Source organism: Seriola dumerili, unplaced genomic scaffold (assembly GCF_002260705.1).
Source record: "Seriola dumerili isolate Sdu_G_001 unplaced genomic scaffold, Sdu_1.0 BDQW01000533.1, whole genome shotgun sequence".
In the NCBI taxonomy this organism is placed as follows: domain Eukaryota; kingdom Metazoa; phylum Chordata; class Actinopteri; order Carangiformes; family Carangidae; genus Seriola; species Seriola dumerili.
This window is the reverse complement of record NW_019174788.1, coordinates 1,192,299-1,256,370: the sequence shown is the minus strand read 5'-3', so window position 1 is coordinate 1,256,370 and position 64,072 is coordinate 1,192,299. Positions and strand designations below refer to the sequence as shown.

Here is a 64,072-nt window from a genome sequence, read left to right as displayed (position 1 = left end):
GGTATCATCCTGTCCTCTCATTCCACTCCCCTGCTTCCCTATTTTTTGTGTCATAAATTAATACTGTGATACATATACAAAGAACGATTTTCTTGATATTTGATTTAAAAGAAATTAGGTTTTTTCTAATATTGGATTTCTACATGCTAATGCTTAACTGTATATTCATCCTGGATTTAAGGTCAGTGGTAAACAGGAGGATTTTCTTATAGTATAAAGCTGTCCTGTCTACCCATGTGCCACTGAGAGAGCTGCATGCAGGTTTCCTGTCTCTGATTACAACTGCTAATAAATGAGATCAGCTGTATTACTGTTCGGCCTGGATCGAACACCTGTATCCATGTGGCTCTTGGTTGCACATGGTTGGCACAAACACAGATTTCTTTAATGTACACTGACATATAATGGCTGTTGTCTTGTCTTGACAAACTAATGCTAACGTGCTACTTTAACTGTGAGTCACGGTGCCCAACAGCTACAACGACGGCAGCGGCTGTCACCTCAAACTCATGTCTTATTACAGATAATTGAATGTAATGTGAGTGCAACCCCCTGAGTCTCCCTTATTCTAATAAGCTTTGTAACACAATAGCATTAGGATTGTCCATCTAATTGGATGCAAACTCTTAGCTTTGATCAGACATAATGGTGCACAGTCAGTGTCAACTGGCTCATGTGGGAGAATTTATCTATTTACAATGGAGAGAGCTAACAGTCAAGGTTAACGTGTTTTTTTTTTTTTTATCATTTGCACTGACAAGGTAGCTCTTGTCCTAAAGCTTGCATTCACATTCACAGTCACATTCACTAGTCTTCCACATATTTTTAGTACAACTATGGGATGTATTAAGGAAAACATGTTTCTATTGTCCTTTTTCTTCTGTTCTTCCTTCTCTAACTAATCTCTCCATCTCTTCTCTGTGTGGAGGTGGAGCTAAGCCCCTGATAGGCAAATAATGAGGACTGCTGTGAGGGGGATTTTGTCAAGGTCTTGGGGGGATTGAGAATGCCACACTGGGGGCCCAGAACCTCCAGGATTACTGAGCTCACCCTCTTCCTCACCAGCTCCCATAGGATGTCCTGGATTGAACTCGGAGGAAAAGCAAAATGTGACCATTTCTTGCAGGTTTTGATTAAAAATACAGCAGTGGGGATGCGGCATGACTCAGACTTTTGCTTCTGCTATGGAGAGCGAAGTGTGTCTCTGGTCTTGAGTGCGCCATTGAGTGCTTGTTGATTACCAATTCGTCATTTGTTTTATAACATATCATTAACTACAGACCTCATGAACAAGCTGTATGCTGCTTCTATTAGTGAGGTCTGTATGAAGTGTGCACTCAAATGCTTTCATGCACGCAGGTGCTTACACATTCGCACTGCATGCATGCACAGATCAGGTCAGGGCATTTCTCCTCATGATTTCTGTTCTAAATTGGTACACCTGTCTCCACAACATACAGTTTACAGTAGAGTGGAAGTGTGCAACATGATCACATGACACATTATGGGCACATATTCTGCATTGCTGTCACTCCCTTGAGTGCTGTGTTGGAATTTTGACCTGTATATAAATAGTATAATTTAGTCTTTTAGATCACCTCACAGAGAGAGAGTTCAGTGTTTGTTTACATACAGTAATTGTCATTCACAGATTTGACATATGAAATATTTTTGCCTTTGCATTTAACTGTTAATTGATGCATCAGGGTTTGTCTTCCTCAGGAGATTTTGATAGGAACTTTGTTATCTTTATGATCCTCGGGAGGAGGAAATGATAATCTTACAAGCAATTAACTGGAAGCCAAATCGAATCTGTTCCACTCTGCCACATTTTTGGAAAAGAATAGCTTATAAGCTGCAGCTAGTATTAGAGCAGGCCAGACTCCATGCTGACACATAATGGAAGGATGACTATGATGTTTACAGCTGGACAGAAATATTCCCCCTCTATTTCTGGAGGGTATAGAGTTAATCCCGGCTGTAATCCAGGGAGTTGAATTAAAAAACTAATCTTATGTGTGAGTGCATGTTATATGTACACATGTGTAAGAGCATGTGTGTCACAAATCTTCTGGGGCTTGACCTCAAGACCTTCTTTCACCCTCTGGTTATCTCTTGTGTTTGTGTTCTTCTGAAGGCCACCCATTCATACTGTTTGACACTGAATCATTGATTTCTATCACAGTGGAGTGACCTTTGACCTTCAATATTAATGAGACCTAAGGTGGCAAAGGAAATAAATCAATTTGTTTTCAAAGGCAGTAAGTACCCTTTTTTAAAAGTAGTAAGTAACCCTTTGGAACATCATGACACTTTCTCTGTTGTTAGAGAAATATTTCCAGAGCCTTTGAATGTATTGCTGTAGTATTTGATACACGTATTCATATTCCCCACAGGAACAACTTTTGTGTCGTCTGACCTCATCTACTATCAGTAGGTGATTATTTTACTTAGGCAAATACTTTATTTATAAGTTCCTGTAAAGCTGTAAAGTCATTCACATCAGCCTAAACTGCACTTTCTGTAGGGCTAATTTGCAAATGTTAGCATGCTAAGATCGTAAGCATTACACATCAGCATGTTAGCATTGTCATGAGCATTTTTGCATGCTGAGACACCATTTAGCTACCTCATTACATCCTCCACACAGCTAATTGACTTACACTTAACCTATATTTTCTTCTCTACCTCTTTCAGTGCCGTTTTTTTTTTTTCTTTTTTTCTCCTTTAAAGGACTTTGTAACTTTTTTTCCTTTTTTTTTTTTTTTTTTTTTTAAACCATAGTTACGATATTAAGTTAACTTGCTTGTTTGTGACTCAGGGGTGCATGTGGGTGTGATGACTGAGCTATGTTGCTGCTGGTGCTCTCTTGATTGGTCAGTTTAACCTCACTGAAACTCAGGCTGTTGTAGTGAAGTTTTCCCCCCTTACAAATGGAACCAGGGGTCAAGGAAAAGCACTCTCACCCTCTCATTCACATTTTTTTCCCTTCCTCTGCTATTTCCCCATCTCTCTCTCTCTCTCTCTCCCTCCTTTTTGTGGGTTGTCATGGAAATGAATGCAGAGGGAGGGGGCTTCTATTATTGAAGCAGTTGTGGGATTGGTGTTGGGCTGGGAGTTGGGTATAGTGAAATGGAGCGATTCATGCACTCATAAACAGAGAGTGCGGTGGAGCAGAAGGGAGGTGGAGGGGCTGCGGGTGAGAGAGAGAGAGAGAGAGAGAGAGAGAGAGAGAGAGAGACGGGGAAAAGGAGAATAGAAAGGGGCCTCGGGGGCAAGCGGAGAGAGAGAAGCCAACTCCACGTGTTTTGGCCCTGCTTCTAACTGATAGCACGTTTTAGGCCATTACGTCATGGTCTGCCAGGCTCTGTGCTGTTTGAGACATACTGCTGCGGAATCACATTCCTCATGGAAGATGGTGAAATGAGCCCATGGTGACGCCACCTGTTGTCGGAAAGGCCAGGGAAAACTGTACGTGGAAGAGCAGTGCAAGAGGCGTTAATGAGCAGTGGTGGCCTGTGTTAAGTGCCACCTTTATTGTATGCCATATGGAGAACAGTTTAAAATAGTTGAACTTATAAATAGGCTTGACAAATCCATGAACAAAGACTGATTCTGTTATTTATTGGTTGACCTTGGACACAGCAAGTGCTCGCTGTTGTTTAGTTATGGCTTTGTCGGCGCGCTTTGATAGTCGTTTGTTTTTATCTCACTTTTTGATGAGAAAAGTAGATTTTTTTTTTTTTAAAGGGCGACAATGCTGATTTTACCCTAACAGTCAGTTTACTAGTCACTTAAAGTACTATTCATTCTGTGAACATGATTGTGTAATGTTTCTGTGGCTCTGGAGGAAACTTTCTACTGTTTGGAAAATATAGAGTCAACTGTTTTTGGAGTTTGACCACACAATAGACTAAAAGTCAGGATATCTCAGCCTATTCTGTTATGGTTTTGACCATTATTTTTCAAAGTGTCTCACGCTTTGATGGGTATTCTGGTTTGTAACTTATTTCTGGGTCAGGTATATTGAACCATTTTTTCAATACACTGACATTTTGCCTAGCTCAATCGCAAAACAATGTAGCTGCAGGTCCAAACATACTGTATCTAAAATATGCAAATTACAAGACTCTTGGATGTGAAGCTTACAATACTGCAAGACCTCCCAGCTCCAGTCAAAACTCCAGCCCACAATAAGAGGCAGACCAAATTCAGATGATTCAGACCAAACAGTACGCTTTTTCCCAGCACCCTAGAGAGAAACACAAAGAAACAGGCAACTCTCCCACACTCTATCTCTCCCTACCTCTCTGCCTGAGCTCACACACACATTTTTCCAGTGTGACATGTGATATAGTGCCTGATTAAATCACACTACAGGAAACAAAAGACAACATAGTCGTAAATTATTTGAATCTACAAGCCCCCTACAGGTGATGGTGACCGTTGACCCCGCTGAGTCGAGACAGTGATGTGGAAACAAAAATAGCGTCCCTTTCTGAAACCAGACAACAGCCTGAACCAGCAACTGTTCGCCAACCTCAACGCCAGGGATGACACTGCTGAAATTTAAAAAAAAAAGTCTTTGCTAAATGTCTTAACTACTAGCAAACAAGCATATTTCAGCACTAAATCCATCACAGTTAATTGGCCATATATATCCACCCTTCCCTTATGCGACCCCACCCCCCACCCCCGCTGCTTAAAATGCTAGCATTTGCCCAGATAGTGTATTCAGTAGTCTATAACATAGACTGGGCCTATGTTCTCTAGGGACATTCTGAACATTCCTGCTATTGTTATTTCATTACCAGGCTGAGGGTTACCCTTGCCATTCACAGTAGCTGACCTCTAGACTCAGTGGCGGTGGAGGTGGTGGTGACCATGTTCCTTGGAATAGACAGTTTGTGAGATAGGAGCTTTTTCTTTAGTAAAAGCGATGTTATTTTGGTAGGTAGGCAAGCTTCTTTGGATAATGATCAAATACTCGCTAAACTATTAGCATTCCATCAGACTCCAATGTACTTTGTGTTTGGTGCTAACTAGCAAACTACGGCATGCTAACACGCAAAACTGAGATGGTTAATGTGGTAGACATTACCTGTTAAACATGTTACCAATCTCATTGTGAGCAGTTTAGCATACTGATGATTCAAAGCACTGCTGAGGCTGAGGATGGTTTCACAGAGTCACAAGCATGGTTGTAGTCTATTGATGGTTGATACAGAGTGGCTCAGAGTTAGGCTGTTATGGTATTAGACATTATTAAAGCCTTTGAGCCTTGTTCCATAAAAGTCAAGGACCATATTCGACTGCATCTCTGTGATGGTGGAAATTTACATACTTTCAAAACTATTTCTCAGAGAAGTCCAACACAGCAACCTTTGAACTTTTACTGAGTGGTTTTCAAAAGGAGTAAGCTTACTTTTGTTAAATTTAAATCAAGCAACATAAGTTCCACTTGAGCAGGATGTTGCAGCACTCCGTCCATCCCTGAACACTATGGGATCAAATGGGTCTTTTGTTTGTTACGTTAGACTGTACCTTGTCCCTTTCAGGAGCAGGAGTGCTGTTGTTGGTTCCTGCTCAAACAACACAATAACTCAAAAGAGGTGCAATGAAAGAGCCACAACAGGCTTTAGAATGCTATCTTTCCACAGATAAGCCCTCATCATGAGCTCCCAGTATCAGTTGTTCCATACTGTAGTCTGTTAGTAGATGTCAACTCCCTCTTCCTTTTCCTTTGAGCTTTTTTTTTCCTTTGCTTTATTGTCTCTCCAATAGTTACTAGTTTTCAGGATGTGTGTTTACTGATGAAATCATGTCCTCTTTGCAGTAATGATTTTTGCGTATTGTCTTAGTCCTAGTGTTCTCTGTTAACTGCCCTCTTTCAATGCATGAACTGCTTACAGCGATCAGTGGCACTTTAATGAGATCTGTGTTGTGTGTGTGTGTGTGTGTGTGTGTGTGAGGATCTCTGTGTGTTAAGTGAGGGGTGCAGCTGCAGCTCCAAAATCAAGTCCTTTCTTGAGCACTCAGGGATGGATAGAGGAGGAGGGGTTCCTCCACTTCCTGTGTGCAATGAGGTCACACAAGTGGTTCACTCTTATGGAGATGACACGGGTTCACGGGCTGCTCACAAAACTTGTCATGAAATCAAAACGAAAAAAAAAAGGAGAGAGGGATGTGAGATGGGAATAGCAGATAGAGGTATCATTAGACTGCACTTTTGTGTTTATCTTTTTCAGTGTGCAGACCTCTTACAAGACATGCAACATTTCAACACATCTGAGAGAGGCCAACTGTGCTATTTTCTCCTATTTGCATCCACCTTACTCTGAATGGCTCATTAGCACAGCATGGTACAGTGATGTGTGATAAATGGACACATGCCTTCTAACTTTGAGGTATGCTTTTATCACCTGCCCTTTAATTTTCCTATCAGACTGTTGGCCCAAGCACCAGGTACTCTGTCTAGTGCAGGGTTGAATAGTAATGGTTTATCTGTAACACTGTCACGTGATCTTTTGAAAAAAAAAGAGGCAAAGTTACCTTTATTTTGGTAAGATATAAAGTATTAGAAAACTCAGAAAATTTAAAATGTAATTTTTAATGTTGTATTAGTCATATCCACTCTAAAAACATCCATTCAAATGTAATATTACAGTTTATAAATCAAACCATGGCTTGAACCACATTGACATTTTTCTTTGAAAATTAATGTTGCTTTTAAGTCTGCAAAAGTAAATGTGTTCATTTGTGTCTCATCCATTTTCCGAGGTCAGTGTGTCAAAATAAGAGCTCTTCTCAACAAACCTAAACCAAAACACTACAGGACTGCAAGACACATTTCTCAATGTGTCTTGCAAAAATAGATAACAAGTTCACTAACATTATACTTATTCAAAAATACAGAAAATTGTTTTTTGTGTGTAGGTGTGCACAGGTGTTCATGTGCAAGTGTTTGCACGTGTTGTCTGAGGAGCTATAGAGATGACAATAAAAGGATGAAAGGACAGAAGGGTTTCAATACTTGGCTAAAGAGGCAGCACAAAAGATCTAACGACATACATCTACTAAGCACATGAAAATTCAGTTAATTTCTGAATAGTTTTCCTTACTTTCCCAACATATGTAAAGAGCAAACTCATAACAGGAAGCTATAAAAGCTATTTTCTCATTTCAAAATGGAATGATTTCAGGATTTGCTTTGCTTTGCTTTCTTTCCACAGGATACAAAGGATAGTATAAAGAGGAGACAATGAAGTTCAGTGTAGTATGATTGCGGTTTTCTTCAGTATACACAATACTGAGAACAACATGATTTTATATTTGGTGGGAAGGGAATGATGCATCTTTCACCCTGTAGGCAAATGAGACCTTCCATTGTCTAGCTTCTGTTTTCTCAAAATAAACAAAACCTATTGTCTATTCTTGGCTGAGGTATGAAGCCCTTAATCTTTCAGTAAATGTATTTTGTGTTCTCCTTCAATCTTTCCGTGACCTGAAAGGCGTGGAAACATAACTCTTAATAGCTCCTTTTCCCCAGTAAATAAAATAACATACTTATCTGTGATTCAATTACAGACAGTTCTTGAATCAACAGACTTTAATGACTTTAGGGGAACTAAGATCTTTGATAAAACACTTATTTGAGTCATGGTGTGAATCAATCAAGGACAGTTGAGAAGAATGTGATCACAAATACAAGTAGACTTGGAAACATACCCATTAAACAGTCACTCTTTTGATTTGAATTCTGTGAAGTACCACGCACAGGACAGCACACCCAACCCCCACCTCCCTCAACATCCCCCACTTTCCAGTTGCAGTGACAGGTGGCTCTTGGGGGTTTGGGTGAACCCTACTCAACAGCTGCACAAAAGAGCCCTACTGGGGTCCTTTTGACGGGGTGTCCCCTCTCAAGCGTGCCGATCAGCCCCTGGCCCAGCCCCCACCTTGGCAGATGCTCCGAGAGATCCACAGGTGGTAGATGAGAAGACACCCTGGAGTTTTTAAAACTGTTACGTAACAAAGATCTAAGTCACATGTTTGGACCTGGTTTATGTCTCTGATTAAATTAAAAACTGAGTATATGACTAGTAGCTCTACTTTGGGTGGAGTAACTTGTTTAACACACCAAACATCCATCATCCAAAACAAAAACCAGGCTGACAGGAAAATCTAGTGTTCTTTTTATTGTGAAATTACATGCATGTACAACCTATTAATTCTAACAAATAAACCGTACAGATTATGGTTGAGTCTACGTTGTAGCAAGAAGGCTGACCTCACATCATTTAAAAGCGGTGAATGTGTACATTTGATTAAAACAAATTTCTCTTTCTTCTCTTTTCAGATTACTATTATAGAAGAAAGACAGCCACAGATTTCTTTTTAAATGTCTCAGGAGAATGAAAATGAAAGATTATAGAATGACCTTTGTTGGTTTCTATATTTATGTGAGAAAACAAGTAGTTTGCACACTTATCTCCCAAAAGTTTTTGATAAAAAATCTAAAAACTTGAACCTTGAAACACTGTGTTTATACTGCTTCTGTCCTGACCCTGTACTCAGCTGGAGCTCACTTTGGAAACTATCCTCAGTCTGTGCTCTCTACATTTAGGTAGCTTAGCAGGGGTTCATTGCTTAGGGTTAGGGTTAGCTATACTGATGCTTAAAATACCTACTAAAAACATATGAATTGTGCAGAGAAAATTAAATGTGTCATCAGAATTATTTCTCAACAAAAATATGTGAAATATTGTTATGCTGGTGTGTTTGTTGACTGCAATGGAAGGTTATAACGATTTCAGGTTATTTGAATAGAATAGGTTGTTATAATAGTGATAGTACGGCTCTTAACTTGTTGCTAAAGGTAAGTGCTTCAACCAAACATAAACACAGAAGATAATATGACACACATACCTGTAAAAGGTGTGTTTTCCAAGTCAAAGGTTTATATTAAATGTGAACTGTGAACTGTCTATGGGAGCACTGTAGTTTTGTGGGAGGGTGAATCGATAAAGTTGTAGGTTACGAATGTTTTTATATATACAGAAAAGGGTATTTTTTCTCTATGAGTGCCACCAAAACATTATCATTAAATTCTACTGAAACGCAACATTACCTATACTTGTCTTCGACAACCTTAAAACGAACTATTATTTAACGAAGTTTTAGTGAAAAGCCACACACCCCTCTCTTGGTAATGGTACAGTCCGATCAGGAGGCCAATGAGGGACTATCCGCACGAGCATCAGCTGTGGTGTGTCGGAGAGGGAGAAACTTCCCTCACTCCTCCTCCCCTGCTTTCTTTTTCCCAAATTCTCCCTGAACACCTTTTTACTCAGTTTCTCTGAGGAGCAGCCGCAGACACAGCCACCGTTGCCTCCGTCAACAGGCTGGTAATTTGCCGGGCTCTGCTTTATTTTATTTTATTTATTTATTTTTTGGTCGTATTTCTGGTCCATTTGGGCGCTCTCAGGAGGGATCTTGCCCGGTTCGTTCAGGACATCGGGTGCAACTGGAGTGACTCGACCAAGTTTCCCCCCAACCCCCCCCATTCTGCCTGAGGAATGAGAGGACCGCCGGAGAGGAAGAGCAGAAACTCGCATGTTTGAATGAACAAAAGACAGGAAAGCGTGGGTATTACCGCCGAAATGGAGGAAAATACAGTGCCAGCAGCAACATGTAAGTCTTTATGGACGGTAGTCCAGTCTACCTTAGAGCAGAGTCTGTCTTTAAAATAATTTGCACAAGTGCTTTGTCATTCATATCCTTTGTTACGTAGTAACAAAATTATTTAAGATGTTATCTAGCTAGTGTCAACTTCATAGCCCAGCCCATGTAGGGCTTGAGAAACAGTGTTGCAGTTAAGGAGAAGCGACGGAAAGTGTGGTCGGCATTAATTTGTCTGATGAATTATGAATCATCCATAAGGAGGTGCGGATAGAGACAGCCCACAAATCATACAGCTAACGCAACTTTCTTGTCCTCCACAAGCTTAACACAAGTCAGATTTTAATCTGTGATGATGAAAAGGTGATTTATCAATTCGGAAATCCTTTGATGATAAAAACAAATCACTGGTGTTGATCATCAGCTGACTGCTAATGACTGTCTTTTAAAATGTATGTTGTGATTTCTTTGGCAAAGAGCTCAGCCACTGGCGTTATAATAACACACTTTGCGCTAGATGAGGTAATGTGACTATAGTCCCATCCCATCCCCCTCCTTATGTTATGTTAAGATCACTACTATCATGATGCAGTCACAGGCGGTCTGGCATCCCTTCCTATCTCCTCTTTGCTGCTGCTCTACCAGAAGATGTAGTGAATAGTTGTTTATGCGCAGGTGCAGTCAGGCTTCTTTTCAGTTGGTGCAGAGATGCATCAACCAACTCCTGAAATCAAGAAAATTTTAATGAGATCAGCTCAGGGCCAAAGTGCAGGATAAAGACTCCACCTTACACTCCGGTCAGATCCGGCTTAGTAACAGGTTTATTTGTGCAATTACTAACTATGTGATCCCGTGACCATACAGTTTGAGGCCAATGTCATGTCTGCTCACTCAGCCAGTCTCAGTTCGAGACAAGATGAAATTCCCATGTTGGAAACCTGCCGGTGCGACGTTGGTCTTGCAAGTCACAAAGCTTTGGGCAAATGTTTGAAACTCCACGCCAAAGCATTGTGCACTGACATGTTGACTGTTTCTGGAAATAGAAGGGGGACTCACAATGTGACCCCTTCCTTCTGACAACAGAAAACTTCCTTCCTGCTAACAGGGGGCTTCATGGAGGGAGGTCAGCTTGTCTTGGCTCTGCATCAAGCAGGAGAAGACTCATGCATCCACCCAGATTGTGGGAATCAGACTGGGGTCTCTTTAGACAGCAGTCTTTACATAGCAAAAGCACTAACATCAGGCCTCTTGTTTCATGTGATGTAAAGTATGTCAATCAGGCCATTATGCTTCTCATGCTTATCGAGAGTGATCAAAAGTTGTTTTTCCAGCTTGCTTTAATAAGTTACGCTCATCAGAGCTCTGACATTTCTTGTGCATAACTCAAGGACAGAGCGCAACATTCGTCTCATGATGTTACTCTCATGTGTTTTTACACATCCATACAGCTGCATCACATAAGGATGGCATTCGGAACATAGCTTGAACACACAATGTTGCTCTTGAGCAAGATCTTTACCAGAACATGAAGGGTGAAGGGGAAAGGGGAGTAGCACACCCATTACTAAAAACCTTAGATAAAAAGCCTGCCTTATCAACCCACAAGATTGTGCTTTGCAAACATAAAACACCCTTTAGCAAGATATTTAAACCTAAAAGCAGCAACTTCTTTTACTGAAATACAGCCTCTAAAGAAAGCTCACTGGATCCGTCTTGGTTGTGAACCAGATGCCCTTGCAGTGGAGCTGCTGAAGGCCCAGCCCAGCATTGTGAATATCTGCTGTCAGGACTTTTGGAGAAGATCTTCTAATCCCTCTTTTCTTTACGCAGGCTTTCTTCTCTCTGTGCTCTGTGTTCTGACCCTCTTTGATAGTCAAATCTCCATACCTGAACAGCTAAACTGTGACCAGCTGAGATGAATAGAAACTTTTATCTTCCTGTCCTTTGTGATTAGCCTTTTCTAGTATATTCACAGGCATACACAGGCAAATACTTAACTGCAGGTGCAGTACGTATAACATACTGTGCAACTGTCAATGACCAATTATGTAAACTTTGTTTTAAGCCAAAAAGATGAGCTGCGTCACGACAGCCATAATTAGGATAAAGAGCCTCAGCAGTCTGACAGGGAGGCAGATCATAGTGTATAGTCCTCGTCTATTGTGTGATATGGAAGAATCAGCCGGCTTTGGCTGTCAAGCCTGTAGTGAACAGGATCAGTCACCTACACATCTTCAGCCGCGGGAGTTGTTATGCAATCAGGGGAATATGTGCAACCGTGTCCCATTTTTGGAGAGAGGCGCTTTAGTATCTTTGTCAATTAGCAGTGGGCTGGATCCCATGGGCCCTCCAAGATTCACTGCCTGATAATAACAGAGGGGAGACATTGTTTTTGTGCAGGATTAAATGTGAACGGTGTGGAGGTGAAATGGGTGTCATAATGAGATGTTCTGCAGGAGATACTGCATATGACTCTGACAGGTTAGACACATGTGAAACCACTAATGTTTGAAATGTGTCATCAAGCAATGTAACATCCTCTGTTACATAGAGCATGAGTACTCTACCTCCATGGCTGTATTTGTGGGAGTGCAATAATGTTGCATGCTAGCTGCAACACTACGTGAATATAAATTTTACAGTATTGGTCAAGCAATAGGCTTGGTTATGCCAGTATTCTCTTGCAATGTACTGTTTTTTTGTCTGTATCTGAGAGAGAAAATCATGGTACAACATTATATTTATCCTGCTGTTCTTGCTGTTATTTAATCTAATTAATACATTACTCGGTAGTGCGCACAAAGCGGACCAACCTATGTCAAGGCTCCTACATAATCCATTTAATTCAGCATATATGGCACAGTTTAGTTTGTCAATCAAATGGCATTTTAATCCTTGTTACCTTTTTGAAGAAATGACAAACTGCATTTGTGGCTAAAAGGATTTAAGTAGCAAACAGAGAAGTATTAAACTGTACCACACTCTTTCACAAGATAGAACTTTTCTTTTAGATGTAATTGATCATTCCTCTAAAGCTACTTGCTGGTGTAGGAGACTGGGGGCTTCCCAGTTCCCACTTGTTCAGATATGTTCAAAGCCCACATTCAGCGCATATTATAGAAGGGACTGAGCCCTGTCCTTATGAGGTTTAGGGAGAGACGAGAGATGAACAGAAACATCTGAGTCACAAAGAACTGACTGAAGTCATGCCAGCACTGTGGCGCTGAGGTCTGCTTTTAAAACTACAGTGCAGTTTTTAGACAGTGACACATTTTCAGCTGTTTTGGCTCCTCTCTACGCCATTACACTGGATTTAAAATGAAACACCAACTGAGGTTAAAGAACTGAGTTACAGCTGTAAGAGTGTTTGAGGGTGTCCACATCATATTGGTTTGAACAGTGTTGGCATCTGCATCTCTGTGTTGAATTGTTTTTTTTTTTTTCATCCCATTATGAGCAGCACAACGTGACAGTGGTAGGGCTACAATTCCTGTACTGTTCAAGGCCAGAAGTTAAAGCTGAAAGTTGGCACTTAAACTGCAGAGTCACTGTTGCATTTCAAATCCAATATTATGGGGTACTGAGCCAGAAAAATGTCCAACGTAATGTCCAAATACTCAAGGGGGGCACTAAGTATGCAAGTATGCTCATATTCTCCTGGTGCCAACCACGAGAAGGAGGTGATTCTCTATTATATAAAGCCTTTAATGCATAATATTAATCCATATATTTGCAAACTTTAGTATGTGCATGTTTGTGCTTATATATAAGTATCAGAGCAGGAAGCATTCCTTTTGGCGGAGTGCAACCTTCCTGTTAGTTCCAGATAGTCCAGTTCTGAGAAATAACAAATCCAAACAAAAGAGGGGACTAAAGTTACAAAATTAAGACCAAAAGAGACAAGAAGAAGGCAAGATGAGCAGTAATGTGAAAAATGTGGGGGGAAAAAACAAAAACTGTCTTCTTCGGAACTCTCCACATAGAGGAGGCATCACGTCACTGTTGGTCCACTCTGTAACACCGAGATGATGTAAATCACACTGCCCAGACACTGACCTCTCATAAGGGAATAGAGATGGATCTCTAACGGAGCACTCTGGAAAGGCAAATCATACAGAAAGCCTTCCCATTAACAAGCACTCAAAGTGTGCAAACTCTCAGACTCTGCAGTATTCTACCAGGAAATGGCTGCTGAAAGTGGTCAATACGTGCCTGCTGCCACAGTTCGTGTTTACTCTTGTATACGCTGGTGAATCCTTCATGATGGACATGACTAAATTGAGATTCTGAAGGTCTTTAATTTCAGAGCTCCTATTTCACTTTGTAAGAAACTTGATAATAACAGTGTTTACTGTGAAAACATGGATTAAGTTAGGATTAGAGTTGAACTTGCTTAGCCTTAAACCACCTCTAACCCGTCTGGTAGCTCAGATACTACAGGGACTCTTTGTTTGTGTGGTCTCAACTCAGTCTAATACATTACAGCTAATGTCACTTAAATGCTGATAATTAATTGACTATGGTAACTCAGTCCCATTATGTGTGTTATTAGTCACATTTATAAAAATGTCTGGGGGCTAAGGTTGTAATAAATGAAAATGGGTCAAAAATCCTTGTTTTGGCCCAAGAATGTATATGGCTTTTGGAGAATGTCCTTGAAGAATGATTTATAACTTCTCTTCAACGCCTTCACCTCCTTTAGTCTTTTTCTTCTAACAAACAAGACCCTTTGATATATAATACAGTTGATCACTCAGAGAGCTACGTCTTGTGAAGGACCACCTGTGATTTGCTTTCAGCTGCAGGACTAAAAGCTGGCAGCAGAGCTCCAAATTATTTGGGGACTAGTAGGCGTGTTGTTGTATAAAGGAAAATTATATGGTGAAAGCCAATCAATTGACCCCCTGGCAGTCCAAACTGTATGAAGGTGAGACTGCAAGAATTTGCTGAGAAGATTGACAACGATCGAGGTTGCTTCAGTCTGGAGCACATTAGCCTAGCTTAGCACAAACGCCAGACACAGGAGGAAACAGCTAACCGTGCTCTGTCCAAAGGTAGCAAAATCCACTTACCAAGAAGAATGTATATTTCTGAAAAATGTTGAATTATTCTTGTAACTATAAGAATGGGGAAATTGGTTCCAAGATGAAACACATTTATAACCAATACATTTACAGCACCAAAGCATGACGGAACCAGAACAACAAAGGTGCTAAGTGTGTTCAAATTATTGGACCAAGGAAAACCAAGGTTAGTTTATTTATAGATCATACTCATGCGCAAAGACATTTCAAAGTGCATACAAAATGCAGTTTAAGACATAAAAACAAATAGAGAGAATCTAGGTCTAAGTTTGGTTATGGATGCTGCACAGCTGCTGTGGCTCTGCAGTAAGACAGCGACTGAATGCCAAAGACACATGCCGTTCTTACTACTAACCCCCTCACTTTAAAAGCACAAGAGGCCCATGAAACGTACACATGTGCTACTCGGAAGGCATTCTTCTTCCTCTAACCCCTTTCTGACTTTCAGTCTCAACTGTGACATACGTTAAGAAGGCTGATGCTGCAGTGCTGTGGCCTAAATGTATTATCAGTCAGCTGTACCACCCTTCTTCCTGGGACACTAGAAGAAGGACAAGGGGAGGGAAGTCTTGATTTGGACTGTGTCGCTTGTTCCTGCCACCTCCATCAAGTCTGAAAATATCCCAGACATGTCTGCTCTGTGCTCTCTGGTTGTCTGAAAGTTCCAGTCACCAGACCTATCTGCTGATATTAGACCGTCCTTGTTCTGGCTCTTATACTGTAAACACATCTTGATCTCCCTAAACATTCCTTGGCAGGTGTACCATATTTAACCCGGAGTCATTGTGCAGCCCATTTTTGCAATTTGTCGTTCTTGTGCCTGTTTCTAAGATATTTAAAAACATTGTGGATCCTGATCGGAACCTCATTACTAAATGAGTAGATGGGAGTGGATGTTTGCCTTTTTGTAGTTACCTGTGTTTATGAAGACTATGAGTGGACCCTGTTGCCCGTAGAGAAAGACTGGGTTTTTGTGTGGGGAGACAAAAATCCAGTTAATGATAACTGTTGGGTGTAATTGTATGTTGAACATTCACAAGATTATGGCTTGGGGCAGAGTTTTTACTTGAGGTAATGTTCACAAAAATAACCATTTTGAAACAAGGTGACAAACAACGGCCCGGGGAGTTACCTCAGACATGAATGCACACAGCCACGCAGACGGACACACAGATGCTAAATTCATTCAGGGGATTAGAGATCTCAGATCTTTGCAGGGGCTTTGAGGACCAGTCAGACAGAGCTTTGTGAGTGCTTACCTGACCGACCGCAGGCCATTAAATCCCACTGTATATACTTCTAACCTAATATGAATGTAGCTCAACATAGCTCCATTTCCTTCAAACTAAACAGTGTAGCTAGTCATTAGCTATAAATCTTGGTCACGTTGCCCTTGACGGCTCGGTGAAGCATTGTTCTTCTAGGGAAATGGATTTTGGCATTATCATATTAGTTTTAGATTAAATAGGGGGTCATCACAAACTAAATTACAAACGATCAAACTCTTCCAAAACTAGTACAAATTGGTTACATCCTATTCTGCCTAAAACTGGCCCAACCCCCCCCCCCCAATTGAGACTAGTTAGAATTAGATCATGCTGTCACTTCCCAACCCCCAAAGGGGACATCAAGCAGGTTGCCAGGAGCAACTGTCTGGCATGCCGATATAATGCTTTGAGTTATGAATGGCAGCTTGTGCCTGTGCGGCCCAGACATCCAACCACATTCTCTAATGCCAGCGAGAAAGGCTGAAGTTTGGCGGTTCTTGACACTTCTCGACCACCACTGGTCAGGCTGTCAAGGTTACTTATTCATTTATGTTGGAGTGTGTTGGTGGCAGAGGGCAGATGCAGGGTCCCCAGAGAGCTGCTGCTAGTTCAGATAAGCTGAGCGTTTTCATCAGCGCGGAGGCTTTGGCACCTACGCCAGTGCAGGAGAAGAGCAGCAACTAAATGCTAGGCATTGTCCTCTGCCTGGGCCAGGTGATGGGATGAGAGTTGTTGCAGTCACTGACAGAGACATTAGTATTCACTGACCGATTGACATGCCATGAAGGAATGCTGTCTTCAGCTTTATTGGCTGGTATGCAGAACCACTTTTGTCTTTTTAAGGCAGATGTCAGTTGTAGCCTGATGACAGGGTTCATCAGTCTGCATCAGATATCTCTAACCTATTCTTTTTTGTGTTGTTCAGTTTAGAGCTGAAACTGTTATTGGATTAGTCCATCGAAAAAAAAAAAAATCACAAAACAATTTTGCTGCTTATAAGTTCATAAATTGATCATCTTTAGGCTTTGGAGTGTTGGTCTGACAAAACAAATTGTTTGAATATGTTATCTGTGCCTCTGGGATATTGTAATGGACATTTTTCAGTATTTTTTAATCAGATAAAAGATGAATTGATTCATTGAGAAATAGTCAGCAGTAGATTTGAGACATTTAGAAGGCAAATCAATTAATTTTAAACAAAGAATAGTGTAATCCATAATTTTCATTAATTGCAGCGCTGCTGGTATACAAGTGCTATTTGTGTGCATAATTTAATTATCTTTTTCCCAATTCCCATTTCAGATGGTAGTCCTCAGTTGTAAGCACATCTAATGAAAACTTTGCTCTCTAAACACACAGGTCCTGGTCAGGCGTGGAGTCAGTGCTTGTTGTTTACACTGCGCTTCCTGTGTGTCTGGGCCCCCTTGCCCTCTTACATCACCCTATTCGGTGCAGGAGGGACACAACAGGGTGAAGGGGCGACGGGTTAGGGGGGGTAAGCGATGAGGTAGTTCATTAGTCCCCTGGCCCATCCCAAATGAGATGCAGATCCATTCTCTGTGTTTTCAGAGTTCCTCTTTTCTTTTTTTTGTTGCCGCCCTTTTCCCCTTTCCAGTCTTTTGATTTCACACTCAATACTGTTTCCTCAGCTCTTGTTTGCCTCATTTCCATTTTTCAGGAGAATGTCTTCCATTTACACCCTGTTTACCATGGTTTTTTTTTTTTTTAGAGACTGGGTATATTTAAATTGTACAATGTTGTATTATGAGCATTTAGTTAATTTTGTTGGTGGTCTGACAGTGTGGTAACTCCTTTTCTTATCTTCTTGCCAGGAGACAGAAAGGGTTGTGTTTAAGAGTTCAGCTCTTGGCTTCATAAATATTCCATGCCTTGCTCTATATTTTTACTCTGCACAGTATCTTGGCAAGACGTTGGCAGTGCTCTGGGTGTTGCATTGGGAATGAGCAGCAGTTGTAAGTTGTGTTCATGACTGATCATTATCGTATAACCAAGAGCATTTTAAAGCTTATAATTACTTCTATGTACAGTGAGGTCCCAAAAGTCTGAGTGCACCTTCCCATGTTTCAGACTTCTGGACCCTACTGTATTTTCTCCATATTAGAAATGTCAGCTGTTTTTGTATCCAGCAGTTTGGCAGTTCTGTTGCTTTTTTACAGCTGCTCTCGACCGAAAGTATCCCTCCCTGAGCTGTTAATGAGCAGACACTGTCATATGAATGTGTTGTCACAGTTTGCTGATTCTGTCATACAGTGAGTCATGTGTTTTGTTCTGCTGCAAAAGACACAAGCTTTTCTTGCCCTGATTCATACGTCCCCTAGTGAGGTTGAACAGGTAGAAAAATAGCTGCGTGATATATTGTCTGAAGGCTGTGCTCACAACAGTTGCCTGTCGGATCCCTGAGCATGTATAGCTGTGTTGATATAAGAACTCCCATTATAATGTAGGCACATGCTATTGCAAGGACATATCCTGTATTTTTAAATACTTTTATCATTTAATTCTTGTTATTTTGACATAAATATTCATACTCTTTTATCAATATAATTAAAATAATTAAACTGGAAGGGCTGTTGTGTCGTGCAGGTTTAGAGGTGACTGTTAAATGGCACTGAGGCAGGACTACATGGAGAAGCAGGCTCTGCAGTTTGTATTTATAACCTGGCCCAGCAAAATATGGTGTGAAATTGGATTTCTGCTAAATCACATTTTCTGTGACAGCGTTACCAGCTGTCCCAGTTTTAACTTAGCTTTTTATTCACATTGTCATCAGCCAAACTGTAAAGTAGTAAATTCCTTTGTAATTATACTTTGGGAGTGAATGTACAATGGTGCTTTTCTGAGACTGCATCACATTTTTCGCAACCCAACCTTTTGGAATTGCTAACACATTTTGTCCAACCAGACATGTCCCTGACTAGGAAATGGCAACTACTTACCTGCTGATTCTCAACCTGCCGTTCAGCTCCCACACTGTGCTCATGCATGCATGCATACACCCACTTCTGCAGGGGTTCCTTTTCTGTTTCTGCTGACTTTTACAGATATCTTATCCTATTGTATCACTTTTTGCATGTAAATGGGTTCAGCTGAGTGCCTCAGGCTTTGTTTGACACCTACAGCTGGAGAGGCCCCCATAGGGAGACATGAAGGGGCCAACTAAGCTGTGGTGCAGGGTGACAGTGTGATGTTCAACCAATGATCACACACAACATGCTGCAGATTCCTGAGCTTCCTCTGACCCACTTCGTGGGGTCGAATACCCATTAGATACTCAGTGGGAAGGTAAAATAAAAGCAATCACAGTAGGACAGCACCTTTAGGTGCTCTATTTACTTTCTATCACAAGCTTAGTAAGATATGATGCTAATAGTATGCTAATGTAATGGCAGCAATGCTTACAGTGTTATCATGTCCTCTCTTGAAAACTTCAAGCACCTAAAACTTTGGTTTCAAATCTCTAGTATTTTTTTATAACATTTTATATTTGTGCCTTAATAAGCATGATCAAAGTTAAAGTTTGAAAAAACATTTAGATTTACATTCACTCTTTTGGTAGATGCCTTTATTCAAAGAACTTACAAGTGAGGGACATCACTCAAGCTTCAGTGCAGTAGGAAACCTTGGCATAAGTACTACATCTATTTAATAAGTGCAAGGAGATCAAGTAAAGAAGTGCATTGAAAGTGCATATTAAATGCTAGTTAGACATGTTATGGTGTTAAAAGTGTTAGGAGAGGAGGTGCTCTCAGAAGAGATGCGTATTTAAAAGATTCTTGAAGACAGAGAGGGACACCCCTGCTCTGATAGCATTGGGTAGCTTGTTCCACAATCGGGGAACCACAGACAAGAACAGTCTGGACTGAGATTACCTCGTGTGCAGGGATGGCAATGCCAGATGACATTCCTTGGAGGAACGCAGTGGCTGAGAAGGAGCATAAGGCTGTATGATTGTGTTCAAGTAGATGGGTGCAGGCCCAGAAGTTACTCTGAAAGGAAGCAGTAGTGACTTGATTTGATTCGGGTGGCAATGGGTAGCCTTTAGACAATACATCTTTAGACATAAAGTAATGAGTTTATTACTCAAGGACTCAAACGATTTTTATCAGGGCTGTGGAGGTATGGCGCCATTTACCTGGCATGATACACATACAACCCAACAGCTATCATCAGATTCTGATAACTATTTTGTAAAGCTATGATTTGTATGTGGAAGCAGGTCCCTGCCAGCTTCACAGCAGGGAGAGGAGCACAGACAGAACTCAAATGGATAATACCCCTCATGGATAATAATTGTGTACGACCAAACTATTCAGGAATGCTAGAGATGAACTAGTGGCATACACCAAAACCTTCAGCCTGCCTGAGATGTCATCAAGCTTGTGAAATGCTGATCAAATGTTTGTCCTGTGTATTTTTTCTCCCTGGCTTTCCAATAATAAGTCACATCAAAGTGATTTTCCATGTTCAGGCTTGTTGGAGACTCCAGCATCTCAGAGGAAGCTGGTGTGCATTGATTTTTATGAATATGAATAATGCAAGTGATGTCACAAGAGGGTGGTCTAATGGCTTTTGCCTGTAGTCCCCTGGGTGCATATCCTCTAGGAAGCTGGAGTGTAAATGTGGTTAAGGGGGCAGCTACTCAGGTGATACAAGCAACCCCCTCTGTTGTAAGACCTGTATTAATATCAAAATAGAATTAGGTTGATATTGCTGTTTATGCAATGATTTCACACTTTTATGGACCACACGGGAACACTGTTATGTAAAACTGGATAATTTGCTTGGCTCAAGTCATTTTTTTTTTTTTTTTATCTGTGACAACAGCCAGAACACAGAGTTTGTGGATTCCTGAACAGATTTTGTCACTGCATTCAGTACGTCTGTGCAAATATTACTTAAGCATTCTCCTCAAAGCACCACATGAGTATGTCCTAATCTTGTTTGCCAGGGTCACTGTGTGGACAGTTTTCCAAACAGATTTGTACTCATCAGTATGTCAGTCTAGGACAGGCAAAAGTCCCCGAGTGATTCAGCTTAGCAGACTTCCTTGTTCTTTTTTTTGTTGAAGGTGCACTGTGGAGGTTTGTTGTAAACAAAGTTATGTTTACATTCAGAGTTCCTCACCAAAATGCATGTTTGTATTCTTCTCGTGTGTATTTCCTCAACATATTTTCAGAACCATAAAAGAAATATTTTAGATTGTGCGTTGATTATGTCCATGTTATCTAGCTTGCAGTCTTCCTCACTGCCTTTGGTGACATATTGTAAGGCTTCTTTTTGTGTGTTACTGCTGGCATCTGTTAATCAGCAGAATGGTGCAATACTGGCAGCAGGAATGTGTATTGCATTGCACACATGCATGTGTGGTATTGTGCACAACACAAACTAGGGCTGAACGAAATGAAATGAAAAATCATATTGCGATTATATTTTTGACAGATATTGCGATATGAGCCACAATTTTAGAGGGAATGATTCGTTTTTGAAATTCATTTTCACTGAGAAAGAAAAAATGCATGCTCCCCCACGGCTGGAGAATATGATCTGTAGGCAGTTGCAGCTCCTGCGATTTGGATATTGCACTTGGCCATATTGTGATTTTGATAATAGTTCGATAAATTGCTCAGCTGTAATACAAACACAGCGGCGACACGGTCTTCTGTGTTTGTATGTAAAACATCTGTAAAGCTCTATAGAGCTGTTAGTGGTCAAAAACTCCACAGGGTAACTTGTTAGTTAATTTGTTCAACCTATTTCTCAAATGAGTAGTTGATTATTTGATTGAAAAAAAGCAAGGACAAACCATTTTGACGATATATTCATGTCTACGCCATTTTTCATGCTGCTTTTCTTACTTTTATATCATAGTAGATGGAATTTCCCTGGGTTCTGGACAAAAAACAGTTACAATTTATAGACTGCATGCTTTATCAAGTAATTAAAACAATTTCAAAAGTTCAAAATTTGTATTACATTCCATGATTTTTTTTCCCATTCCCACTCTTCACCACCAGTTGTCTGTTAGCCCAGACAATTGAGCTCTGCATCAATCAGCCCTTGTATCAGTAGCAGCAGCTATCTCCCTCAGCTCCCATCCCATTCTCCCTCCTGAGAGCTTCAGATTTCATTGGCATTCATTGTCAGGGCCACCAACATACCAGAGTTTGTTACACTCTCATTCTCTTCAACATCGACAGTATAGATCACAGCGATTGTCTCCCACAGTCCTGTCAGCCAGCCAATTCTTTGTGGCTCCAGTTCCCAGGTGTATGGGACAGTGCTTGCAGGATATCGGGCAACACAATGCCCGTCTGTCAGGGCTGCACATGCTCCTATCACCCTTGATACCCTCGCTGTCATATCTGTCCTAAGGGACGAAAATTGTGTAACATGATAAATTCAGAGACAAGGGTTGTGTGAGTCACGTTAGTTGTCACAATGGTGTAACACCTGGGGTTGTGTGTAGCATCGTTTGTTTGCAGACTGTTTTATAATTGCATTTGTAAAAATCGTCTGTGGTTTTTCCCTCAATACAGTAACATGAGACGAGTGGAGGAGGAAAAACTAAGAGCACGTACTGTGACTGCATTTACTGAGGTTTAAATTAAGTCAGTCGAAACCCTTGGTGCTGTGTTGTTATAGACATTGCAATTTAAATTTTTTATTTCATCACTGAATACATAACAAGTACCGACTTTCAGATTTCTTTCCACAAAGCTGCATTTTGTCCTAAAATTGCATTGCAATTACCTAACAAGCGAGAGAGTAGGGGAGTATTCCTCTTCTTCTCTCAGTTGATCTCTCTACCATTCCTCTCCGTCTTTTCCCCTCTCACTGTCATTGCAGTGTTTTGGCTGCTGTCCCGTTGCCATGCAGAGACCACAACAATGGCCCCTCTCTGTCAGAGCACATCGCTGCCCGAGGAATGCTTATTTAATAGTGGCATGCTTTGACAAGGGATACACAATGTCTTGTCTCCCAGCTGAACTCTTTCATAGACTCATGCTGCTGTTCTCTCTCTCTGCCCATCAGGCTTTGTCCATCTCAAGGTCATCAGTAAACTGCCTCCATTTCCCAGTGTGATGACATAGCCGTTCCATGTGCCTAGATGAGCTCAGACAACTTTGCCATAAGGCCTGATATCTCACTGACTGCTACTAAGCGTCTGTAGTTGCAGCAGCGAGAAGCTGAAGCCAATTCATGCAGACCTTTGTTCACCTATATGCCTTTTAGGCTTAATAATAATCTGAGTTTTACTCCAGAGGGAGCAGTTTGTGTGAAAAAAGTTAAATGGCCTGTTTTTTGTGGCTTAAGAAGGACACTGTACAGTTGCATACTCTATACAAAGCTATAATCAATTCTCTTTGAAGTCGCACAGCATTGGTCTCGCTCCTCATTGGTGCGCTCCCTTGCAAACTGTTGAATAGCCCAGCATTTGTATAGTAAATCTTCAGTGCACTTACTGTCTTGATGTGACAGCCCCCTACTGTATGTGTTGTTTTTAGCCAAAGTCTGAATAATTTACAGCATGTTGCCCCAGTGTTTACCTTCAGAGACTATGCAGAAGAAACTGTGCTCCAACATGGTTCCACAGGGAGCACAGGGGTACAGTGCTGAGTGGACAAAGCCAAGTGTCCCTCCCATGAGGGTCTTTGTTTGGCCGTCAAAGCCTGGGCAAACCGATGTTTGAGTAGGAGATTCAAGTTCAACAGCCTGCCAAATGTGCGTCATGGTGCTGCGAGTGAAGCTGCTCTCCCCACTAACCAGCCCAGCTATTCTTTTATCAACAAACTTTGAAAATCTCAGATAGTGCTTGTTTAAATACCTTCTGGGAAGGTGATCACTTACATTCTTTATCCCTAAGCAATTCATTTCACCTCAATGGAATTGCCAGGATGCCAAAAAACAATTATTATGCTTTGTTCTGCCAGGAAGTCAGGCTATTTACTTAGGCCAGTCTGTCGATCTGTCGCGCAGAGCAGAGATGGTTTTAGGCGTAGAGTTAGAAGAGCAGGCTTAAGACCTATTATCTTGTGCTTCTGAGCAAATGGTGTAATCTCTGCAGCAGATAATGTTGCTCAACAACTGAAAGAAGCATTGTACAGAAACAGAGGAGCCTAGATTGTTTCTTTGGCAGTTTTCTGTTTCATTATGTTGTTACAGTATTGAAAACTCAACATTGTCTCATAGAAATCAGTCTTCTTCTTTTAGCCATGCACTCCACCCCTCATCCTAGATGTGGAAGTTTACGTCATCCACACTCAACTACCTCATAGGCCCGGCAGTGAAAGGAATGAAGACTAACTGGTTGAGCTCCATCTGTGTGCTTGTGCCACCTTTTTACCTCGTCCTTTTCTCACTTGTTTTTATTCTGTCTCTCTCGTCAACCAGTTCCCCTCTCAGATCTGAAAACAAACCCTACGAGGCCTGACCCAGAGGGGGAGAGCAGCCCCCCGAAGACGGACAACACCCAGAGAATGGAGTCTCCAGTTAAGAAGGATACAGACCTAAGGTTGACTACTCCCAGAAAATCTGACATCATCCCTCGAACACCTGGATCGCCTGCATCACCTATCCCCAGGTCGAAACAAGGTAAAGGAAAACCAAAGCTTTACACCTTTGAACCATCCATGTCATCTGTATAGAGTTCAGTTGCTTAAACTTGGGCCGAGGCTGAATTTGGCCTGATATTAAGCAGTGCTCTGATAATGGAGCAATTACATCTGCACTCTTGCGGGGTTAGGTCAGCTCTCTCGAGGCAAGGTAATGCTTCGCTATTGGAATAACAGTGACCGCATGCTTTCAGACATGAAGCTAAATCCAATAGAGCTGATGTGGGTTACCTTTTAGGTGCTGGCACAAGCATGGAAGAGAAGGTGCTACATGAAAACAGTGCAGGTTTGGGTTTGAAGATTTCAGGCAGATTTAAATTAGGACAGAAAATATCCCTGTAAAATGTGGACAAATAAGCTTTGTTCCCGAATGAATGGTGGGCAGAGGGAACATGAATAAGAATCCCTTCTCAGTAAGTGATGCAAATAAGGCATTTATTTTGACCTGGCAGTTGCATCATAGCTGTATCCACAAGGCCACCACTTGAACTCCTTGCAGCCACCGGCTAACAGCATATGCAGACTCTAAGGAACATGTTTGAGGGTTTTGGGAGTATAAGCCTCTTTATTCTTTATCCATTAATCCATTCACTGTGGTCTTTATTCCCATAGCGTGAGGTGATGGGGATAAACCTTGTCCCAAAACTATAAATGTACAGTTTAGGGTTTGGATGCCTTGTTACTTTACATTTGCCACATTAGTAATATCAAGACATTTGCCGTATTCTTCGTCTGTCTGTTTTAGAGGAATATGTAGTTGAGTCTAAGTCTCCTGATTCCAAAAATGACCCACACTTCCCTTTTGTCCTTCAGGTTCCTTTTCCGCTTGTTCTGTAAAGCTCATTACTTGTGAGGTTTTGCACCCAGAGGGGTGTGATGAGGATGAAAAGCACTCTGTGGCTCCTTAATTAGTAAAATGAAATGGTGAGGCTTTTAGTTCAGTTGGGAGCTGCAGTTTCTGTTCAGTCAGTGTATTTAGTCACATATCAAACATTTTCCTGTGAAAGCAGTGATTTACATGTGTCCATGAGGACCTCCTCATGCAGGTGCTGTGGAGCACAGTGAAAAACATATTTTGTAAAGACATCTTGTTTCTTTTGTGCAACCATTGAATGAGGCTTGCAAGTCCGACTATACATTACACCCTGTACTTAACCTATTGTGCCCCAATTATGAGTTGAACAAACCTGAGATTTTGAGAGGATAGCAGTGTGCGCATGTGTGCGTGTGCACAGTCCAGAGCCCAAACACATTATAATTAACATGGTGGTGAGTTGCAAACAGCAGCACGTCACACTGACCAAGAAACATGCACGTGGGCTTTCCATTGTCCTATAAATATCAAAGTGGGTCAGAGGTTGTTCTTAGGGGAGGCTGCATGACAGATTATTTTCGTGTTTGTGATTCACGCCTCCCCCTATTAGATGTTGCTGAAGGACGAGTTCCTTTGTGTTTGATGCTGAACATCTGGTCTGTGAAGACTGAGGGGGATGATGAGGCATGAGGGCTCAAGAAAGATCAAGACTGCAGTCTGCGTCAGTGTTTCGCAGTGGTGGACAAGTTATTTCTGGAAATACACACTAAAATGTGTGTATATACAAACATACACAAACATGATTTCATGCATTAGCTGTTTTGATCACTACACAGTTCAAGATAATTTAATTTTGTGGGCTTTAGAAATAAAATATGTCGTATGCAGGAGAAACATCCCATGATTTCTGAAAAATAAATGACAAACTGCAGGATTCCAGCAAAAAAATTCAGCATCATGCTCGGCATGATTCAGCATCATGAAATAAGCAATTACTGCAAATATTGTAGTATTTGAGCTCATTGTCAGTCATTTCCATTTGGATATTCTCTATGAAGTTTTCCCAGGAAGTGGCACCAGTTCCCATTAGAGGATGTATTTTGAATTCTTGAAATGGCTCAGTTCAGTGTTTGTTAACACTGCTGCTCTTCCGCTTGCCTTCTTTCACTGAGTGGTTCCTCCGGGGTATTTGGAAGGAATGTTATGTGTGAGCAAACATCAGAGGTGTCACATAGAGGAGAAATGTATGAAAGTGCTCCCCTGTAGTCATAACATATCACAGTCAAACATGCACACATCCAGATGGCATAGGAGATTTAGTGGGCCTGCCACATGCTACAGCTTTTATTTGGAGGAGATTAGCTTGCCTGTTGAATTTCTTCAAACATTTGTTCTTTGTTTTTCTTGTTTTTCTATAGCTAGAAAATTTAGTACACACACCAGTTTTCAGCCATGTGTTGAGCATCTGTGTTGAAATGTTGACATTGGCCATTTCCTGTCATTGTTTTGAGGCCTGCATTTCCTTGCGGTGACATTTAAAAGTTAAAAGCCTTTTCTGCACAGACTTGGGAGGAGTGAGGAAAACATGTATGCATATAGTTATGTTTATCAAAGGGCAGATTTAGGTACTATTCAGAAAAATATATCCATGTCACAGAACGTATTGTACAAATAAAAGAACATTTACAGGATTCTGAACTAAAAGTTTTAATGGTAACTTTATTGCTTTGTCGATAATTTACTGTTTCACATATATTGAATATTAAGAAGACATTTGCGATGTTCTTTTCTCTCCGTTATGGATATGTTGTGCCATGGAAATTTACTTAATTGTGTAAAAATATTCTCTGCATAACACAAGCTCACTGCAGGGAATGTTTCCAGCTTTAGTCAACTTGACTAACCAGCTTTAATTGAGGTCTTTTCTTAAAGAGTTATTCCGATACTGATACTAGTAAAACAAATACCTAAAGTCCACACCAATCGGATCCTAAGTAATTTACTAATAAACTTTATGGTTTCACACCCGGATAAAACGTCAGTTTTCCCTGAAATCTTTTCTTCTTCGCTGCTGTAAAATAGTAGACAGGAAGTTGCAATGTGCAGACACTGGCAAATAATGTTTTAGAGCAGTGAAGAAGAATCAATTTCCAGTAAATAGAGTAACATTAGTCGTTCGCAAAATGTCAGCAATTTGGCAATATGTTACACTGAAAAGTCCCACCTTTAAAAAGGCAACATGTACAGTATGCAAAGCTTTAATTTCCTGGCGTGGCACTAGTGTTAGGACAACCAGCATAGGAAATGCTATTTATTACTACATTTATTTATTTATTTTAATCATTAACAGTCAAATTCAATAATAAGAGAACGATTCTATGACATTTTTACATAAATGCTTTATGACTAATGGCTGACTGGATTAAACTTGATATAAGTTTGTAAAATGAAGCTTCTCACTTACACATCCTGCCCCTATTTTTCTCCTTTTTTGCCCTTCTGTTCTCATCTCAGACATCATGAAGTCAGAAGAGAGGCAGAAGCTTGCTAAGGAGCGGAGAGAGGAAAAGGCCAAATATCTGGGTAAGTGGAAACAAGGGGAGTTGGGGGCATGTCCTTTACACAAGGAGAGAGTGCCCCCTAGTGTTGGGGCGAAAGAGGTTCTTTTGTGTCTGTGGTTGTGTTGCTACTGGGTTGGCTATTGGCTGCAGATGGCATGCACATGTAGCACAGAAACTTGGAGAGGAGAGAAGACTAGTTTGGGCTTCTGCACAGACTTCAGCAAAAGCCAAGCCTCCATTTTACTACAGACAAGTGAGCATTCCTTTTTTTTTTGCATGCATGCTGAAATATTCATGAAATGTGTTCAAACATTTGCTTATTGTATATTGTTTGACTTTGCTTTTGCTCACCTCTGCACTGAAATGTATGTTAATACAGTTTGAAGTCCTCACACTGACAGAAACCTGTACGCTTTTTACACACTAACAAAAACCTGTGAGCTTTTTGCAGTGTGATGAATATCTCATATGACTTTACTTTATTTGAAATTTGTTCCACGCAACAGCGTTGAGTCATCAAAGCACAGAACCTTCTTCTGCATTTTATCCCCACATAATCTGACAGTTTGATCAATTGGTGCAAAATGTCCTCAGTGCTTTTCACATGGGCCTCACATCAAATGACACAGCTGTATTTTTTTTGTGTCAGTTGTTACATCTCTTTGGCCCAAGTCTTTAGTTTTTATTGAACACATGGCTGTCACATTATCACCCGGCTACACGCTGGTGATGCACTGCTTTGCATGATTGACAGTTGCCTCTGTCTTCTCTCTCACCCCTTCCTCCTGCAGAAGAGCTCAGCAAGCTACAAGGTAAGCCACTCACCGATGTGTCTGTGGTGGTGGTGGTGGTGGTGAAGCCTGTTTTTCAGCACTCTGTCACGTGGATGTCTCAGCTTAATAAAGTTCAGTAGTTTAAACTAGGGCTGGGCAACACACCAAGAACATATCAATAATGAAATTAAATATAGACCCAATGTTGTATAAGTTTGTAAGTTCTTCCCATATGGCTTTGAAAAATCATCCCTTTAAATAAAGACAACACGGAGTCACATGCTTTGACATTATTTCTTATTCATAGTACATCCTCTGATAAAGCAAAGCGGTAGTGAGCACTTATGCTAATGCTTCAGTAAGTGAGCAAATTCTGGATACAAGCTTTAGAAATATATATATAGCAGACTTGTAGGAGATCTGACTGGAGGCAAAAAGTTATATATTTAAACTTTATTGACAGTTTTATATATACAAGAGTTTTGGTCATATTGCCCAGCCCTAGTGTTTCATTCATTTAATCCTCATGGTGTTCCTTGTTTTAAAATCGTGGTTGTTTTTAGTTTTTCTTTATCTTAGAAATTTCAACTAATTGTAAGCTTTTCTCTCACTTCTCAAAAAGTTCATGTAGCCATAGACCGATCATGTAACCAATCATTTATGTGTAAATAAATGTTATTGGTTGTTAAACAATAGGACAGACCGTGGCTGACCATCTGTTCACGCAGAAAAAGATGTTGCGTGGCCTGACTTTGACCTCCGTTCATCCACGTGTTCCAGCTGCAAATGCTACAGAACTCTTGCGATTTCGTATTTAAAGATAACACGTTTGAACCACATGCCACAAAATTACTATGATTACCATCTGACTGGAGAAATTGGGTTTAGAGATGCTTACAGCCAGATTTATCTTGGCTGTGAATATACATCTAAACAACTTTATATTGCCAAAAAGAAAAAAAAAAATCTTGCAGTACAAAACTGTCTGGAATAACAAAATATTTAAATTAGTGTTCACTTGTTTAGATACAGAGTTGAACGACAACTCTTTTTGCAGCTTACACGGATAAATTTGTTTTGCTGTCGTTGTCTCACAGGGCTTTATTGACATGGTAGATAGAAATAGTTAAAAATCATATTTCATCACATTTGCTTTTTATTACCTTGGGACTTCAAGAAAAATGGATGAAACATACACTCAATGGTCTCAATTTTATTAGAGCTTAACTTAATTTGGCAAATGCAGAATAAATTCACAATCCTATCCTCACATAATGCAGGTTTCTTTTAAACTAGCTGTTATCATACTTCCAGTAATGCCGTGTTGTCTAATCCAGCTGTGTGTTAAACAGCAGTAAGATGAGTTTGACACACTTCATAGCGTGGATCAGTCTAATTGGGCGATCACCGGGGCACGCCAGATGGTACGGCTCTGATCTAATACTCTCATTCAGACTTGGATAAAAGATGAGATCCTGCCAAAGCTTGTGTTTACAATATCAGCTTAAAAGAGATCTCGATCAGGAAGACTTATCTCATCAACCATCGTCCGTGGTATTTCTATTTTAATAGTAAGTAAGGAGTCACCATTGGAAAATCCCTACATATTCTTGTTTGTGTGTTATTGGGTCCTTGTTATTTTTGAGTGAAGCTTTGAGAGAATTGCACCAGAGAATTGCCTGCAACAGCACAGAAGCTACTCTCCTGCCCTGTCTGTCTTTGGAGGGGTAGTATGAATACTTCATGCACCAGGGTTTACAGCAGCGCTCTGTTTATGATTATTTAATGATCTTACTATAGTAGGTCTCATTGGTACATGTCAGCACCGATAACCATCAGCGGGGAGTTGAGGAATGCGTTTTTAAAGCCATGTCAGCTTAAATAAATTCAGAGTTGTACATATGTTCATCATTTCAAGCCCTGAAATAGATTCATAAATGGCTGATGATGAGTGGCACTCCAAGAAAATTGAAAATTGTGTTAAATCATGAGCTGAACGCCGTCAGACTAACTCTTCTTAGCATAGTGTAACCATGAAGCCCCCCCCCCCCCCCCCCCCAGCCATTTCCAGCTCATTTTCCTTCCTGCAGCCAGCACCTGTGTAGTCTGGAAAACCATTACAAAACACTGTTGAATGAGTCCAATTCAAACATTCAATCTGAGCGTCACACTGCTACACACTTGATTTGCTTGGAGAGAGTGGGTGCAGTTTTGTCACAATATATGTGTGACTTTCCCTTGTGAGGAGGGAGGAAATACTATGGATGTGGAAAACTGTAATCTATTTTAGCAAGCCTTAAACATTGCATTTGTGGGCAGTTGAGGCAGTTCTCTCTTCCCTCATCAAAAGCACAACGGATGAATTATGAAGCTGTTTCCACTGGAAGTAAAAAAAAAAAAAAAGTGCCTTCTCTCAAGTCGAGGCCATCAAGCTGCGATGAGCTGAGATACGCACTGCAGCAGATATTTCCTTGGCTGCAAGGTGCTGGCAAGCAGTGCCTTGGTATAACTCAGCTTTTTGTTTCCCTCTCTCAGATAAAAGCCCAACTGTGTGCCTGGCAATAAATTTTAACCCTGCTAGCCTCCAGCATCTCTGCAATGATCCGTCACTATAATCTGAAATCCACAACCAGTTGCTTTTGTTGCATCAAGTGCTTTAAAGAACTGAGCCTCTCCTCGTTGCAGAGGCTGATTCTTCATGGAGGTTTTACTTTGTAGTTTAAAGAAATAGGACGAGTTGTGTACACAAAGTAAGGCAGCTGCAAAAGGCGTCTTTACGCCCTCTTTGAATGGCTCAGGGACAAGGAAACGATTTCCATATCAAAGTGTGTGGTTTATTGAAGCTGACGTGCAGGCTTGATGCGATTAGTGTGGTGTAGAAGTGTCACTTCAGAAGTGCTGTATCTGTCTAACTTCACGTCATGCGCTACTTTGTGGAAAAGTCAAGTAATTGAATTTATTTTGCAAACACAAAAGGGGATTGAGGTGAAAGGCAACATAATAATTTTTGAAAGACAGCTGTAGATGTGAAGTAAACTTCAGAGAGGCCTTACTCTGCATATTTTCTTCAAGCTTAAAAACCAAACAAACAGTAATTTTGTGTTAAATAGTGGTTCTCAACGGATATCACGCCACTCGTTCAAGACACAGAATTTTCAAAGAATGCATCTTTTGAAAGAGGATGTGTACTATAGCTATTTGGAAAAGACAGGGACGAGATAGAGAGGTCCTGTGCTTATTTGGTAAAAGCTTACTCTCCTGACCATGTCTTCTCTCCCATTTTAGCTGCCAAAAAGACCCAGTGGCTGGAGAAGGAGGAGAAGGCAAAGCAGCTGAGGGAGCAGCAGCTGGAGGAGCGCCGCAAGAAGCTCGAGCAGCAGCGGATCAAGGCGGAAAAACGGCGAGCCGCCCTGGAGGAGAGACAGAAGCAGAAACTGGAGAAAAACAAAGTATGTTTGGACGAGACAACGGCCTCTGTCGAAAATTATCTATTCAATAGATGATGCTGTATTAGTTGTAGGTGGTAGGGGGGGATGGGGGGGTAGTTACACTTACTGCTAGATACCCGGAGGAGACATGTTAATACCTTCCTTCATTGGAATGGTAGCTCAACAGGGTCAGTTGCAGATGAAGGTATTTATGGTTCTGCTCAAGGACACCTTGGCGATGCGGGGTGCTTGAATCCAGGCTTTTTACTGTGTCACACTGTCCTGCGTGTTGGCTTTGATGCATTTGACAGTGTGTGTGTTCTTGTGTCCTTTCCAGGAGCGCTATGAAGCTGCCATCCACAGGTCGACCAAGAAGACGTGGGCAGAAATCCGCCAGCAAAGATGGTCATGGGCTGGTGCGCTAAGTCAGAACTCCAGCCAGAAAGAAAGTGAGTGTACTGTCCAGCCTGGACACACATCCTCATAAAGTCGCACTAGACAAGGGAAAATAACTGCTCCATGTAGCCGATATGAAGCAGTTTATGCAAACTACCTTGCTGGAATATACTATTAGTGCAGTGTATTGTCTTTTATTGGCTATAGATTCTGTCTGTTGAGGTTTTTGCTCATCATTCAGAAACTGTTTGAGTTTCAGAAAATATTTTAGCATGGGTCCTCTGTCATGCAGCTCACTACTTCCACTGGAGATCCGACCTTATTTTCATAGAAAGATCAGTTATATCAATAGCATACCTGACATCGCTAATTTCTCTTTCAGTGACTGACCTGCTGCAGCTGGCTCATGTCTTTGCAGAAGTTTCTTTTTTTTTCCTCCTAGGCTTGTCCGTCAGCTGTGCTGTCACAGATTTGCAAATGATGAATTTTTGATAATGATTTTCATTCTTTATTAATGATATTGTTTTTTCGATTAATCATTTAGCCTGTAAAATGTCAGTAAGAATGTTCCCGGATTTCTCAAATCCCAACATGATGTTTTCACTTTGCTCCTTTTGTCCAACTCCCAAATGTCTTTAATTTACCATCCTATAATAAGACAAGTAGAGGATCCTCACATTTAAGAAGCTGAAACCAGCAAGTTTTTAAATTTTGTTATTTCTGATAGTTTCTTTTACAACTGAACCATCGAGGTAGATCTGAAGCAGTGTAGCCTGAAATTACTGCGCTATCACCTCATTCAGGTGAATAAAGAAATTAATTTTGTTGTCTGCTTCTTAATCCAAACAGTGAAATGGATAGCTTAGTTTGGTCTACAGTATTTCATGCTCAATGCTCAGTGCTGGGGTTGGCGTATAATGCTGCCAGGAGCACAGTCAGGAATGCTGCCCAGACAGATTTGGACAGCACTGAGCACTTTTGTTATATTTTAATCTGGTGTGTCTTTGCTGCATCAATCACACTCCTCCACCTTAATATACCAGTTCCTCTGATGTATAAGCTACTTCCTCCCTGTCCTTGCCGACTGTTTGCCTCTTAAACATTAGTTCATGGTCATTAGCCCCTTATCATGATCAGACTGTATTGATCGCACACAAAGTGAAAATGTATTCAGCTGCTTCACTGAACCGGCTGCATTAAGCAGGCTTCTATCGACTAGCAGCTAAAATGGAATATGCTGTCTGATTATGTTTAATTTGAGTTGATAAATGTCCTCATAGTGCAACAGTAGCTGCAGAGACCAGGTAATGCAGAAATGATGTGTTAACAGCTTGATAGATGCTTCTGTCGCTTTGTTCCATCCTCCCGACTTGAAGCTCTAAATCTGAAGAGTCCCTAGTTGCATCTTACGTCATGTAATCGCCTCTGCCATATGCCGGGGGAATTATTGACACTGAAATCAATCTCTCCCTTCCTTCCTCCTCCTTCCTCCCTCCCTCTTCAGCCTGCCCTCTGTCAGATGATGAAAGCACACAAGCGTAAACAGGCTGCAGTGGAATGGCTGAGAGTTCAAGCTGCTATTTAGGAACTGCTACAAAGTACCCACGTTGGCCTCTGTCAAAAGAGCATGCTGTCTCATGTCTCCTAGTCTTTTGTGTTTAAATGAGGACATTCATGCTCTGCCTGCTTCAGTACCTCTGTTGCTGTAATGTTCTCTGAATCATGTCTGACGACATTTGGGGAAAGAGTGTGTTCATTTGATTGCAGTGTATTAAGGGGATAGAGAATTGGGAATTGATGCAAGTATTGCAGATGGATGGTTTCACGGATTTGAGATTTTGCTCTTTTCTGAAGCGCCAGTTCACGTCATCAAGCCTTGAAACGAGTACATGTTTCCCAGCAGTTGCTTTCCATCACTTGTTTGGTTGTTATGGTTATTCTGAGTTGTGTTTCACTGGGATTGCGTGGTGTCTTGTGAAGGTTCTTCCTCGGTATATCTACTTGCTTTTTTGGAATTGGAATTGTTGTGAAGTGAGCATGAACCTTAAAAGGATAATTTCACCCATATCACAAAAGAAGCAACCTTATTTTCTCACTCGCATTGAAAGATGACATGTAAAATATTCATTAGCAACTTGTTTTCCCAGATAAGATGCCCCGGTTGCTCTGAATAATCCATTCAGCTCAAGCAGTTCCAGTTTCTACTACTACTTCTCTACCTAAGAAACAGTGTCAATGGAAACGGTTGACACTGCACTGTGTGGATTATCAAGAATAATAGGGACAGAGTTTCTGGAAAGAGATATCAGTAATGAACATTTTAAAAGGTCATTTGTCCATTTTTTAAGCACAAGCAAGAACACATTTTTTTTCATTCCTATTGTATTGATATCATGGTAGAAATCTCAGAGACACAGCTCATGTTTTTATTGTCTTGTGAATGACTTTGTAACATGTTTTTAAAAGTTTATTATTTATTATATATTTCAAAAACCGGGACAAATAAAACCAAAACTATCTGCAATGCTAAATGGGTTAGAGGTTAAAGAGGAAACAAAAATCTTGTTATTTGGGTGCACTGACCCTTTAAGAATTATAATAACATGAAATACCATTTTTGAAACACATGTTCTGTGCCTGCCTGCGCACCTAAAGGCTAGTTGAAGTGAACAGATGTCGTACTGTGTGCGTGTATGGACTGTAAAGCAGGGGATGTTGTTATACACACGGTCAGCACATGGGAATTTGCTTTAATGAACATTACTCACATTACAAATACGTAAGTGTAGTTGCCTTTGCAGTGAGTGGGTGTATGTTTGTGGGGGCATCATTTGAGCGTAACGCATGACGCCACCGAAGTTCCTCCTCTTCCTCTCAACCATGTGACCTGTGTGAACATCTGTGTGGCGCTCTTTTGGCTTCTTAGGCAGATGCTCTGTGTCAACGGTCAACCTGCCCAAACACGTGGACTCTGTTATAAACAAGCGACTCTCCAAGTCCTCCGCCACGCTCTGGAACTCCCCCAGCAGAAGTAAGGCAACATCTGGAATGCCCTCCCCCCTCTCGTTAAATGTGTCCATCACTCTGCCACTGCCAACATCTCCGAACCCGTCCATCATTGTCCTCTTTTTTTTTTTTTCTTAGTTACCTCTTCCCCTTTCTGATTTTAGTCCCTCTCCTGTACTTGATGTCAACCATCAAGCCCAGGAGACCCATTTCCATCTTCCAAAACCACTATGAGTTCTGTTTTTGTTTTTCTCCAGAATTTGGTTCGGGGCTTTGTTTGACATGCTCTGCATGCTCATATTTTAATATGGGTTATGTACAGTATTCATATTTTGTTCTGCCGTCTTTTACTATCCTTTGGTTGGTTCATTGTGTGGTAATGGTCGTTTCATTCCTGGTGTGTTTGCACAGTGAAATGGATCCTTTTGTGCTCATTTTCATCACAACATGCTGGATATGGGATGTCTTTTCTGTGTCTTAAATGTTTTATTGATTGATTGATGGGTGTGATTATTTATGACAATTTTTCTTTGAATCAACTTTGTGTCTTTGAATCAATATTTCTTTATTCTTAAGATTCAGACAGCTCTCTCTCCTTTTTATAGGTCTTAAGTTAACCAGGTCACAGTGTACTCCTGCAAAGAAACTTTTGAGCTTGAAAAAAAAAAAGTAAAGTTAGTGAGTGAGTGAGTGAGTCAGCATTTTTCAGGAGATAATATATTCTGAAAACTCCCGGGAGCAGGTACTGTTCCTCTTTGCTACCCAAAAAAATAGACGGGTAACTACTTTATCCTTCTTGTCACACTCCTCTCTCCCCCCCCACACACACTCCGCTACACAACCATGTGAAGATTCAGCGTAACATCTTTCTCGTGTTAACACCTTACAGCCAAAGAAGAAAGTTTCTCTCTCAAATAAATCCTGATGAGTCTCCACTCGTCGCACTCTCTGCCTGTGTGCTCAGGGCTGTGGTTATAAATAACTGACTCACTGTCTAGACAAGCATTTCAAATAACTCTCTCTCTCTCTCTCTCTCCTGGGTGGTACCCATACAGCCCAATGTTATAGTAGACACATTTATTGGGCTCATTTTCCACCTCCCCTCCTCTCATGATCTCTGTGGGTGGCACTGAGGTGTCTTATTGGGATTGTGTGTATTTAATCAGGTCTTTATGGCTTGAAGACATATGCTACATGTAAGCCATAACCTAAGAAACTCTCTCTTTTTATTTCCTTCTGGTAAAAAAAAATCCTTCTCTACTATATTTTGCTAATGAGGGAGAGATTCCAAAGGTGTCTAAGTTCTACTAATACTTCAGGTTTGACTACAGTTTGGGGCTGATATACTAACAACAGAGCTCTGGTTCAACTGAGGACATCCGTTAGATCCATCTTTCAATTTAATGGAAAAAATACATTAATTAATGTTTCTTTTCCTACTTGCAGCCCGTAGCCTTGCACTGAGTGCGTGGGAGAGCAGTATAGTTGACCGGCTGATGACGCCGACACTGTCTTTCCTTGCCAGAAGCCGCAGTGCCGCCAGTGTCCTCAGCAACGGCAAAGATGGTCGTAAGTTGTATAAAAAAAAAAAAAAAGTATTAATTTAATATCTGACTCACTATAAACACATTACCATATGGTTTAATTTTACGTCATCTTCCTCTCCAGACTCTCCTCTCTGCCCCCGTTCGGCCTCGGCCAGTCCCCTCACCTTGTGCGCCCACCAGCCCCACCACCGCTGCTCCGACCGTTGGAGGGTGACGTCCAGCACACCGGACATCACCCAGCGCCAACACAGACGCAGCTCCACACCTGTATGTCTGCCTTATTAGCTCTTGCCTTGTTGTTAAATGCATCTAACATATTCTCCACTCACAGTCAAGTGTAGTCACAGTCTTCAGAAAGTTACGGCAGGGTTACAGAGGGAACCTGACCTGTATCAAGAGACTCATTAAGGAAGTCCTTTTCCAGAGTAGGAGCGTAGCTAACAAGTCATGAAATCTATAACAGCTGATTCTGTTTCTACAAGTGGTTTTTAATGTTCACCTGAAACTATATGAAAATTTAATGGTGAAATTGCTGGATTGTTATTGAGAAACTATTTCCTATATAACAAAACATGATCCCTGACCAGACTTGCTGTTTTCTGTTTTTTTCATGTACTTGTTTCTCGTCTTACTTTCTGTTTTTATTATAATTTTAATTTCAAGGGAGTGATTGAATTTGTGTTTACCCTTTTTTAATCTGTTTCGTAATACAGATGGATAAAAACAAGAAAGAAAAGAAAGACAAAGAGCGGGAGAATGAGAAGGAGAAAATTGCCCTCACTAAGGAGAAGGTACTCAAGAAGAGACAGTCTCTACCCAGCATGAGACACAGACCTGATCCAAGGTAAAACATACAGTTTTTACTTTTTACTATTTACAAATATATTCAATTCAGTCTGTTTATTTAATTTGATCCTATTCCTAATTGAATGATTAAGAAAATTATGCTATTTTCCTTCTTACTTTATTTATATTTACCACAAAAAGGTATTAATTTTACAATGACATAAATAGAGCAATGGAAGCTCCTTACATTTCAGTTATCATTGATCAATTTTCTGTCAAAAAATTAGCTTACCCCTCTAGCGCTGCTGTAGATGTAATCACATTACAGCTGAAACAGTCAATCAGTTAGTCATAACTCGAAAAGTAATGCAAGCAATGCAAGAAATTTTCTTGATAGTCTATTTATAATTTCAGCAATATCGCAAGTAAATTTCCAAACGTTCTCTGGTCTCAGTTTCTCAAATGTAAAGATTTTCTGATGTTCTCTCTTTTTATTACAATGTAAATTGTAGATTTTGTTCTGTTTGTTGTACAAAATCTGTAGATGTGACTTTGAATTCTGGGAAATTTCATGGGACATTTTATGTACAGTACATAACGATCAGTTGTGAAAATAATCCACAGATTAAACAATGAAAATATTTGTTAGTTGCAGCCACAAATCATAGAGGCCTGGGTTGAACATTAACAACTGAACACAAGGAACATATACACACCATAAGCACGATATAAGGTCCACTTCAAAAACTATTACATTACTCCGTAAACCCTAACAACCATTTGAATAATCTGACCTAATAATCTGCTATTTGCTCACTGAAACAGTATTGTAAACAAGATTAACCTCATATCCCATTGACCCACAGCTTATTTCTGGTCAGCAACTGTGTTAGCCTGAGCGATCATGTTTACGTCTGCGTCACACAGACCGCGTATTTCATGCACTGTTTGAGCCTAGGCATTGCATGAAAGGTCTCTCTTATCCCCAGGCCACAGAAATAAATGACATCCATGACAGAAGAAAGAAGAAAAAAATACTCTTTTGACTCAACAAAGAGCTTGACAGAGCTGGCAGTACCAGTGGCCTAAAAAACTTCTTCCTCAGCATAATGGACGTTTCCCCTCCAAGTGTTGCATTGTCTGCTTGTTGCCGGGATGCTGACCGATAATGCACTTTAAGGATGATGCAATGTTTGAGTGCTTTGTCTGGTGTGAATCTGTTTGCTGAAGCCAGGTTTCTTCAGGACATTATTTCAAACAAACATTTCAGCCCACGTCTAAAAGAATAATGTGTCAAACTCCGTGAGAGAATCATTATTGACATCATTTCCCATCAGCCTTACATTTCCCCCCTCTATTCTCTTTTCTTCCAGTCCCAGTCCTTTGTCAAGACAACGGCCGTCATCCCCAGCCACACCCAAGGGCAGAACTGCCTCCCCCAGCCCTGCTGCCTCCCCCAAACCTCCATCAACACGTGGAAGCCCGTCGACTCCTAAGGGCCGGCCCAAAAGAGCCAGGACCCCTGCCAGGATAGAACACCGAACATCCTCCCCTGTCCCCCTCAACAGAGTGAAGGAGCCTCGCAGGCCCGCCACCCCTGAGGAGAGAAAGAGTGAGTTCAAAAGAAAGTGGTGATGGTGGTCAATGCTCAACCATCAGTCAAGACTTCCTGTTCATATTTCCAGTAAGGTGAAGAAGTTAAGATTAAATTAAATGAATTCTTTTCCTCAGTAATCACAACAGTGATTACTTATACTTAAAACTTAAAAAATGAGTGTAATGGTTCATTTTTGACTTTGGGAATTGTTTGGGATTCTTTGGGAAGAGTTTGACAAGATATTCTTAACGGTAAAGTATGTCACCTTTCTGCATTGAAATGTCTTAAAACCGACTGGAAGTATGTTATATATTGTACATGTATATTATATCTATTGAGTTCTGTACTTACATTATCCCAAATGTTTCCAGCAATTTTCAAACCTAGAAAAATCTGTGATTTCAATCAAGATAAAGGTCTGTTTTTCTTTGGTTGCCTGTCATGCGCATCATATTCCCATCATATCCCCTATGCGCATGTATCAACGTTGTGTTTGTCTGCCAGACTTTTATTCCATTTCAAGCTGCATTTTTATGATACACTTTTTAACTATATATTTTAACCAGATGAAGAATCCCACGTTACTTCACGTCACCAAACTTCATCTTTTGTTATTGTTTTGAATGAGAGACCCCTAGCAGCAGAACATTACATATTGTACATTTAACTCAAGGTTCACTTACTATTTTTTCAAATCTCAGCTTAAAGTTTCCTTAGTTGTCATGGTAATGGCTCAGTTGTCGTCATGTGAATATTGGTCGACCAACTGTTATTACTTGGCTGAAGTTTAATATTTAAGCCAGATGATAGCCACTGATCCATATCCTTCTATTGATTAAAGACTATGAGAAGCAGTTAACAGCCCAGAGAAGCTACTAAATGGACCTTGTGTTAAAATGATCTGTATTTTGTTGCCACTTTGACCAACAGTCCAATTTGCACAATCATAAGATACAGAACATCTGGATTTTCCCTCTGTGGCTGAGTCATGCTGTATTTTTATCATTATATACCCAAAAAGTTCTCCACTGTCTGACTTTTTCTGTCACTGACCAGAAGACTGGATCTATTGGAAAATCTTTTTGAGCCTCTGGAAAATCTGTATTTCTTTAAAAAGGAGCAGTAGGTAAAGATTACCATCAGGCTTAATTAGGCATGAAAACAAAGGGAGTGTACTGAGTGAGCCACACACAGCGCTGTGTGTGCGAAGACACAGACCATGGAGCTAAGAGTCTGCTCTAATCAGCCTAAATTATGTAATTACCAAGTTCTTAAGCTGAAGCTATACTTGTTTACAAATTCCAGTTGCAGGGGACAGAATGTCTCAGTGCATGTGAAGGGAAAAGACTGAATGTGTTATTTGTAATCACCGATAGGCGTCCCCTTGAGAAAGCACCACTTTAAAAAGTCAAGAAACATTAACATTGAAGGTTGGCTAATGCACGTTGTTGCTTTGTCATGTTTTAGGTTCCCCTGTGGTTCCTGCCATCGTAGTATCCTCAGCCGCCGCCTCACCCCATGCATCGAGCACACCAGTTACAACCACAACCTCTTGCTCCTCACCTGAGCAAATCCACTCAACTCCTTCTGTCCCCGCAGCATCACCAACGCCCTCTCCGTCAGCCAAGCCAATGGCGGGCACCAACGACCCAGAGGAGGCCGCTCGCATCCTGGCGGAGAGACGCCGTCAAGCCCGAGAGCAGAGGGAGAGGGAGGAGCAGGAACGGCGCGAGCAGGAAGAGAAGGAGAGGTCAGAGATTTTTAATATGCCTCAAAACACAGAGCGGGCCAGAGCAGGCTAGAGTTGACCCAGCACAGTGAATGATCTGTCGAGTTATTTGACTTTGCAAGCGATGATAGAAATTTTCAACATCACAGTCTCACAGCTGAGTGACTGCCCAAGCTGTGCTCCTATATCTCCTTTTTTTCTGGCCTCCATTGCAGAGTTGAGCAGACTGCAGATCATACTGGGGACTATGTGAACATGCAGTTCCCCTCAAAGACAGTATTTGACATTTGAACTGATACTGGATTATTGTATGCAGTTTTTTCATGAGTGATTATTTATGTAATGCCATTGTGAGATCGTTGGTGGTGTGTACACTGCTGGAGATTTTATGCTGCACAACAAACTTTTATTTTTTTCTATAAAATAAAAGGCATTGGTAAAACTAATCCATGCATTGTCACAGCACATGCATGTCTGAATGAGACTTCACTCAGCACTGGCTGTGATGTGTGTGAGCATTAGGAATTTGATAGCCCGTTGACTGACTCTAACCACAGCAAGTCCCTATTTACAGAAAGGGTATTGATGTGATCTTTTGTTGGCACTCATACTTCCAATTGTTTCCATTTCCTTAAATAGTTTGGTTTCCTGTGGCTTGCGCTTCAAAGTCAACTAAGCAGCTATGTCGTAAACTAAAGAGCAAATGTCCTGTCAATGGAATCATTTACATATTAAATAGTTTACTGCATTCAAAGTCTTTGGCACGTGAGTTTGTGGAAAATGCTTATCCTCAGCCTTATGCCCGACGTCTCTAGGATCCTGAGAGTGGAGCGAATAGCGAGGGAGGCAGAGGAGAGGCAACGCAGGGAGGAGGAGGCCCGTGCCATGGCGGAGGAGCAGCGGAGGAGAGACGAAGCCCAGCGGCTGCAGGAGGAGAAGGAGGCCGTGGAGAGAGCCAAAGCCGAGCAAGAGGAGAATTTACGCCTGCAGAAACAGGTATGCTGAAGTGGTTGAAGCCCATTATAGTATGACAGTTATTATTGCCATTGTCATTATTGTCATGACACACATGCAAACTCACTGCATCCTCACATTGTTCCCTGGCACGTTGCCCTTCACATCCCAAACCTACACACTCCCCTGTCTTCAGTAAACATCCTGTTTGTGGTGTCCATGGTTTGATGTCCCAGCTTTTCACCTCACACTGACCTCGTCTGATAACAGGCTCTTCCTAAAACATGATCCGGTATATTGTTCTTTTTTATACATCAGTAGGATGTCATTATCCTTAAAGGCAAATATTAGTCCAAACCGATGAACCAGTAGATACAATGAATGTGCCATTTTAACATTTGAGTTTGTCAAATAACCTGTTCGAGTGCAATCGACTCTTCCTGTGTTTGTGGATGTTGACATGAAGAAGCAGACAGACTGTTTATCCTGATCAGCCCTGGCACTTATCTTATCTCTATGGTCTAAATGGTCTGTTATCTAGCCCTTACGCTTTGCCACCCCCTTGTGGTCTTTCACAGAAGTGTCATTTGTGGTTACACATGATCAAATATAATTATGCAAAGTATTGTATTTCACTGTGACTGGTCCTCACGAGGCTGTAAATGTAAAAAATAGATCTTTTTGGCTCAAAGATGCAGGAAAATATCCCTTTTGTGGTTGTAAACAATAATTGCAGGCAGCAACCACACCCTTGTTACGTGAAAGGCATGCTGTTTTGGCAGAAGTTCTTTTTTTTTTTTTTTTTTTCCCCCCTTCTGCCAGCATTAAAATTGTGGTTGCATTCTCGCCTGTGTGTGTTGCAGAAAGAAGAGGCTGAGGCTAAAGCCCGGGAGGAGGCGGAGAAGCAGCGTCTGGAGAGGGAGAAACACTTCCAGAAGGAGGAGCAGGAGAGGCTGGAGAGGAAAAGGGTAGGGCGATACATCTGTCCTTCCATCCTGGTTTTAAAGTCACACATCAAAATGGAAATGTACTTTTTTTTTTTTAAGTATAAAGTTCCCTGTCAGTCAGGTATTTTTATTGCAGTTTTTTTAGGGGAAGAAAATATCCTTATCATACCCTTGTTTGATTTGAAACCAACTGAAGTCCCAGCACTGCTTTGAACTGCACACATCTCTGAGTAACACAAAATTTACTCTGTACCCAGAGTACAGTAAGCTCTCCTGCCTCAGTGAGGGGTATTATATTCTGTGGTATACTCTGTGGTTTGCCTTGTGACATGACAAACGCAGGCTTGAAAACTGTGTCCCTGAAACCAAGATGAATGATGTTTTTGGCTTATCCTGGATCGGCTGTCTGCATGCCATGATTTAATAGGGCTTAGAGTGTGTGTGAGTGTGAAGCTATATATAAACACTAATAATGGAGAGCTTTCTATGCCAGTCATCTATGTGTGGATTTGTGTGGATTTGTGTAGATCTTTGCATGTGTGCTGATATGTGTGCTGATATGTATGTGTGTGTGTGTGTGTTGCTCATACACGTTTTGTGACCATAGCCAACCACTCATGTATGCCACCCCTATCAACAGTGAGCTCACGCCTCTGTGCTAGCTTTCTTTCTCTCCCTACGCTCAACTTCTCTCCACGTGTGAAAGGCTCTTATCTAGGCGTGCCAGGCCTGGCTCAGGGAGCCGCAGCCTGGCTCTGTCCTGAAATTAGCCCGCAAGAACAGCATGTTCTTTAAAAAACTCACTGCTTAGTCAGACTGCACAATATACTGTAACCTTATTCTCCCAAACCTGATTGGCCCACTTCCTGTTATCAGCTTAACAAAGAAGTTTGTAATCAACAAGCACAAGTGGTTAAAAGTATCCCGAGGGGCAACACAGCAACTTATTAGACAACAAGAATCTTTAGTCCAGATGTTTTGCAGCCAATCTAGATGCCAAGGCCATGAGTGTGTGAGCCGGCCATGAATAATCTTGGAACTTAAAAATGCATCACTTTTATGAGTGACAGCTGCAGTTATGGTCTAGCTGTCTCAGGCCTGCTGTGTCCTTAGATGAAGGTCGCATCTTGTCTCAACCCTCTGCCTTCTGTGCATACAAATTATCCACACAGAGTGGTTTGTATTTTAGTACACCCCTGTCCTATCCCCCATCCTACCGTTCAACCATCCTACTCTGTTGTTCCAGCTGAGTACACAAGTGCTGCTTCAGCTTTATTGACACAGCCCTCCACCTGATGACATCGGCGCCTCAGTTTGACTCGGTGCATTCACCTTTAGTGTAATGGCCTTTGATGCAAGAGACAAAAAAACCTATTGCATTCTTGAAGAGAAGCAACGAGCGAAATGTGAAACCTCAGTTTCCAGCAAAGCAGTCTGACAAGGTGTGTGGGCTCGTCTAGCCCACTAAACGCACCCAGTTCTTTAAAATGAAGTTAAACAAAGCTATTTTGTTGTGGATGCTGGAACTTCAACATTTGATTGTTGTTATGGAAGCTGAAACCTTTATTTCCCGATTTTTAATAAACACATCTTCCCCAATTTCTTTCTTCTTTTCTCAGCGTCTAGAGGAGATCATGAAGAGGACACGCAAGACAGATGGAGGCGACAAGGTACGTTTGTAGTTCAGTTTTAACAAAAAGAACAAGCAGAAGCTTAACTATTCTGATAAAAATGACTGAAATTATCTCCCGTCTTCACAGAAAGAGACAAAGTCCTCCCCCCTCGCACAAGTCAATGACAAAGAGGCAGAAAGCGGCAAAGGTAAGCAGAACATCAGTCTGGAATAGTCTGCCCGTTACAAAAAATCCTCAAGCGATGGAGGAAAATCATTACCCACCACAAGCCTTTAATCTGCAACAATCGTTCAGGATAATTGGTTTAATGTATCTTTCATTAATGTGTAATCTGGGAAGGGATTTAAAACAAAGTGGACGCTTTGTGACCAGGTGGTTTCCAGAATCCACTTAAAAAGTAGATTTCTAACTCTATCCGCTTCAATTAGCAAATCCACAACAACTACATAGTAAATTTGAGACAGCGTCTGACTCTGTTCATCTGTTGCTGAGATGAACTCGTTTTAGTTATCCCACCTTTAGAGTGATACCTGATGACACATGACCGCACCATCTCTCCTCTGCTTCTTTTCCCTCCTCCATATGTTACAATAGTCACAGGTATTTGTTGTACTTTTGTTCTCATTTCCCATGTGAGTTAAATTCACATTGAGCCATTTTGTATAAAAGTTATTAGATTACATGTCTGCCTCATATCCTGTACAGCTGCAGTTTGAGTTCTTCTTCTCTGCACAATAGGACCCATGTGTACTTGCTTGTTGTCCAAGCCCGGGGACTGAGGGCGTAGAGAGGAAGAGTGGGCTCATGGTAACAGCCTGCAGCAGTTACCAAACATTTACTTTTGAGACAAATGATAAAATAAGGATACATGTGATGTTGCACAGCCTTTTGCCCTATGTACTCTCCCTGCAACTTGTGGAACAATTCTGTTTGTAACACAACTGTATTTAGTATATAACTTGCGCATCCTCCTTGTCTGAGCTTCCACGTCACACACAGTAGATGAGTAAGATGAGGGGGATCAATGTGGTCTTGGTGATATACTGTTTGTAGCCAAGTTCCCCAATGCAGGAAGACATTAGCCAGCCCACTGATGTGGTCAGAGGCCTGGCAGGCGTGCTGCCATTCTAGTCAGGGGTGTGGAGATCTGTCTCAACCACAGCCATGTCATCAGTAGAGCTGAGTAAGGGGGGATCTGGAATGAATGATAAACTTAGCCTTACAAAGCTTATGGATGATCATTAATACCGTTTGATTACGTTGGTGTGCATGGTTACCACTGGCTAAACAGCTGTTTCACTTTGTTTCCACTAGCATCTGCTGACTATCAGCCAAAGCCAGAGGTCAATGTGCCCAACAACAAGACAGAAAATGGACAGACTGATGTCAAAGAAAGGTAAAACATTTCTTTTTTTTTTTTATCCATGTGAAAGTTCTTTGCGCTCATGTAAATGCACGACCACCATGAACAGTATAAAACTTGTGTGCCAGAAAACCGAGCCAGGAGCTGACTACTAATCAAGTCTGTATAGGAGGTTTGCATTGTTGTAAACCTCAACCGAAAACACAAGGAGCCACACGATTAAAGCTCACAGTAAACAGCTGTAATATATACTGGGAGAATGAACTGGGTTCTTGAAATGTTTGCTCTTTTTTTTCTGAACACGCTTCTTGGGGTAGACTTGAAAAGAATAATTGGATGGCAGTGGAATGACTCATTTCTTGTATGAGTCATTCTGACCTTTCATAACTATAACCATGCTCTGCTCTGTGTCTCCTCTCTCCAGCAGCCCCTCTGTCCAAGTGGTCAATGGGGTCCAGCCTACCAGGCATGAAAATGGTCTGTCCAGCAAAGCAGACACTGCCCACTTTGAAGATATCATCCATCTTGCCAATCATGGCAACACCACAAACGGAGCACGGGATAAGTCTGACACCAGCATTGCCACCGAGCCGATACTGACGTTTGACAGTGAGGAGTCATTCATGAAAAAGACAGGCCCCATGAAGCCTCAGCATGTTGCAGGTACAGAGTTACAAACTGCTTTACAACACACGAGAGAAGCCATAATCTAAAACTTGTATAGAAAACAAACGCGGCAAAGACTTAAATAAGGTAAAAAATTAAGAATGAAGATATGAACGGAGGAAGAGAGAGGAAGGTAGCTCCACAACTGGTGGGCCCTGTGCAGGCAAGACCTGCTCACAGTTTGTAATTCAGTGAGTTGGTTAGGAAGTCTGGCAGGAGCCCACTCATGTTAGTGCTACTTAACATGAAGCTATGGCCAGTAGGTGATTAGCCTAGCTTTGCGGAAAGACTGGAAGCAGGGGAAAAGAGATACCGACTACCAGCACACTAACAAACAAATGGCACAGGATATACTTTGTTAATTGGTGAAATTTAAAAATGCAGGCAGATGCATTTTCTGTACCTCTAAGCAAATTATTCTAAACTAAGCTTATTTGCTGTTGAGATTGGTATTGATCATCTCACCTAATTAACCACCTAAATAAAAAGGTGCATGTTCCAAAATGTGGACTCCAAAAAAAAAAATTTCAAAATTGATTCTAAAACCTAAGGGTGTGTTGTTTCCACTCTGCACTGGTTGGCTTTGTCACAGTTTAATAGCAGCATTTTGGATTAATTTTGGCCGTAGTCCAAGGTTTGATCCCCAGGGTGGAAAATACACAAATAAATTTTCACTTGCCTATAAAAGAAAGATTAAAATAAAAAACAACATAATAAAATCAGACAATATCCTTAATATTCGTAGCCAAACTGTCGCATTTTGAGCAAAAGGAACTGGTTATGGCTGCTTATTGGCTTTGGTTTTTCATCTGTCCCAAATAAAAAGTAGTTGCAGACACAGCCATGGTTCATTTGCAATGAGCTTGTGTGCTTATTTGCACTGAGCTGGTTTTACACCAGGCCAAGTTCACATTACCCAATAAAGACTGCAGTACAAAGTACCATAGTTAGTACTGTTGTCCTTGGCATGAAGCGACGATGAACCTGAACTTCATCTAATGTGCAGGTCATCACCCCAGTAATAGTGAGTACCCCCTGTGGGAAGGGTGGTGTGGCCCGGGGGGCTCCACTTACACTCACAAAAGGGTGGAGATGGGACATGGAAGAAATAGTGTAGGGACGGGTGAAGAGCAGCAGGGTATCTTTATACTGATGACAGCTTTTATTCAGCAGCCCCACTGACTTGGGACTGCACCCAGGGAGGAATTCCTAGAATGGCTTAGGCAATGAGGAGACACTATCCACAAGTGCTTCACTGCCAGAGGTTAGAAACAGGACTCCGAAGCAATTAAGCAGCATATCACCCATCACTCAACCCCTTCTCCCAGTGGCACCGTCAGCAGCACCCTACTCTTCCTCCTCACTCTAGATCTTAACCTTCACCTGTTGACCTGAAGACAAGCCAGCAGTCATAAATATCATGTAAAGCAAACAGAGGGTGATGACCTTTGCCATCCCTCTTCATGCCTCCCTTAAAAAAAAAAAAAAAAATCATAGTTTTTGTTCTAGTTTCTCTTTCCGTTAACCCAGTCATATAAAAAGTGAACATTCTCTCCTCTCATCTTCACTCTTGGAAATTTGGATACTTGAGACGACTCTGACCTGGCAAGACATTTATGTCGTGGGCTATGATTGGGAATAATTATATGCTGGACTATTTAATGATACCAAAGGAGGTCAATTTAGTTCAAGACATACTTCCAGGGTTTATTTGAGTGTTCATACTTGTTGAGAGTGTGGCCTTACATGTGCGCTCATGTAATAATTCAGTGTAACATAAATTATGAATTTATATCACTTATTGGCTGTTCTGGTGGCCTCTTCATTCCTCTCATGTAAACGAGACAGTAAAGATTTATGGGCTTATGCCTCCTGCAACATGTTCAACATGGTTTAGCATTTAGTATTGTCACCAGGTCAGAAGTTTACAGACCATGTCATAACTCAGGTCAACGACGTGGAATCCGTTTTGTCAGTTAGCAAGTTTTGATTAATCCTCAATGGCTGCTGCCCTCCTTCTGACCCTTAACCCTCTCTCGCCTGCCTCTTTCAGAGGTCCTGTGACATGCTCCAGTGTTGAAGTGCTGGTCGCCTAAGGCCACTGACCTTTACCAGCCCTGCCAACGCTCGCATGGGGGGAATCCCTGTGACCTGTGCCAATCAACAACCTTCTTCCAAGCTCCTAAAAAGTAAAATACGTCTCTCTGAAGATAAAGTGGGCCACAGCAGATGACGACCAACCATCAGGACAGGAGAGAGAAAGACATAACAGGATGAAATGAAAGGTGTTGTTGCTGCATGCAACACAGGTGCATCAGTGTTAACATTTGTAAAGATCTTTGTGGCACCAATTACAGGCACCCTATTACTCGACAGTATCATCCTTTGTACATTACAGTACAGCTGAGTGAAAAAAAAAAAGTGTTTTGTTTTGTTTGTTCTTTAGTTATTTAACTGAAAGAGAAATATAAAAGACTGGGTACATTTGTGAATAATGTAAATGAACTTTGTGTGTCAGACAAAGGAGGAAAGGGTCTGCAGATTAAAGCTGTATGAAAGGGAGTCGTGTTATGCTACTCTGCTATGAGTAGGTCTAAGTAAAACCCGGGTATTATACATCCTGGTCTGTAAAAAGCTACCTGTAACAGTTTTTTTTTTGTAAAGTTCAACTGAGAAATATGAAGAGAGATTTGAAACGTAAGCTCACATGCAATGGCTTCTTACTGTGTGTAAACATACTTTCTGTTCATACCTAAACCTCAGCTATGATTGATTGTATGCAGAATTGGATGTAATAATGAGTGTGCAACCTTGACAATTAAGAAACCAGAAGTCATCAAAGGTCAAATCCCTAAGAAAAAAAACAAAACAAGGATTTACTCCACTGTTTAACAGTTTTCACATGTGCAAGCATGACTCCGTTTTCTCTCATCTGCATTGAGAATTCATGGACTCATATGTATTTGAAATTCTGGTGCGTGTAAATGCTATAAATATGTTTTGATGTGCGTTCCAAGGTCAGTGGGAGTATCTTAAGTCTTATTAAAGACAAGCTGTCCAGTCTGTGGTCTCATCATCTCTTTGTGCTGAATGAATATGGATTTGATGCGTTCAGGGATTATTTGTGAGAAGAGAGAAAACGATGCAGATGTTCTGAATTCAGTGTTAAAGGCCGCGTTCTCAGGTTCATCAATCTGAAACAGGCACAGAAACTGGTCACCATTTGTTTTTAATTTCAGTTTGGAAATGTTTTGTATTTTAGTTTGACTTGTTTACTCTTGAGGCTCAGTAGTGTGTTGACATTTGAGGGGGCAGATACCCATTCCCACTGAAAGCTGTGAAAGATGGAGCGCATGCTAACCACAGGAAAACAGATTTAGAGATGGTACCAGAAGGCAGGCTTTACACAGTTGATGTTCAAGGCATGCGGGTTGGCTCAGCTGTCCATTTCACTTTGGGTCTCCTTTTACAAAACCCCTACAGGGGGTACATGCCTCCCTATGTGCTGCCCCCCTTTTAATGTATTCTAGTGGCCAGTGGAAGGTCTGGCACACTGCATTTCCAGCTTTCAGGCAGCTGAAGTGCATTACAAACACGATTTATGCCCCCTTCTACCAAATGCTAAGACGTGCCACACTGATCATCATGTAGAACTTATAAGAGTTAAATGACTTACAGCCACTAGTGAATGTAACTGAAGTGAAGCCCAGTAGAACGAGGGAGTACAGCTTGTTAACTTGAACCTACGACATACAGATGGCGTCTTACCTCCCAGTGGGCTGCGTTAGATTTGATCATTATGTACTGGAAAGCCCTGAGCAATGAGCCTCTGTTTTGTTTTAACTACTTTTTAGAGGGAAATGTTTTCATCAAAAATGAAACAGAAACCAAAAGAGAGAGAGGAAAGAAGGAAAAGATTCATCATTAAAGAGACCAGACCTGCATGTGACCAAAATTTAACGTAAGTGGGAATTGAATTTTCAAAGCTATTAACAAATTGAAACATGGAAGTCTTCACTGGAAACAGTGCTATTCTCACGATGCTGTCATTCCTACAAATTATCCCTCAATCAGCCAAACGCTGGCAAACTTTAAGCTTTTGTTGAAGCACCAAAATGATTTTCCAGCTGTATCTGCATGACTGCTTTACTGCTTTTGTTTCTTTGACAAGTGAAATAATGAGGCACCAATATGACCGCAAATTTACAAAGACGTCACCTCATGTTAGCTCACAGTTTGAAACTACAGCAGCCACTGGCTTCCCAAACTTCTGGAGCAAGACGCAAACCCCTGCCGACAGTCTTAGTCTAAGTTTCGACAACATGAGCTCACTGGTTTTAAAATGTTGCTACTGCAGATGTCCTGCATGAGAGTCTGCTGTAAAAAGCTGTATTCATCAACCCCAGCAGAGGGTGCAGCACTGCAGCACGGAGGTAATAGACAACATCTTACATTTCTCTGGATTCCTGCCTGCTTGAATCCAGTTTGGTACAACAGTGTGTCAACATAGAAACTGCACACATGTAAATTTAAGTGTCTACATGACACAGCTGCGGAGATTTATTTAAAAGTCACAATCTCTCTCTAGTTTTGGACGCACTTTATCTGCAAGTGAATCCCTGGTAACGTGTGGTACTTCTCAGAGGGGACTTGGGGATTAGTGGGCACTATTTTTAGGGAGGTGTCAGTGAGGCCATGCGCAGTTAAAGGCTGAGTAGTGTCAAGTTTCTGAATAAATTCACTCAGAATCAGGATTGAAAAAAATAACAAAAAGGAGCAGAATTTGTAAATGGGAATGTTGATCCAAAAAGACACTAAAGGTCAATGAATAAATGTGCCTTCTGCCAGTTAAGGTTCCAGCCACTTTGATTGATGGGCGTATTATCTCCTCAGCCTGCAAGTGTTCCGATGGGTGAGCTGGAGGTGTCACACTGACTCTATTCTTACTCTCCTCCTCACTGGCTGAGGATGAATAACTTCTTGTTAAGCTTCATCTTTAAAAAAAAACAAAAAACAAAAAACTAACCACATCCCATCATGTGGGAGGACTTTACAGGCCGGCTGTCAAGCCTTTGTGTTAAAGCTCTTCTTGTCTCGCCCTGTGCAGAGCATGCAGCCAGCCTACATTCAGACACACGCTCACTGTTGTTACAGTAATAAATCTCTGCACTTGAGGACTGTGAGGAATCTTGCAAATATCTCAGAATGGCAAGTGTGCCTGCTCAGCCCCCATTTTACACAAGATGGGGGTGGGGGAGGGGGTCAGCACTGGGTCACACTACACAGTCCCACTCAAGATAAGACCACCACTGCTACAGTTATGCGTACATCACAGCCATCAAAGCCTACGAGCCCAACCTCTGCTCAGTGTTTATGCTCACCCCACCCCCCCCACCCCCCAACCCCTCTCACACCGAACTGTCTTTATCTGCTCGGCAACAGGCTCCCGTCACCCAGCTGCTCTCGGATGGCAGTACATTAGTAAAAGGCCACAGAACGGCCGGCACTGTTTCTTGATCCCTGTCAGAGCTGTCAGAGGTGGGCAACCTCTCAGCTATTCCAATGGGAGATGGTAAGATTTAGAGCGACCCCCATTAGACCCCTACAGGGCCTCGATACCATAAAGCCACCTTCTGAGGTTGCACAGAGAACCCAAGGCCTCACATCCTATCAGGGGTGGCCAGGGAACAGCTGAGTTTAAATAGACAGCTGCTGGATCATCGTCACAACCTGTCGGATATGGATGCTCTTTGATGAGGTCCCTCCAGAGTGTATGATGTTCCACCAGACCTCAAGCATTTAAGAAGCCTGACCTCAATGGTGCACTCTGCATTCACACGATTGAGAGCCAAGGGTGTTTGATGCATGCGAATAAAAGCATCCTTAGTGAAAGTGGGAACAGATTTATTGGACAAGTCGGCATTTACTTTATGGGTGCATCAGCTTGGCAGTCGACTAGTATTGAGATTCTTTCGTTAACTGCTAATAATGTAAAGGCCTGAATAACTGTGTTGCTAACATACTTTTTTTTTTGCACCATAACAAATACTAAAAAGACTGATATACTGCTCTCTGCCAACTGTTATGAATATAGACAGAATGAAAAAGAAAGCAAGACACAGCTTCTGTACAATCTGTTGGAGAAATATAACAAATGTAAGATCCACATGAAAGCAAGACTAAGAGTCTGGAGCCATGCTGAGAAAAATACTAACATCAATATGCTAACTAGTTCACGATGATAATGCTTGTATTTGGCAGGTATAACGTTTATAAGTTCATATCCTTAGTTTCACCTTTTAGCATGCTAACAATTGCTAGTCAGCACTAAAAATGACAGGTAATGTCATTAGTTTAGCAGTTGTTTAGTAATAAAACCAAAGTTTTGGACAAATGAAAGTTTTGGCCTGAGGAGGCTCTAGACAAAAAGCTAAGAGACTTACTACGGATCATCCTGAAGTGAACATGAATGTCAAGACAGTTCATGTTCACTTAAAACCACAAATTTGAACTTCATGATGATGCAAGAGGAAAACTCATGGTAACACCAAAGTAATTCAGATACATCATCTGGGAACCATAAATCTCTGTACAAATTTTGTGCCCATCCATGTTGAGATATTTCACCAGATAAGTAAAAACTAAGAGCTGCTGGTGGCCCAAGTGAGAAAAGAATCAGTAGATCACCAAAATAAAACATGTTTCATCAAAATTTCATGGCAATCCTTCCAATAATTGTTGAGACATTTCACTAAAAAAACAGAAATGCCCACCCCATGATTGCACTAGACAAAAAGTGAGGGGATCACCAAAGTCAGAGGGCTTCATCCTCTGGGATCCATAAATGTGTGTACAAAATGTCAGGGCAAACTATGCTATTGTCATGGAGATATTTCAGTCCGGACCAAATGACCAACAAACACTGCCGTCGCTATAGCCACACCACTACTGTGGCTAGTGGTTAAAAAAACAGCATAACAAGCTACACCCCAGAGGTTTCACATTTAGAGAGCAACACAGGTTTCATTTCAAAGATCTGTTGTCTCTTCATCATGGAGCTGACAGTTTTACAGCATAATCTCCAATCAGCATGGAGAGGACAAGCAGCTTCAATTTTGCCTGCTTGCAGACTCGGTTATTTTCAGTTCATGGGATAACTGAGAATTAATCCCTGTTGCGGACTCGCTGCCAGCTACAGTAGGGGCCTTTGGATCGCTGAGTTTTCTTTGTGTTCCATTTGGAAGGAAAACTCTTAAAACAGAAGCCCATGAGGAATAACAGAAGGAGCAAAATATGCGTAAAGTAGGAAGAGAGATCCTCCCTGGTGTCGACCTGTGTTTATATTGGCTCAGTGAGGAGGGACCCCTATAGATGATTTGATGACACTTTTGGACTGGCACCACCTCCAGTGTCTGGTGACTCTCTGAGGTATAGCCTCATTCCAATACTGTATGTTGTGTCTTGGTTGCTGTGACACACTGGAACATCACAGCCACATCAAATCAACCATTTTTTTTTTTTTCCATTGGAAACTTTTCTTTCTGACTGATTTTAATGTTGGGAGATTTTCCTCAAATTTAAAGCAGCTTTTGAATTAGAATGTGATTTCTCACATTTCCTGCTCCATAACAAGAGCATAAAATATTGTTTGGACAAATGACTTGACCCTAAGCAAGTACTGGTCAATTAAGTTAATGTTGCTAAGGCACTAACTTCTGTTTTGTTTTGTTTTATTTATTTATCTTAAGAAAGTACATGGAAGAATTTCCATTTTAAGATTGCAATAATTTATTGTCAAGGGGTTAATAAGGTGTGTGTGTGTGTGTGTGTGTGTGTGTGTGTGTGTGTGTGTGTGTGTGTGTGTGTGTGTGTGTGTGTGTGTGTGGGAGGTTTCATGTGCGTCAGAGAGAAAAACATACAGAAAGAGACAGTGTCTGAATTTGTGTTTGCATTCCCACACTTCTGTTTGTATGTGGATTTACGTCTATGTGAACAGACTTTTTTAAGTGTGGGACTGTGTGTGTGTGTGTGTGTGTGAGAGGTAGCAAGCAAGTGTGTTTGCATGACACACAAGAACAGCCGCCTGGGACCCTGGAGAGCAGAGAGTGAGTAGCGAGGAGGGGGGCTGAAACTAACATCCCGCCCGGCGACAGTGGCCCTGACTTGTCACCGCTGTCAGAGTGAAAGCATTCGTGTAGTGGAAGGCAAGTTTAAAAAAAACAGTGACACATTTCTGTTTCACACCACACTGGGACAAAGATCAACCCCAGGTCAGACAAAGTGATAGAAGCGTTACTGAAAAAGAGACTGAAAATTTAAAATTTACATAAACTGCCATAAAACACCTGGTGAGCGTTCACTGATGTTGAGGGGGAAGTAAAACACACTAACAGCTGCATTTGACATTTGAATGTTCTTTGACGAAGCACTTTTTAAATGAGCTAATTAAACCAAATTCTTTCCAAGCATTATTTTTCACGCTGTGATGTTCTGTTAACATGGTGTGACTCTTGGCTTTAGTGACGGTCTTCTGCAGAAGCAGCAAATGTGAGTGCGCCTGACATTTTCAGCATAGCTTATCGTTAAAATATTACAAGGTTCCAAATGATTCTCTCTAAAACTAACCAATTACACATCTTGGGATGCTTTCCATAACATACTATTGCTTGGTAATTATTAGTCCATAAGTTAAAACTGTTCTAAGTTCACTTATAGTCACACAGGTACAGGAAATAGAAGGTAAACAAACAGAAAACAAAGTAGATACAGTACTGAAAAAAAGACGTATATATGATAAAATATTCATTGTTCTTTTGCTCTAAAAGTTAAGTGGCACTTCTGAGATTCGCTTTGTGAACTCTCCCAGAGGAAAAGATGAAGGAGATTATTGATACTTCCCTTCATTCATCAAACTAAGCTCTCTGCAAAACACAGGAAACAGTTACCAGCTGTATCACTGTGAGGCTTAATATAAAAGAGTTCTGTTGGTGGTTGGTGTACCTGCGTGTATAATTCTCCTGCAACCACAGAGGGGTAGCATGACGAGATATATACAGTAAATATGCACCAATATCTGACAAGCACTAAGCTAGCATGATATTGTCACGATATTGAATAATATTCTTATTATGTTGTAATGAAAAAGATTTTATAAATTTTGAGGTCTTTTTATTCCACTAATCTGTGAAGAAACTAACCATTGTCCTGATTTGTTGAACATTTTCTCTCCACTTTCCCAGTGGGGACATCAGACACAGCTGGTTCTCACTCTAAGACGTGGAAAGTCCCCGTTTTGCGCATCACTCTGCTCATCCCTTTTTTCAGTTTCTTGCTCCTTCCTTCTCACATTGAGAGGAAGCGGACCTGCCAGCAGCATCAGCTGTCTGTCTGGGTCTTTGGTTCGGTGCTGCTGGATGTGACGTGGCCGGGCCCCTTTTTCTGCAGATTCGTCTCTGTGCAGATCAGTGAAGATGACTGATGCTTCCTGGAGGTGTCCACGGTCTTTTAACAGTCAAGGGACAGAAAATCCAGAAATGTTTTTTTTTTTTTTTTTTTTTTTTTTTTTTAAACAGCATTGTGTTTAGAATATGAGATGCAAACCCATATAATAATGTGTGGATCTGCAGCTGAAATTTTATTTAAAACAAATGCAATAGGCCATTCCTATGCCCTGTGGGCCATCACTCTGCAGATCTCCGCACAGCGTGTCTTTGGGCTTAGGAATGGAAATAAGGTGGAAATCCATAAAAGCTACGCTGTTTGAAGCCTGAACGAAGAACATCTTTGAACGGAGAACCAACACTAATATTCAAACTCTTGTTGTCCCAAACATATTGAGACCATACAAGGCAGATGGTCACAATATATAAGGTAACTATAACCACATGGTGCTAATCAAAATGACATGACTGAAGCATATAGGCAGTAATGTTGTCAAACATGTCTTTTTCACGATTCCAGCTGCATGTACTCTTCACTAACAAATTACTGGTGTGAAACATTCTGCCTCTGATTACAATTTAGTAGCTGCACACTAAAGAGTTGGGACTCCTCAGCTCAGACAAAAGCTTCTTCGTAGTGAAACTTGAGGTACTTTTTCTCCTCCATCCCCTCAGACCAGCACTAATTAAAAATAAACAGCAGCTGCCTGCAGGACGCCCACCAGGCTTGTGGTACTTGGGACCACAAGATCAGTTTCTACCATCATGAGGAAAAAAAAAAAAAAAAAGGCCTGCACTCTGGTTTTGCATTTGAAAGAAAACTCGTAGACACTTAACAAATAGCCCCACAGCAGGGTTCTGACTGGGTGTCATCTATTTGCTCCCTGCCTCTGTCAGCACCCTGCCCCTCTGTCCTGTGTTCTCAGATTCTTATTTGGGAGGTGTTTGTTCAGCAATATGGCAGCTGACCCAAAGCCTACAGAGGTCTACCTTTCCTGCTCCATCGTGTTTACTCCATCAGGCTCCTCATTGCATAGTAAACAGGTTGCATCTTGCCTAATCACTTCAAGTGTCTCCAGACTGCATGGGTTTAAAAGAGTCCTGCATACGTTTTTTGTCCTCCCTCTGATATGGCCAAACAAGGAAATAGTTGTCCAAGGCTGGCATCAATAAAGCTGTGGGGTTGGCATTGAAGGGGAGTAAGCTGGTCCTGGTTACTTTGAAATCGCCTTGGACTTGATTGAATTCATGAACTTGCATAACTCAGATCCAAAAACAATCGGTGCAGCCAAGACAGGCTGCAGTGAGCCAGGAACCGCCGCTGGGAGACGTTGCCACACATATATACACACACCACATACACACATACATGCTCTCGTACATACATGTTCTCATGTAGTTTGGGGCACTCTCACCCGAGACATGTGTGCATTCTGCAGGAGAAGCTTTTGTTTAAGATTGTGTTTTGCTTTGTTGTGAAAAATTGAAGTTAGCCAGATTGTTTGTCAGCATGCTTTGTGTTGATAATGCAAACTGCAGTGGATCAGCAGGAGGGAGCAGTTCCCATGTGTATCTGTTTCTCCTTAAAAAACCAACACCAAATGAGTGACAGTAAAAGAAGAGGCCAATCCGAGGTAATGTGAACTTGTAGCATTTTATTAGTTTAGGATCAGACAAGAGATAAAAATGAGCAGATATGAAGAATATTACTGAATTTAAACTGAGTTCACTATCACCAAATGACACACTCACATGGCATCATACATGAAAGGCAGAAGCGCCTCGTCAAGTACATTTTATTTGGCATCCTGTAGCGTTTTTTAGGAAGCAGTCCAAATAACTTTATTGATGTTTATTTATTCTCCGTTAAAAATGAATGATGAAGTTATTGCACCCTTGTGCACATGAGAAAATTATCTTCTGTTTTTACTTTTCTTAAAAAAAGAAAAAAAAAAGAAAAAAAAAAAAAAGAAAAAAAAGAAAACAGACATGGAAAGAGGAACCAGAACCAAAAGTCCTCTACATATGTTCTTCATCTGGTGTGAAAAAGGCACTAAATCAACACTCTGTGAAAAAAAGGGCAGTCTCAATAGGCTGTGGGAGCTGTGGGAGGATGATAAAAACTGGATGAGCGCAGTTGGATGGGAATTGGGACCAGAGGGTCCAGTGCCAGGGTGCTTCCTCATTATAGCAGTCCCCTGCAAAGCTAAGCATCTTTGCACACAATGATCATAAAAAGCCATCTCCCCAGGCCTGGCCATGTCTATAATGTTTGTATGGATGCAGAGAGGATGTCCAACTTGTGCAACAACTTGAGTTTCATTGGGACAGAGGGAAATACGTACAAGTTTCAGAACTGGAGGAAGACCAAAAGCACATCAAGCTACATCTTTTTGAACACTGAATCTCTCATGATAGTTTCACAGTGATAGATTAATAGTATGGTCAGTTTGCACAGGGCATATAGCAATTGGATGTTTTGGCTGCTCTTGTCCAAATGTGATTTCACAAACACTGCTCTGTAATATAGCAAAAAATCTGGGCTTTTACAACTTGTGCTCTAGAGCTATTGCACAAACACTTTATTTCTGGAGCCTATGAAAAGCAACAGTTAGCTGCACTTGTGTGTTGCTTTGAGGTCCGAGAGAAAAAAGTATTTAATAGGTGCAGGAGTGAGACAGTTTAAGAGGAGGTAAAGTTTGTGGCCTTCCAATGAACCTGTTACGATTTCATCAATCAAAGCTTTAGGTTGTTTATGAGAGGAACAATTTCAGTCTCACTTGCGAATTTATGAAGGCGTAGTATGTCGCCATTACTATTCCTAAAAGCCTTGGGTGTAATGCTGACAGACAGCTTGCTCACTCTTACCCTCAACAGTCACTCCTCTCAGGGAGGAAACTGTGAATGCCCCTGTTGTGTTAAAAAAAAAAAAATGTCTTTGTGAGCTCAAAGATGTTGTGTGTGTTAACATGAGTGAGAGAGTGATGGAACATGTGTGACAACGTGGCTGCTCTTTGCATTATGTGTAAAAGCGAGTGTGTGCACTGACTGTGCATGTTTCTGCAGCATAGATCAGACAGAAGGGGGAAAGGGGGAAATGCCGCTTAACCGAACGTTGGAGCGGAACCAAAAGCCACAGAAGTAGCTCTGGGTCCAGCATCCCTGAGCCCTGTAGAGACGTCTAGCAGGACAGAACAGAGCAGAACAGTGGTTCCATTCAAACCAAACCATTTTTCCCTGGCACCAGTTTGAATGGGTATAAAATGAGATCACTCTTTTTTTTTTGTAATCACAGAAATGTCAGAATAAAATTAAATGAAAACAGAGGAATTCTTTCCATCTTCCACAACAGCAGCTGAAGCAAATGCATCTTTGCATGCAATAAAGTTTTTACCATATAGCTATATGGAGCAGTACAACAAAGAAAAAAGGGGTCTGGTTTGAAGCTAATGAGGCCTCATTTTTTCCTGGTGGAGTTGTTTTATTTTCAGAAGTGGAAGGGACTGGAAATGTTTCCCTCAACGGAGTAAGACCGGACAAATAAATTCAAAGTGTGATTCCACTTTGACCCCCGTGACTCCGCCTTTCTTCTGTCACTCCTGTTTTTTATATATATGGTTTAGAGACAGAAAAAAACCCATGAGAGAAAACAGGTGGGCTGGCTCATCTCAGCCGTCACGTACTCAGTGATCTAAGTCACAAGCTACACTGCCTTCCAGGTGCCAAATACGACAGGTTTGAAAAGCCCGAATTAAAAAGGAAATTATCTAAGAGAGAAAACAATATCCAACAAATGCTTGGCTTAATAGCCAACATACACCAATCAGCCAAAACATTAAAACAGGTAACTGTTTTTATTGTTGTGGCTGAGAGAGTTCACTCTGAACCATTTTTTTTTTTTTATTTAAAACAATTTGTAGATTGAATCATTTTCCACAGCCTCATGGCTTGAATCAGTCAAAAAATACACAGACCAGCTGCAGCCTTTGTTATGTTGCTGTGCTAAAAAAAGAAAAAAAAAAAAAAAGGTTTTCCCTCAACGATCTACATTTAATCACTCATAATGACAAAGTGAAAACAAAATATTAAAAAAAGAAGAAACTGAAATATCACATTGACAAAAGTCTTTTTGGGTATGATGCAACAAGATTTGCATTTTCTTTTCTGCTCTGTCAGGTTGGATAGGGACCGTCGGTGGACAGCCATTTTCAGGTCTCTACTGAGATGTTCCATTGGGTTCAAGTCAAGGCTCTGAGCCACTCAACATTCACAGAGTTGTCCCTAACCAACTCCTGCATTGTCTTGGCTGTGTGCTCAGGGTCATTGTCCTGTTGGAAGGTGAAACTCTGGCCCAGGTTTTCATTAAGGATATCTCTGTACTTGGCTCTGTTCAGCTTTCATCAACCATGACCAGTCTCAAAAACACCCCCACAGCATGATGCTCCCACCACCACGCTTCACCTTTCCAGTGGTTTTCAGCCGGTGATGAGTGGTGGTGGGTGTGTTTTCTCGCAAACTGCAAGCAGCTTTCATGTGTCTTTCACTGAGGAGAGGTCTTTCTGGCGAATCTACCATAAAGCTCAGATTAGTAGAGTGCTGCAGTGATGGTTGTTTTTTCTACCATCTCCACACAGGACCTCTGGAGCACAGCCAGAGTGGCCATAGGGGTTTTGGTCACCTCTCTTACCGAGGTTATTCTTTTCCAATTGCTCAGTTTGGCCGGGCGGCCGGCACCAGGAGGGTTCCATGTAAGAATTATGGAGGCCAATGTGCTCTTGAGAACCTTCACTGCAGCAGAAATGTTGTTCTATCCTTCTCCAGAAATGGGAGTAACATGAGCTAAATTTCAAGTTTTTAATGTCAATGTAATATTTCAGTTTTTCCTTTTTAATAAATTAGCAAAAATGTCTAGAATTTGTGTCGTTATGGGGTATCTCGTGTATATTGATGAGAGCATAAGGCTGCAACATTACAGATATCTAAAAAAAAAATTGAAAGGGTCTGAATTGTGAATGCACTTTAAGTGGGTGGATGGAAAAACCACAGACAACACATCAACACAACACAAACATCTATTAACACATTTACATAGCATACTGTACACTCTGTCACACTGTGCATCAGATACCTGAGTAGGCACTCTATGGCTATGTGGTTACAACTTAAATAAAGTTCTTGACAAAATCCATGGCAAGGGACCAAGTATTCAGTGTCGCTATTTTAGCACCAGCAGCAGCTGAACTTTTTAATCAACAGTTGTCATAAAAAGCTTATGCTTTTAATGCCAGTGTTGGCATCACACCACCCATTAAAAACATGTCTTAGGCTGTTTATGCTGCAAGAACTACTCTTATTTCACATAGTTATAATGGAGAAATGGTCAAGGTAACTTTGGGAAAAAAAATCCTATAATATGAGGAATGTTGAATGAGTTGACTACAATTTAAAAAATATATCAAAACATCATCAGCATAATGAGATATATATTGTATGGGTCCCTCTGTAGGACGGGCTTGGCAAAATAAGAGCAGTGGAAGCTAACTTAAGTAGCTGCTGTCTTTTTGTTTTTTTTTTCTTTTTGTTGTTGTTGTTGTTGTTGTGTATGTGCGTGCCGTTTTCCAACGTACTGTAATATTGTTTTATAATCTTGTAAGGTTATGTGAAACTGCCGACCTTCACTACGCAACACAGGCTCAGAGAACAAACATGCAAACAATTACTGGTGTGATTCCCCCATTCAAAGTGTTTTAAGCACCAAAGTTAAATCAAAGGAACAAACATGCCCCCTCGAAGAGCATCCACATGTTTTCTAGGTTTTAAATTGTTTTAATTTCACCCAAGTTTGGGAAAAGTTAAGAAATTCACAGCCTAACCCTAACGCACAAAATTAAACCAGCTGTCATTTAATGATGTTGTTATCTGAACATTTGCTGATATTGTGAGCTCTTGGTGATAATTCCTGTGAAAGATGATAGTAGTCTGTTCTTTTGGCCTGAATTAAGTCTATCAGGTGATGTGTTCTTCCGGTTTGGCCTATCATTATGTGACTGACACTGATATTTCAGGTCATTTCAAGGTCCAATCTGAAATGCCAAAACCATGGGGAAACAGCTAAATCTCCTCTTTCCACTCCTCTTTCAGTTTGAAAACAACAAACAACTGTGGTATACTGCTGTAAAAAAATATAATTGATGTTTTTTTCCAGTGTAGACATTTTCCACACCCTGAAAATTCATAAATTTCTAAAATTATGCAAACCATGTGGCAAGTCACATTAAAAGATCCAAATTTACCTAAAAATGAGGTTGAGATTAAGGAAACAGGACTAAATAATCTGACTGCACACTGGTCATCTATTGTTCCATCATTAGCTGCTGAATTAGGTGTTAACTAGTCTCAAAACTATTTACTACAACACAGGAATAATAAATATAATTTCCAAGAAAACATTTTCACCACATCTGATTGAAATTAAAACCTTTTTTGTCATTTGTATGTACTTTGAGTGAAGTCTGTAAGTCTCTGGGAAACAATTATTTTCAGTTAAGTAACAGAGAGTGAGAGCGAATCAAACCCAGATGGGATTCTGGCACATCACAGTGGACGGGAGCACCTCCAGGAAAAGAACCGATCACCAAACTGAATGGCTTCTTTCTGTGTATCTCTAAGATGCCCTGCCTGCTCTCATTTACAAAGAGCTATATTAGGTTATACTGGACGTGTTTCATTGTCATGGCCATGTTGGGTGTGAACATAAAAAGAGTGGAGACCGAGTGAACTGCTGGCACTCTACCAACATGCTCATCTTTTAAATGTTTTCTACAAATCTCAGGTAGTCTATCATGTTTGAAGAACAGCCCTTTGTTCTTGTTGTTTTGGATAATGTTCCCATTTCATAATGTCAAAAGAATTTGGGCAGAAAGACAACTTTATAGCACGTAGTCATCTTATAAAAATACACTTCTGAAAACGTCATATCCTTTGATACTCAAGAGAAATAGACTCATGTGATGCCAGATCAGTCAAACATAAGCATGGTTCGCTCGGCTGTGTGTTTATTAGCAAACCACCAACAGTAATGTACAGTGGGGTATTTGTATGCCCTGGTGAAGGCCAACATAGAACCAATAGCTTAATAAAGTCATTAATACATTCATCCAGAACAATAAGACTGGACAAAAGAAGACTCAAATTTATTTAGGCTTAGGGTTATTTAGGGCTTACACTAATTACTTAATCTTGAAATATTAATGCAAACATTTCTCCCCCCAAAAAACTGAGGCTTAGTGTCAATCAATTTTTGGTCATTTTGGGGAACACTGGACACTAAAACATTGAAGTCTCAACAATGCAAAAACATTCAAAAGGACACACCTCATGCCTGTTGCATTTGGCTGTGGTTGGTGTGTGAGTGTTTGTGTGTGTGAGTGATGTGACACATTTGCAGATATGATGATTTCCCCACAGACCTCACTCATTAAGCACTATGCTACTCTCCGGGGTTTTAACACTGAAAAACAATTACAAGTCTCAACATCTCCTCAGCTGTTTGTGAACGGCGATGGTTAACATTGAGTTTCTAAACCAAGGGAATGCTTTCTTCATTTTCTTTTCTATCAACCAGTGTCAATCTGAATTTTGACAACAGCATTGTTAGTCAAAATTGTGTACAACATAACCAGCAATACCACTCTGGTTTAAGCCCTTTGAAGCTTTCTAACTGACTTAGAGAGCATGTGGGTCCAGACACATCAGAGTCTTAAAT

The 64,072-nt window shown here is 41.1% G+C and overlaps 1 protein-coding gene across 6 annotated transcripts; it reads left to right on the top strand.

Moving 5' to 3' along the window:
• Positions 1 to 9,314: 9,314 nt before the first annotated feature.
• On the top strand, positions 9,315 to 49,930 carry map7d1 (MAP7 domain containing 1). Of its 6 annotated transcripts, none has more exons than XM_022764391.1 (19): positions 9,315 to 9,693; positions 24,446 to 24,646; positions 27,995 to 28,063; positions 28,833 to 28,853; positions 32,100 to 32,263; positions 32,580 to 32,691; positions 35,565 to 35,669; positions 37,091 to 37,213; positions 37,313 to 37,458; positions 37,905 to 38,035; positions 39,351 to 39,589; positions 41,174 to 41,324; positions 42,119 to 42,299; positions 43,121 to 43,225; positions 44,824 to 44,874; positions 44,965 to 45,025; positions 46,153 to 46,234; positions 46,626 to 46,864; positions 48,921 to 49,930. In XM_022764391.1, the coding sequence occupies exons 1-19, from the start codon at positions 9,624 to 9,626 to the stop codon at positions 48,929 to 48,931; spliced, it is 2,262 nt and encodes a 753-aa protein (XP_022620112.1). In that variant the 5' UTR covers positions 9,315 to 9,623; the 3' UTR covers positions 48,932 to 49,930. The 6 variants fall into 6 exon arrangements, with proteins under 6 accessions (XP_022620112.1, XP_022620108.1, XP_022620107.1 ...); XM_022764387.1 differs by having other exon boundaries at positions 41,042 to 41,324; positions 46,629 to 46,864; XM_022764386.1 differs by having other exon boundaries at positions 41,042 to 41,324.
• The last annotated feature ends 14,142 nt before the right edge of the window (positions 49,931 to 64,072 follow it).

Excerpts from the sequence above, each read along its gene's own strand:
- map7d1 (XM_022764386.1), top strand. The coding sequence starts at position 9,624 with ATGAACAAAAGACAGGAAAGCGTGGGTATTACCGCCGAAATGGAGGAA. Across the intron at positions 45,026-46,152 it reads AGAGGCAGAAAGCGGCAAAG|CATCTGCTGACTATCAGCCA; the intron begins GTAAGCAGAACA and ends TGTTTCCACTAG. Across the intron at positions 46,235-46,625 it reads CAGACTGATGTCAAAGAAAG|CAGCCCCTCTGTCCAAGTGG; the intron begins GTAAAACATTTC and ends TCCTCTCTCCAG.